This window comes from Lethenteron reissneri, chromosome 19 (assembly GCF_015708825.2).
Source record: "Lethenteron reissneri isolate LAM-NWPU_2019-01 chromosome 19, ASM1570882v1, whole genome shotgun sequence".
Classification (NCBI taxonomy): domain Eukaryota; kingdom Metazoa; phylum Chordata; class Hyperoartia; order Petromyzontiformes; family Petromyzontidae; genus Lethenteron; species Lethenteron reissneri.
In genome coordinates this window covers 11,200-83,050 of record NC_083797.1, presented here as the reverse complement: position 1 = coordinate 83,050, position 71,851 = coordinate 11,200, and the positions used below count along the sequence as shown (strand labels likewise).

Below are 71,851 nucleotides of genomic sequence, written 5' to 3'. Positions count from 1 at the left end.
CTGTTGACACGATGCGACTCCCAGAAGGTCGGCTGATGGGATGTGTAAATTAAAAAAAATCAATATTCTTACTTTGTATGTGGAGGGACAGCTGTGGGAAGGGGGAGATCTGCTTATCAGCGTTTGAATGATCTGTCCCCAACCGTTGCAGGACATTGCTGTTGGTGATTGTAATAATTCAGCAGTTGGGGGGCTAAGCAGGTGGGGGGCTCGCCCCCCCCCCCCTTCAGTCCCGGCTGACCTTCGGGAGGTCTGCACCGTGCGGGGTTAACGAGGTCACCGCCCACCCTGCCAGCGCTCACCCACGCGTCTCGCCCACTCACCCCTCTCACGCTCCTAAGATGAGGGGTTGTACCCCCCCACACCCGCGAGTGTTGTTAGTGGAGCTCCTCTTAAGGTCAGAAGGGTTCAAGAGGGGGTGCGTGGTGGGGTCAAACCACGCACGGCCGCTTTTGTCTTCCCAGTGCTCGTGTTTTTTTTACACCGCACCAGGTGCTATTTTTAAGGCTGAGTCAACCTAGGGGGTAGGTACAATTAAGACCGGTTCGTTCAGATATTTGTTCATGATTTTGGCCGTGAGTCGGGAATTGAACTCGGCTCACCGGGGTTCGAAGCGCTAACCACTGCGCCACCACTCCTAACACACGCACCCTCGGTACTGCCTCCCTCCCCCCGCCGCCTCCTTCCCCCATCCTTCTCGTGACGTCACCACCCACAGCTGGTGGCGGGGGGAGGGGGGTCCCTGGCCCCCCACGGTCAGCCCCCTCCCCCTCATTGTAAAAGCTCCATCCCTCACAGAGGCGGTCAGTCTCCTGGAGACACAGACAGAGGAGACACAGAGACACAGACAGAGGAGGCACCGAGAGAGGAGACACCGAGAGAGGAGACACCGAGAGACACAGAGACACCGAGAGAGGGGACATAGAGACGAAACACAGAGACACAGACAGAGGAGACACCGAGAGAGGGGACACAGAGAGACACAGAGACACCGAGAGAGGAGACACCGAGAGAGGAGACACAGAGAGACACAGAGACACCGAGAGAGGGGACACAGAGACGAGACGCAGAGACACAGACAGAGGAGACACCGAGAGAGGGGACACAGAGACGAGACGCAGAGACACAGACAGAGGAGACACCGAGAGAGGGGACACAGAGACGAGACGCAGAGACACATACAGAGGAGACACCGAGAGAGGGGACACAGAGACGAGACGCAGAGACACCGAGAGAGGAGACACCGAGAGAGGAGACACCGAGAGAGGGGACACAGAGGAGATACAGAGACACAGACAGAGGAGACACCGAGAGAGGAGACACAGAGACACCGACAGAGGAGACACCGAGAGAGGAGACACCAAGAGAAGAGACATAGAGACGAGACAGAGAGAGACACACGCGCTCCACACTCTCCCCCGTCTCTCCTCTCTTCATCGCTCCAGCCAGGGGTTGGTGGAACACGACGGGACGGGCGCTGTGGGGGAAGCAACGATGCGAGCGGCTGGGGAGGCGCTGGGTCCGGCGGGGAACCCTTTGACCCCCGAGGAGTCCCCCGAGACCCCGAGCGAGGAGGAGAGCCCCGTGCTGCCGCTGCACCAGCTGGGCAGCGTGGGCTGCTGCTACAGCCGCTTGCGGCAGCTGCTGCCCGGCATCTCGCGGGAGCAGCTGCTGGGCGAGGCGGAGCTCCTGCGCCGCGTGATCGACCACATCGCGGCGCTGCAGCTGGCGCTGCACGGCGAGCCAGAGCAGCAGCAGCACCAGCAGCAGCACCAGCATCAGAACCAGCAGCACCAGCAGCATCAGCACCAGCAGCACCAGCAGCAGCATCAACAGCAGCAGCAACAGCAGCAACATCATCAGCAGTAGCAGGATCAGTAGCACCAGCAGCACCAGCATCAGCACCAGCATCAGCACCAGCAGCAGCATCAACAGCAGCATCAACAGCAGCATCAGCACCAGCATCGGCAGCAGCTTCAGCACCAGCATCAGCACCAGCATCAGCACCAGCAGCATCAACAGCAGCAGCAACAGCAGCATCAACAGCAGCTTCAGCAACGTCAGCAGAACCATCAGCAGCAGCAACAACAATAACAGCAGCAGCAGGACCAGTATCTACAGCAACAAAAGCAGCAGCAGCAGCTGATGCAACTCCAGCAGCAGAAGCAGCTGCGGTTACAGAACCACCGCACAGACAGGTGTGTGTGTGCGTTCGTGTGTGTGCGTGTGTGTGCGTGCGTGCGTGTGTGTGCGTGTGTGCGTGTGTGTGTGCGCGTGTGTGTGCGTGTGTTTGTGTGCGTGCGTGTGTGTGCGTGTGTGTGTGTGAAGGTGTGTGCGTGGAGGTGTGTGTGTGAAAGTGTGTGTGCGTGTAAAGGTGTGTGTGTGTGTGAAGGTGTGTGTGTCTAGGTGTGTGTCTAGGTGTGCATGTGGAGAACGGTAATGCTGCAGTTAGCACGCTGAGCTGCGAACCCGGCGACCCGAGTTTGATACCCGCTCGCCGCCATCACCAGTGACGATTATTTTAACCGGTCCTGGGCCTCCCCTAGGTCGACTCAGCCTCAAATGAGTACCTGCTGCGGTGTGTAAAACATCGCCACTGGGGAGACAAAGGTGGCCGGGCGTGGTGCTGACCACCCACCCCCTCGTGTGCCGGGCCGGCTATCATAGGTGCTACCACTCGCTAACAGCACTTGCCCCAACAGCCTGTTAAGACTATTCGGAGGATATTTGTCTTTGTGTTCACGCGCGCACCTGTGTTGTGCAAACGGCAGGTGAGCGTGGACCAAGCATGACACCGGGCTTCTGATGATGGTGTGGCACCAGATGACATCGGACACACACACACACACCGCATCACGTGGTGTGGCACGAGATTACATCGGACACACACACACACCGCATCACGTGGTGTGGAACCAGATGACATCGGACACACACACACACCGCATCACGTGGTGTGGCACGAGATGACATCGGACACACACACACACCGCATCACGTGGTGTGGCACGAGTTGACATCGGACACACACACACCGCATCACGTGGTGTGGCACGAGTTGACATCGGACACACACACACCGCATCACGTGGTGTGGCACGAGATGACATCGGACACACACACCGCATCACGTGGTGTGGCACGAGTTGACATCGGACACACACACACCGCATCACGTGGTGTGGCACGAGTTGACATCGGACACACACACACCGTATCACGTGGTGTGGCACGAGATAACATCGGAGACACACACACCGCATCACGTGGTGTGGCACCAGATGACATCGGACACACACACACCGCATCACGTGGGATGGCACGAGATGACATCGGACACACACACACCGCATCACGTGGTGTGGCAGGAGTTGACATCGGACACACACACACCGCATCACGTGGGGTGGCACGAGATGGCATCGGAGACGCACGCAGCACGTGCAGGGATTGAATGGACCTCAGCTAAATAAAGTTTTGTGTTTTACAGACCGTGTCTCATTGTCGCTTTCATTTATGACACAGCACTCCCCCGGCTCCACCTTCATCTTAAAACCCTAGTAGGAGATGGGCGAAGATGTAATGGGGTGAAAGGAGCGAGAAGGAGAGGAGGAGGTGATGATGATGATGAGGTTAGAATGAGGGGAAATGTTGGGATGACGGTGACAGATATCTGTGAATAAGAGCTGCATATCTCATCGGATTCCAGCCTAAATAAAAATTCAGATTCTGATGGAATGCCGGTAAAAAGAGGAGTGAGGAGGCTTGGTGATGATAGAATATGCGACGATGGTGGTGGTGATGATGATGGTGGTGGTGATGATGCTCGTCAGAGCGAGAGAAGAGGAGATAGTAAAATGAGAATTGTTGAAACTATGACGATCATGGGATGTGGGGAGGCTCGGTGATGAGGATGTCAGAATGATAATTTCGACTAAGACTGGAGGAGGAATCCGATGAGCTATGAAGCGCTTTGTCACAGGTGTCCACTAGGGGCACGGGGTCAGCAACAACTGGGGATGATGGCGATGCTGGGGGGCTGGGGAAGGCGCGAGAGAAGCTGATGATGATGCTGGGAGAGGCAGGGGGAGGGGTTGGAGGGAGGGGGTGTTGGGGGGGTGTTGGGGGGGATGAAGGGAGGTGGTGGAGGGGGGGTGCCCTTGGTTTGGTCACAGACCCCAAGGTCACACAGGGTCTCGATATCCGCGCGTCCGTGACTATTTTAAGTGTCGATCAAATCAAGGTTTCTGCTTAAATACATCCCGTACTCTATACATAGACGAAAATACAAAGATGCCCCGTATAGCCTTCCACAGCCTCTCGGGACAAGTGCCGTGAGCGAGAACCTCACGTTCAAGGCCGACTGGGCACACGAAGAGCGGGTGACCAGCACCAGTGCCGATGTTTAGCACACACCGCGCCAGGCACTCATTTGAGGCCGAGTCGATCTACGGGGAGGCCCACGGCCGGTTCAAATACTCGCCACTGTTATTGGTGGTGAGCGGGAATCGTCGCCGAATTCGTAGCGCAGTGCGCTCACCATTGCGCCACCGCTCCCCACAGAAATATAAACAAGGCTGACGCCGCAGCTGTGCTGGCTTCACGCCACGAGCGGGGAGCTTTGTCTCACCTGACAATACAATTTGGACCTTCAAATAAACACTCTCTCGCTCTCCGGCTCTCGAACACAGCCCGCGGGATCATTCAACATGAACGCAAACTCACCACAAGCAGGTTGCTTGCCTGTACACATCGGGCAGTTGACAAGCATTTATTCAAGCGAGATGGATACTGTCGATGAGTTCACTGTGTGTCAAAACCAGTCCTTGCAGATGTTTACAGAAACCCTAACACTGCTGATGAGTCACTGCGTGTCATAACCGGTCCAGAGTGTTGCTTGTATTGAGTCAATGATGCTGCACCCACGCACGCCCAAGTGGTGCGGTTGATGGGACGCGTAAAAAGACACCTTTTGTTTGTTAACGGAGAGGAAGGGTGTGTTGGGGGAGTCGTGACTGATGAGATAGTTTGAGAAATAACGAGCGGCTCACCTCGTCACCTGCCTTCGCTCTCCTCTCTCCCTGAGGTCCGCGACCTCAGTCACGGCTCCACTCAGGCTCGGCTCTGGCTCAAGCTGTGCGTGGCTCAAAGCCACGCACAGCTTGAGTCGGCTCTGAGCCAGTGCCGGATGATCCTAGTAGCACATGTGTAGTAGCTACATGTGTAGTAGCTACTACACATGTAGCTACTACACATGTGCTACTAGGATCATGTGTAGTAGCTACTACACATGTAGTAGCTACTGCACATGTAGTAGCTACTACACGTGTAGCTACACATGTAGTAGCTACTACACATGTGTAGTAGCTACAACATGTGTAGTAGCTACTACACATGTAGTAGCTACTACAGCTACTACATATGTAGTAGCTACTACATGTGTAGTAGCTACGGGCCCCGCACTTTCAAGGGCCCCGCGCTAAATGCTTTCAAGCTGTCAATTCCGGTTCAGTGATTCTACACTTGCTCTATTACTATAGTACTATACCAACTTCAACTTTTATGAACGACCGGGTGTTTAAGGTTAGCGATTTGTCGTATTATCTGGCTGTATAGCAAATGAAAAAATACAATTACTTTACTATGCATGTTAAGAATTTGTGTTTTAATATTTATGTGTTTTTTATTTATTTAAGGCCCCTTTATATCATATGTTACAGGCCCCGCGCTAGCTTAATCCGGCACTGCTCTGAGCCATGGTCCCAGCCCGGAGGCTCAAGACCCTGAGTCTCTGTGAGTCTCCGTGAGTCTCTGTGAGTCGCCATGTCTCCCTGCACAGCCTCTGTACTTCTACCTCTCCGCTTTCACCAACATCTCACCTCTCCCTCCACTCCCCTCCTCCTCCTCCTGCCTCCAATCCGCCCCCCTCTTCAATCCCTCCCAGTGGTCTCCCTCCCCTCCTCCCCCCTTCCTCCTCCTTCCCCCTCCTCCCCCCTCCCCCCTCCTCCTCCCTCCTTCCCCCTCCTCCTCCTCCCCCCTCCTCCTCCCTCCTCCTCCTCCCCCCTCCTCCCCCTTCCCCCCTCCTCCTCCTCCCTCCTCCCCTCTCCTCCTCCCTCCTCCTCCCTCCTCCTCCTCCTCCCTCCTCCCCCTCCTTCCTCCTCCCCCCTCCCCACTGTATTCATCGGGGGTCGATGCGGTTTAATTGTTTAATAGCAGCGATGAGCAATGCCATGATGGGTGGTGGGGGAGGGGGGAGAGGGGCACGGGGGGGGGGGAGAGTTTGAGTCTCGGCTGCGACTCTCCCACCCCCTGCTGGACGGGTTTATATTGAACAACGAAAACTCGACACTTGATGTACACGTGAACACAGTTACACGTGAACACAGTTACACGTGAACACAGTTACACGTGAACACCCCTACACGTGAACACAGTTACACGTGAACACACCTACACGTGAACAGTTACACGTGAACACAGTTACACGTGAACACACCTACACGTGAACACATCTCAACGGGAACACAGTTGCACGTGAACACACCACCTGCTGGATGGGCTCACACACGGCAGCATCGACGTCGTCACCCCCCCCGCACCCTCCACCAACTTCTGCTAAATCTTGGCGGGACCCTCCTGGGAAGGAAAAACAACACAACAAGAGTCTTGAGACTCGGTGGGGTGAACAAAGCGGGACAACGATCACCACGGTTCTAGACTTGAAGCTTTCGTGACTGCAAGGAATCATATTCTTAGGTTTTTCGGTAAAGTCACGTGACTTTACCGAAAACACCTAAGAATATGATCACCACGGTGGCAGAGAAGTGGGAACAGCCCCTCGGTCTCGATGCCGCGCGAGACGAGACGGTGCTTGCCACGCGGTGGCGCTCGCGACGCGTGGCCGGCAAAAACCCCCGGGACGAACGCGCGAAAAACCGGTAACCGATTGAAACTAAAAACCGAAGACGGCGATGCGTGGCTCACGTCACCTCTCACCGCCGACGGGAGAGGCGGGGGGAGGGGGTCGAGGTGAGTTATCCCCCGCACCCCCCAACCCCCTCCCCCCGCCCCCCCAACCCCCCCCCCCGTCCCCCCCAACCCCCCCCCCCCGCCCGTGATCCAATTACTTCGCTTCCTGCCGGAATCGCGCCCAGCTGAGTGGAACACCAACTCGTGTTGACATTGCCCTGCCGTCCCTAGCAACCCGCCTCGCCCCTAGCAACCCACCTCGTCCCTAGCAACCCGCCTCGTCTCTAGCAACCCATCTCGCCCCTTAGCAACTCATCTCGCCCCCTAGCAACCCGCCTCACCCCTAGCAACCCATCTCACCCCCTAGCAACCCATCTCGCCCCTTAGCAACCCATCTCGCCCCTAGCAACCCACATCGTCTCTAGCAACCCGCCTCGCCCCTAGCAACCCATCTCGCCCCTAGCAACCCATCTCGCCCCTTAGCAAACCACCTCGCCCCTTAGCAACCCACCTCGCCCCTAGCAACCCATCTCGCCCCCTAGCAAACCACCTCGCCCCTTAGCAACCCACCTCGCCCCTAGCAACCCACCTCGCCCCTTAGCAACCCACCTCGCCCCTTAGCAACCCACCTCGCCCCTAGCAACCCACCTCGCCCCTTAGCAACCCACCTCGCCCCTAGCAACCCATCTCGCCCCCTAGCAACCCGCCTCGCCCCTTAGCAACCCACCTCGCCCCTAGCAACCCATCTCGCCCCCTAGCAACCCACCTCGCCCCTTAGCAACCCAACTCGCCCCTAGCAACCCAACTCGCCCCTTAGCAACCCATCTCGCCCCTAGCAACCCACCTCGCCCCTAGCAGTGGCAGCAGTAGTAGCAGCAGTAGTAGCAGTGGCAGCAGTAGTAGCAGTGGCAGCAGTAGTAGCAGCAGTAGTAGTAGCAGCAGCAGTAGCAGCAGCAGTAGTAGCAGCAGTAGTAGTAGCAGCAGCGGTAGCGGCAGTAGTAGTAGTAGCAGCAGCAGTAGCAGCAGAAGCAGCAGAAGCAGCAGCAGTAGTAGCAGCAGTAATGGCAGCAACAGCAGCAGCAGTAGTAGCAGTAGTAGCAGCAGCAGTAGCAGCAGCGGTAGCCGCATCACCGGATACTCTGTACCCAAGTGACGAGTGGACATCACCTCGACCGGTAAGGGAAGTGGCGATGTGGATGGAGTTGATATCCAAAAATGTTACGGAACCCCGCCCGAGGTGAGGATATATATATGTTTGTGGCGTATCTCCCATTGGTAGGGTTGGCTGCGTACGGTGCGAAAGAAGTTCAACACACAGTAGTGTCATCCATACAAAATGAAATCATCTCGTGCGCAGAAGCGAGCTTGGCTGATGATGGATCCTCGCTCCGCGAGACCGCGAGTGACTGCTGAAGGATTGCGGATACATTCATCCAGCAGTGGATAGACGGACAGACAGTTCATGACTGACGATGATGAATGATACCTGGATGTGCGCACGTGCGAGAATCTCCAGCCCCATCTCTCCTCTAGCCCCTTGCCTGGCCCGTTTAGCCCCCCCCTCCCGTCTATCCGGCAAAACACAAAAAAATCTGCTTTGGCACCGGGTTGTTGTCTGGCGGCATGCGGGCTGCATGACCCAAGCCAAGCGCAGCCTCCTCGCCTGCCGGAGGAGCTCACTTACGACGGAGCCCCGTCCAGAACTTTCAAGGGCACGCGCGCTCCTCCGGCTGTGTCAGTGCAGTCTGGTGGTAAAAAAATAAAACATGCAGGATGGAGATCGTTGACGGGCGCAGACGGTTATGTAAATGGCATCACGTTTCGCAAGCGTAGGGAGGAGATGGAGGGCAACGTGAGTTGGAGAAAACCCGCAGCCTTCGTGTGCACGGAGGGAGGGAGTGAAAGGCGGATTCCACGCAGCCTTACGCAGCCGATGAAAAGATTCGGAGTGAGACCTCCGCTGCCAAATCGGAGTAGGTTATGGGTACACTGCTCAAGCAAGACACGGGAATAATCACATACCGATCCACACACACACACATATCTACACACATACCCACATAAACAGCCACACAATCGCATACCCACATACGCGTATCTACCCAAACAATCACCTACACACAATCACACACGCCCACGTGTACATCTGCACACGACCAAACAACCTGCCGACGTTCTGTGTAAACTTCACATGATCAGGATCTGTGAGCGGAATTAATTCTCCCCGTGCCTTTCCCCCTGTCTCCCCGTGTCTCATCCAGCCTCCGCGCGCGTCTCTCCATGTCTCTGTATCTCTCCTCTGAAGCGCTCTCTCGTCACCGTGGCGTGCACGATGACACCATAACCACGTGACTTTTCTCTTGTATTGTGCGTGGTGCTTTCAGCGCCACAGCGCGTCGATTTGTAGCGTTTATTTTCTTTTGTTTGCTGGTGACTTTGTGTATTTCATATTGAAATCGCCTCCAGTGCTTTTGCTGCTGGCGGCAATAAAAGTTGTTAAAAAGTAAAAAAAAATCTCTCCTCTGTCTCTCTGTCTCAGTTTGGAGCAGAGTCGTGAGTGGAGCGGTGGGAAGGTGAATGTAAATGCACACTCACTCTTACGCAACAAAGATAAATAATCCCCCGTATAGCCTTGACGTACTTTTGGGGAAAGTGCTGTTGGCGAGTAGCACCTATGAAGAATGACATGGCACACGAGGGAGTGGGTGGCCAGCACCACACCACGGCCGCATTTGTCTCCACCAGTGGTGATCTTTACACACCGCACCAGGCACTCATTTTAGGCCGAGTCGGCCTAGAGGAGGCCCAGGACGGGTTCAGATAATCATCACTGTCGTAAGGAGGAATCAAACTCGAGTCGCCGGGTTCGTAGCACGGCGCGCTAACCACTGCGCCACCACTCCCAACTGTTATGCATGCAGATCACACCCACGCTTACACAGGCACGCGTGCACACTCACGCTTACACAGGCACGCGTGCACACTCACGCTTACACACAAACTTTAACGCACTCGCCCTTACACCAGGCGCGTGCGTGCACACTCACGCAGTGACGCAGCAGCTGTTGCTGCAGCTGCTGCGACCACTCTCCCATCGCGCGCGGCCTCCCCCGCGACTCCCACCCTCCCCCTGCTCCACCCCCCCATGAACGTCTCTGTGTGTGAGCCTATGGAGCTCGATGTGAGTCTACGTGTCTCTGTGTGCATGTGTCTCTATGTGAGTCTACGTGTCTCTGTGTGCATGTGTCTCTATGTGAGTCTACGTGTCTCTGTGTGCATGTGTCTCTATGTGAATGTATTTTTCTCTTTGTGAGTCTGTGCGTCTCTGTGTGAGCCTATGGAGTTATATGTGAGTCTACGTGTCTCTATGTGAGTCTACGTGTCTCTGTGTGTATGTGTCTCTCTGTGAGTCTATTTACCGCTATGTGAGTCTATGTGTCTCTGTGTGAGTCTATGGGTCTCTATGTGAATGCATTCATCTCTATGTGAGTCTATGTGTCTATGTGTGAGTCTGTGTGTCTCTATGTGAATGTATTTATCTCTATGTGAGTCTATGTGTCTTTCTGTGTATGTGTCTCTATGTGAATCTATCTTTATGTGAGTATGAGTGTCTCTGTGTGAATCTATGGGTCTCTATGTGAGCCACTTGTGACCTGTCTATTTTTTATTTTAAAACAACTGTTGAACACAGGCCTCAAGGCCCCAAAACGTCAAACGGCCAGCAGCAAACAGCACCAACTCGCCACACCCGGTTAAGAAAACCGGTTTTCATTCGGCTCGACTGCTGGAACCCGGATTCGAACCGAGCTGTACCGGGTTAGGGTCTTCCACAACATGGCCATTATGAACTCCCCACCCACCCACACACTCCCACACACACACACACCCCCCCACACACACACACACACCCACTCCAACCCGCCAGCACCACCCTCCCATCTCTAGAATCTTCAGTCCCCCTCGTGCGGATGGGAAACGCAGACGGACGAGTGAGCCACAGGTCCCAAACAAATAGCAAAATAAGAATGCGGAAATCATGAGAATAATGAGACGAGTTATAATGACGATGATGGTGACGACTCGTAACGCTGCGCCGCCACCGCAGCACGGTATCCGATGCTCTCGGAGAGAGAGAGGACGACTCGGAGACAGGACGACTGTGAAAGAGGACGACTCGGAGAGAGACAGGACGACTCAGAGAGAGAGGGAGAGGACGACTCGGAAAGAGGACGGCTCAGAGAGAGACAGGACGACTCAGAGAGAGACAGGACGACTCGGAGAGAGGGAGAGGACGACTCGGAGAGAGAGGACGACTCAGACAGAGAGAGGGGGACGACCACAGACGAGGAGCGGTAACGCAGCAGCAGCAGCCACGCGGTCACGAGGAGCCGGCGACACCAACAATTGCGCCCCAAGCTCTGCGATCCTCTGTATATGAAGGCGTTAAGGGGCAATGAATGCGTCGTCATACACAGTGGGGAAGGAAGCGGGACCACACGGAGAGGACCCACACACGCGCGTGCGATAGGGACACCAACTCTATTCCGTACAGATGGAACAGATGGGCATGATGAGTCCACTTTCTCTTGTTGTTTCCGCTGTACTGTGGCCGGCGTCTGCTGGTGGCGCGCCGGGAGTGCGGCTCCTCCTCGACGCACAGCCACGCACGGGACGCGAGATGGAACAGATGGAGATTAGTCCGCACTCTGCTGTACCACCTTCTCCTGGTTTGCGAGCCAAGCCCGGGCACCTTCTTGACAGCCAACCCATGCAACATGTATGTATATATATATATATACATATACATACATATGTACATATACATATACATGCATAGCTCCAGTGGCTCTCTAATATCGGAAGGGAAGAGCGTTCCAGACGGCCGCATAAGCGCATCCGAAAGCGCAGCGCGATGCGGTGACCGCCGTCTTTGTCCGACGGTTGAACCAAAAAGCCGCCGCCACTAATGCTGCGAGTTGGCGTGGTGGTTGTTGTGGTGGTGGTTGTGGTGGTTGTTGTGGTGGTGGTTGTGGTGGTTGTTGTGGTGGTGGTTGTGGTGGTGGTGGTGGTTGTGGTGGTTGTTGTTGTAGTGGTTGTGGTGGTTGTTGTGGTGGTGGTTATTGTGGTGGTTGTTGTTGTGGTGGTGGTTGTGGTGGTTGTTGTTGTTGTGGTGGTGGTTGTTGTGGTGGTGGTTGTGGTGGTTGTTGTTGTTGTGGTGGTTGTTGTGGTGGTGGTTGTTGTGGTGGTGGTGGTTGTGGTGGTGGTTGTGGTGGTTGATGTTTTGTCATCTCACTATCAGAGCTCAACTCCACTCCCGCCCGAGCCGGTGAGTGCTGTACTCGTACTCGAGCGTCCGCTGAGTCCTGGACTGAGATGTGAAGCCCAGCGGGGTGGGAGCAGGGGGAGTGGGGGATGGGGTGGGTACTGGAGGTGGGGGCAGGGCGGGAGGGATCACAACGTAGCGGCGTACGGGCCTCGTGGTGGTGGTGAGTGCGTGTGGTGGCGTCGACTCAACCTCAAATGAGTACCTGGTGAGGTGTGTACACATCAATACCTGGAGTCACTCACCTGGAGACACTCACTTGGAGAAATCTGGAGACTCACCCGAAGACATGTGATGGGTGATGCGTAATTGGTGATGCGTGATGAGTGATGATTAAAGGGAGCTGTGCGACTGGGGGTTGGGTGACGGATGCCTCTGCGGAGCGGGTAGCTCGTCTCTCTTATCTCCCCGCCCGTCGACAGATAACATCTCCCCGTCGCGTGCCAGAGCCTCCCAATCCTGTTGCCAAAACACGAGCGACAGACAGAGAGAGTGTGGGCCCGGGGGGGCGGGGCCAGGTGAGGGAGGGGGGTGAGGAGGGTGGGGGGGTTGGCTTGGCCCAGGTGGAGCCGGACTTTTGTTGATGTTGGGAGAGGTGGAGCAGGTGGCACGGACCCGGACCGAACCAGACTCAGCGCCGTCCCGGTCCAACCCGGACTCTGCGGCTCTCGGGGCAAGGGAGGCCACGGTGGGCCCCCCCCCACCCCGCCCACCACCTGTGTGACCTCATGAATCAATGTGACTTGGGCTACCCTGACCATCTCACAGACAAGACAAAGATCCCCCGGATAGCCCTCACAGACTTTTGCGGCAAGTGCTGTTAGCGAGTAGCGCCTATGGAGGCCGGCACGGCACACGAGGGGGTGGGTGGCCAGCACCACGCCCGGCCGCCTTTGTCTCCCCAGTGGCGATGTTCACACACCGCACCAGCTACTCATTTGAGGTTGAGTCGACCTAGGGGAGGCCGAGGACCGGTTCACACACTCTCACACACTCACTCTCACACACTCTCACACACACGCGCTCTCACACACTCTCACACACACTCTCTTAAACACACTCTCACACACACGCGCTCTCACACACTCTCACACACACTCTCTTAAACACACTCTCACACACACGCGCTCTCACACACTCTCACACACACTCTCTTAAACACACTCTCACACACACACGCTCTCACACACAGTCTCAGACACACACAGTCTCACACACACAGTCTCATACACACTCTCACACACACACAGTCTCATACACACTCTCACACACACACAGTCTCACACACTCTCTCACACATTCTCGCACACACAGTCTCACAAACACACAGTCTCACACACTCTCACACACACACAGTCTCACACACGCTCTCACACATTCTCGCACACACAGTCTCACACATACAGTCTCACACACACTCTCACACACACACAGTCTCACACACTCTCTCACACATTCTCGCACACACAGTCTCACAAACACACAGTCTCACACACTCTCTCACACACAGTCTCTCACACACTCTCTCACACATTTTCGCACACACAGTCTCACACACACAGTCTCACACACACTCTCACACACACACAGTCTCACACACTCTCTCACACATTCTCGCACACACAGTCTCACAAACACACAGTCTCACACACTCTCACACACACACAGTCTCACACACGCTCTCACACATTCTCGCACACACAGTCTCACAAACACACAGTCTCACACACTCTCTCACACACAGTCTCTCACACACTCTCTCACACACACACAGTCTCACACACACACACTCTCACACTCGCTCCTCCACGTTTCGCGTCTCGTCCGAAGCTGGCCTCAACCCGCGCTGAAACCGCACCGAGGCCGCTCGATCCACGCGCTCTCCGCATCTCACAACCCTCGCCCCGAATTCCAGCCCCCGAGAGAGAGAGAGAGAGGTCACGAACCCCCCGACTCTCCAAACCCCACACGGAACACACCTGCACACGCCTACGTCAGCAGACACCGCGCCTCCATCCCATCATCGCTTCCTACACGTAACACGAATGTGAAACTATGTTTTTGACGTATCCCATCAGCCATGCGGCTCTCTCTGGGAGTGCTGTAATTTCAGCAGCATTGGTTCAACACGTGCACCACTCCGGAATGGTTTCGACGTTCAGACAGCAGAGTCGGGCGCCCTTGCTTGAATCAACGCTTCTGCAACGGGGAATTTTCCAGATTGACAAGGACGTGATCTGGTAGGGGCAGTAGCGGAGAGGGTGAGAGGGGCAAGGGGAGAGAGGGGGGGGGGGGGGCCTTCCTTAATCCAGCAGTGGAAAAACAATTGCTGATGACTGCTCCAAGGAACAGTTGACCTTTCTCGAACGATCATAAATTCCACGTTGATTTTTCTTTCACCAGTTGGTGGCGAGGACTCAAGACACCGCGCACGAGGTGAGTCACACCCGCGGCGTCAGTCTGCCGCCAGCAGCAGGGAGTGGGTGAGGTTCGCTGCTGCTGCTGCTGTGCGCGCGTGATCCCAACTCGAGTCTATCAGCAAAGTCGTCGGCGACCTGCGGAGTCCGTGTCCAGGGCAGCGCTCGGCGAGTCAGTCGCTGGGATCCCTGCCACGAAGTCCACGCGGCCTCGTCTCGCCACACACCTCCTGCTCCCCCCGCCTCATCATCAATCACGGTCGATAGAGTGCGGCACGCGACTCGAGTCGCCCCATCAATGCCCGGAATTCGGTCACTCTAAAAGAAGGGGGGAGGGGGTATTCCCGTGACCGAGGGGACCGATTTACCCCCTGCTCCCTCTACCCCCGACCCCCATCTCCCCTATAAATCCACTCCCTTCTCTACCCCCGATATGCCTCCTCCATCGGTAACGTCCCTCTAGACCAGGGGTCGGCACCCTGCGGCTATTTAAGGACTGCGGCTTCGTGACGATATTCACGTTGCACTGCGGACCTTGCCAATGTTGACTTTATTACCGAGTTCGAAACAAACAAAAAGGGGGCGACTCTTCTTGTCATGTTGCTTGCCGACCTCTGCTCGAGACCGACTCGCCTCTACACCCTCTCCACGACCCCCCCTCCACTCCGCACTCCCACTGGCATTTGGGGTCAGAGGTTGCGTGTTGTCCACGTGTGCAGCTGTCAAGGGACGCTTCGCTCGTCGCGCCGAGAGTCCTGGCGGCGTGGGATTTGTCCGGTAGAATCAAGACCGCCTCGTTCCTCAGTTCACCGTCTGGGCCTCTCAACGTGCACTTCCTCGAGCTCGGCTCAAACAGAAACACAAAGATGTTTACTTGAACCCCGGTGTTGGTTGGCTGTGAATTCGGGCCGATACTTGTACTCACCTCGCTCAAATCTCACTGCAGTAGCAAATCTGGCAGTCACATTTCCATCTATGTATGTGCTGCATGTTGAACTTATTTCGCACCGTACGTAGCCAAACCGTGCTAATCGGAGGTGCGGGGGGGGGGGGTGCAGCAAACTAAACACTCGGATCAGCTCTAAAGAAATTAGGTTTCAATCGAGATCTCGATGGGACATTCTTTTAGGCCAGTATCATGTTTTGCCATAAGTGGTTAATGCAGACGTAATTCCTTCGAACATCTTAACAACTATGTTTTATTGCCATAAAGGGTAAAACCTCTATTCTTATTTTTCATGATCTAGATCTCTGCACCTCTGAGCTCATTGTGCATTGGAATCGCCCCATCGCGACGGGGCTCTGCCTCTCCATACGCGTGGCTCTGCCTCTCCATACGCGTGGTTCTCGTTGGAGAATGGTTCGAGACGAGCCGTTGACGTTGCAGTGTTTTGGGGTCGTGGTGAGCGCTGCACTGCGCCACCCGAGTTCGATTCCCGCTCACGACAAATAAACAGCGGCAAATATTTGAACAGGTCCTGGGCCTCCCCTAGGTCAACTCAGCCTCAAATGAGTACCTGGTGGGAGTGTAAGCATCGCCACTGGGGAGACAAAGGCGGCCGGGCGTGGTGTTGGACACCCACCCCCTCGTGTACCGTTCCGGCCTTCATTGCTGCTTGCTAGCAGCACTTGCCCCAACAGTCTGCTAAGGCTACACGGGGGATCTTTGTCTTTGATGGGGCTTGAGTCGCGTGCGCGCCGCGCGCCTCGTTTACTTTGAAATTTCTCGCGCAGTTCGAGATCCGATCTGAGAGAGCAATTAGTGACGTCACAGGAATGCGAGGGGAGGGGGTCCAACTCGCCCCCATCCACCCCTCAGCCATCCACTCACCCCTCCCCCACCACCCACACCTCACCCATCCATCCACACCTCACCCATCCACTCACCCCTCCCCCACCACTCACACCTCACCCATCCATCCACACCTCACCCATCCACTCACCCCTCCCCTACCACCCACACCTCACCCATCCCACCCACACCGCACACGCAACACTGCACACACAAAGATAAAGATCCCCCATATAGACACGTAGAAAGTAGGGCAAGTGCTGTTAGCGAGCACCTATTAAAGCCAACACGTCACACGAGTGGGCGGTATGGCCACGCACACTGCCGGTACTTGCCACACCGCACGATGTACTCATTTAAGGCCGAGTAGACTTGGCGGATGCCCAGGACCGGATCAGATATTGCTTGGTACTGATGCTATCGGCTTCTCAAATATAAACGTACAGCACACACACCCACCCACCCCCTATACACACCTACACACATTCTTGGACAAAGACAAAGGTCCCCCTTATAGCCTTCGGGGCAAGTACTGTTAGCGAGTGCCTATTAAGGCTCGCATTGTTCACAAAGGAGTGGGTGGTCAGAACCACGCCCGCCTGCTTTTGTCTCCTCAAAGCTGGTGATTACCCACCGCGCCAGGCACTCGTTTTAAGGCTGAGTCGGCCGAGGGGAGGCACGGGACCGGTCCAGATAATAATCATCCTTGGTGTTGGCGTGATCTGGAATCAAAATCGGAGCGCGCTGATCGCTCCACCACCGCTCCCCACACACGACAAAAACAGCCGCCATTCTCCACGAAGTAGCGGTGATGTCTCTACAGTGGTTGTGCCCGGCTAGGTGCACTTTGAGGCCACGTGACGTGTCGAAGACTCTCCGGCAGGAGGCCACGGGACAGACCCAGCAGGTGCCATGAGGTGACTGACTAAGACGACTGGCAGATGCACCAACTGTACCCCCAAATGTGCCAACTCGCTGCGTTTTAACCGCCCCGCGCTCCGCTCGTTGTTGTGAGCGTCGCTCCTCTGCCCTCCGCTGTTGTTGTTGGAGGGCGACTGCCTCCAACTGCCCAGCAGCAGCGTCCTTCACGAACCTCCGTACACACACACACACATTCATCAACACACACACACACACGCACCCAATTATCGACACACATTCTTCCAGACGGACACATAGGCAAGCGCCACCTCCACAGCTTTAACAGACTGTTGGGGTGAATGCTGTTTGCGAGCGCCTATTAAGGGCGGTAGGGCGCAGTACTAGGGAGTGGTGTGGGTTAGCACCACACCCGGACGCCTTTGTTTCTCCCCCGTCGTGATGCTTCGCGTTTCTGGTTTAATCAGAGAACCGCTGGCGAATAAAAACTCCCAACATTTGCGTCGCTGACAAAAATCAGACTTTTTGTTGGTTTATTCTCAAAAGTTTTTTTTATTAAATGTATAATGTGCACATTACATTGGCGGCGCCTGCAACATTAAAAAAACGTGACAACGATTTTCCACTGCGGAGCAAAATCCAACTCGGGTTGGGTATAAAACACACCACACACACGACACACACACACGACACAACACACACGACGCAACACAATCGTCAACAACAACAACGCGTCTGTGTGTTATGGCATTAAGAGAAGACAAATCAATCATCAGCAACGATTCGGCAACGGCACTTAATTTATATGCCGTGGTTAGGCATCTCAATCCCTGCCTAAATTAAAACTAAAACCATAAACGATGTTTGTTTTACCGGGTAAGGCCCACTGAACTACGTAGCTAATTTTTATTCAGAAGCGACCTGGCCACAAGTGAAGTGGCTTATCGTCACGTTGACATTTATAGCAGGCGAGTACTCGAAAGGCGTGCTTCTAAATGTGGAGAGAATAAAATCCACGCGACCACGGGAGAGGGAGAGAAATGCAAACTCCAAATAACAGCAGCAGCAGGCGTCAGTGTCGGAATAGAACCCACGACCTCCTGCATACCAGGCGAGGTAGTTAACATCTCCTAGCCACCAGGACGTCTGCCCTTTGGATCCCAGGTCCCCCTTGCAGTGAGCGTGGATCTCAAAAGGAGATCTCACCTGGCTGAATAAGGGACGTTGAATTGAATCGGAACAACCGGCATAAAACGATACAGACCTGAAATAGTTTACTGAGAAAGTTGATAGGAAATTACAAAGACTCCACATGTAGCCTCAACAGACTTTTGGGGCAAGTGCTGTTAGCGAGCACCTATGAAGGCTGGCACGGCACACGAGGGAGTGGGTGGCCAACACCACGCCCGGTCGCCTTTGTCTCTGCAGTGGCGATGCTCACACACCGCACCAGCTACTCATTCGAGGCTGAGTCAACCTAGGGGAGGTCCAGGACCGGTTGAAATGATCGTCACCGATGTTGGCCGTGAGCGGGAAATGATCTCGGGGTGCTAACCACTGCACCACCGCTCCCCACGAGGATCCACACGAGCATTCATACCGTATAAACATCCACATACATTTATACACACAGCAAAACATGTAAGACAAAGATCCCCCGTGTAGCCGACACAGCCTGTTGAGGCAAGTGCTGTTCGCGAGCACCTTCTCGATGGCAGTGGTGTGGCCAACACCAATCCCAGGCCGCCTTTGTCTCCCCTATTTCTGACGTTTAAACACGACTCCCGGGTACCCATGTAAGGCTGAGTCGACCTAGGGGAGGCCCAAGGACCGGTTCAGTTATAACTCACTAACTGATATAATATGAATCGAACAGACGTCAGATCGCCAGATACTGGACACATCTCCCTCTGTGTGCCCTTCGGGCCTTAATAGGTGCTCGCAGACTGCCCTTGCGCCGACAGCGCGTGTGGGCTACACGGGGGACATCTGTGTAGCGGAGTGACAGTGAAGAATGTGTCCATGGGGAGGGGCAGTGGAATTCACAGTGACCTCAGTCCCTCTACAGTGAACATGAAGGCCGTGTCAAGGTGGTGAGGTGGAGGGGGGGCAGGAGGCTGATTGTCCACGAGTCCTCCATGTCACATTCCCCGTGCTGTCCTCGGCTCTGCAAGCTACACCCTCCTCCCCCCTCTCTCTTTTTGGGGTCCCATCACCACCAACATCATCATCATCGTCGTCGTCTTCGTTGTTGTCTTCGTCGTCGTCATCATCGTCGTCACCAGCTGCATCTTCACGGTAGGATTGAGGAGCAGGCGTGAGCATCTTCCTCGCAGGCATCTTCATCATCTCGTTCACCACCATTGTCACCATCATCATCATCACCACCGTCTCCATAACCACAGGCACCACCACCATCATCATCATCACAACCACCATCATTGTCACCGCCGTCATCTTCACGAGGGGATGAGAATCAGGGCTGACCGTCTTGATCACGAACATCATCACCAACATCACCATCATCATCATCCCTGAGAGAGTCAGAGCAGCAGCAGTCAAGCAGCTCATGACCCCTGCGGGAGGGGGGGCAGTGTGGGGTTGGGGGTCAGTGTGGGGTGGGGGTCCGTGGGGGGTGGGGGTCAGTGTGGGGTGGGGGTCAGTGGGGGATGGGGGTCAGTGTGGGATGGGGGTCAGTGTGGAGTGGGGGGCAGTGTGGAATGGGGGTCAGTGGGGGGTGGGGGGCAGTGTGGAATGGGGGTCAGTGGGGGGTGGGGGTCAGTGGGGGGTGGGGGTCAGTGTGGGGTGGGGGTCAGTGGGGGGTGGGGGTCAGTGTGGGGTCGCCCGCTCAGCTCCCGCACGCGGCCTCGCAGCGCGTGGAGCCGCGCGCGGAGTCGCCCTCGCTCGGCTCGCAGGCGGCGCTCGCGGGCGCCCAACTCGCGCGCCGTCTCGGCCGCCCGCTCCAGGATGTGCACCTTGGCGGCGCGGGACGCGAGCTCGGGCAGCTGCGCCCGCAGCGCCGCGAAGCTCTGCCGCAGGTCGTCGCGGCGCCTCCGCTCCAGGATGTTGTGCGCGCGCCGTCGCTCGCACGGCTCGTCCGAGTCGGAGGCGGCGCCCGGAGACCCGCCCGAGGCGGCGCGGGCCCCGGGCTCCGTGTCCCCGTGCGGGGCCGCAGGCCTGCGGGGCCGCGGGGCGCCCCTCGGGCCTTCGCGCGGGGAGGCCGCCGCGTAGTTGTGCTGCTGGCGGTGCAGGGATGACGAGGTGGACGAGGTGGACGAGGTGGGGAGAGCGGGGCGGTGCCGAGCTCCGGTCGGTCGAGGCGCACGCACCGTGACTACGTCGATCTCCTCCTCCTCCTCTCCCTCCTCCTCGTTGTCCTCGTTGTCCTCGTCAGCATCGTCGTCGTCATCGCCGTCGTTGCCCTCGCGTCCCCCTCCCTCGCTGTCTGTGGAGCGGGGAGAGCAGCAGGGGATGAGCACCACCAGCCCCCCTCCCATTCACCCGGCTCTGCCGCACCCAGTCCTCACAGCCCCCCACTCACTCACCCCCACGGAAATCCAGACCCCCACTTACCCACCTCCCCCTAAACACAGCCACCTCACTCGCCAAGCTTCCCACTCATCCAACCCCCCCCCCTCCCCAACTAACTCAGCCCCCCTACTCACTCAATATCCCCGCTCACCAGGGCCCCCCCCCCCCGCCACCACTCACCCAGCCCTCCTCCCCCACTCACCCCACTCCCCCCAACTCACCAGATTCGCTACTCAAGTCGCTCTCGCCCTCCGACGCCGTCTTCCTCCTCCCGCGCCTCTCGCGGTGGGGAGACGCGGGGCCCCGGCTCCACTGCTGCTGCGGCGGCACCCCGCCGAGGAGGAGCTCTGCTCCGGGGGCCCCTCCCCCCTGCAGCTGCTCACCCCCCGCATCGCCCCCCCCGGACGCCGCCCTGAGCACGCAGCTGTCCCACAGCGCGGCGAGGCGCTCCGAAACGAACGCTTCCAGCCGCCACTTGGCAGCCCCGCCGCTCCACATGCAGTCTCGCAAAACCACGGGGGGGCGGCCCCCCGCTTTCTCCCCCAGCTCCTCGGCCTGCTCCTCGCACCCCCACGTTGTATCCACGAGCCCCCCCCACGCCTCCTCCACCTCATGCTCATCCAGCTGCTGCTGCTGCTGATGGCGGTGCTGCTGCTGGTGCTGGTGATGCGAGGAGTCGGCGTCCCGGCTGGGGGAGCGCGGAGGAGTTGGCAGCAGCTGGAACTTGTCCCAAATGTCCTCGCTCAGCGCCGTGCTCTGATGCTGCTGGAGGGGGCCCCCCGCGAGGGAGCCCCCCATCTCGGGGTCCCAGCAGAAGAAGGAGGAGCAGGCGGAGAGGTCGTGGGTGGACATGGCGGGCCGCTCCTACCTCCCTCCACGCGCGTCCTGCGGGGTGATGGACGGTGGCGATGGGGGGGGGATGGAAGGGGTGATGGTGGGTGGTGGTGATGGAGGTGGTCGTAGTGGGTGGTGATGGTGGTAGTGGTGATGGAGGTGGTCGTAGTGGGTGGTTGTGGTGGGTGGTGGTGGTGGTGGGTGGTGGTCGTAGTGGGTGGTGATGGTGGGTGGTGATGGAGGTGGTCGTAGTGGGTGGTGGTGGTGGTGATGGATTACATGAGCACATGGCCACACGTCACATCTCGGATTAGCACGGTTGGCTACGTACGGTACGAAAAAAGTTCAACAACCACGCATGCGTCACGTTATGGAGTGGCGGGACGAGCCCACGCCATCCACACGCTACTGCGTGTTGACATTCCCACACACTCTCTATACATCGCACCAGCCACCCGGTACTGATTTGAGGCTGAGTCGACCTAGGCGAGGCCCAGAACCGGTTCAGAAAATCGCCACCGGTGTTGGTGGCCGTGAGCAGGAATCGAACTCGGGTCACCGGGTTCGTAGCAAAGCGAGAGAACCGCGGCACAACAATACAAATATCCCCCGTGTAGCCTTTACAGACTGTAGGGGCAAGTGCTGTTAGCGAGCACCTATGAAGGCCAGAACGGCACACAAGAGGGTGGGTGGCCAGCACCACGCCTAGCCCCTCTGTCTCCCTACTGGTGCTGCTTACGCACACTACAACAATCGACATTCGCCACTAAGTGGCGGTGATGTCACCACGGTGCTTGTGCCAGGCTATGTGCACTTTAAGGCCACGTGAAGTGTCGAACGCCCGCTGGTAAGAGGTCACGGAACGGTACAGACCCAGCAGGTGCCATGGGTTGACCGAGATGACTGGCTGATGCACCACCTGTGCCCCCCGACTGTGCCAACTTGCTGTGCTTTAGCCGCCCGGCGCTCTGCTCGTTGTTGTGAGCGCACACGACACGCACAAAGACTCACGGCGTTCTCTTCGCGGTGCCTCGTAGCCGGCTCCGATCCTTCAGCTCCGAGCTCCTCCTGCGGGCAGCAGTGGCGGCATCCCCCGCGTCCCGTGCGCCACCTGCAGTTTGTGTCTCGTAGACTTTGTGTGTTTAGACTTTGTGTGTGTGTAGACTTTGTGTGTCTAGTAGACTGTGTGTATGTCGTGGACTTTGTGTGTGTGTGTAGACTTTGTGTGTGTGTAGACTTTGTGTGTGTGTAGACTTTGTGTGTCTCGTAGACTGTGTGTGTGTCGTGGACTTTGTGTGTGTGTAGACTTTGTGTGTGTGTAGACTTTGTGTGTGTGTAGACTTTGTGTGTGTGTAGACTGTGTGTGTGTAGACGTAATCTGTCTTGTGTTTCTCCGTCTACCTCTGTGGGTCTCTCTCTGCGCGTTTCTATACGCGTCTATGTATCTCTGTATACGTTTCTGTGTGTCTCTATGTGGCTATGTATATCCCTGAATCTGTGTGTATTTTTGCATCTCACTGCGTGTATCTTCGTATACGTCCCTGTCCGTATGTCTGTCTCGGTGTGTGTATCTCTATCTGTGTGTGTATCTCTATCTGTGTGTATGTGTCTACGTCTCTCTGCGTGTCTCTATTGAATGAGCGCGCGGGACTTGACGCGACACGGAGCCACGCGCGACCCCGACTGAGCGATCCGACCGGGTGCACGTGGAGGTGATGGTGGGGGTAAGGGTGGGGGCGGGGGCGAGGGTGGGTGGGGGGGCCCCACCCCCGCCCTCCCCCCCGGATCCCGCACCTCAACCCCACTATCTCCCCCCCCCCCTCCATACCATACTGGCGGTTCCGTCTCATTTCACGCAGTGTTCACTCACTAATGCTGCTGGTCACAACTCACTCATCTATTCGCTCTCAACCACCCACTCACTCATGTATTCGCTCACTCACTCAACCACCCACCCCACTCACTCATCTATTCGCTCGCTCACTCACTCAACCACCCACTCACTCAACCACCCACTCACTCATCTATTCGCTCACTCACTCACTCAAGCACCCACTCACTCATGTATTCGCTCACTCACCCACTCAACCACCCACCCACTCACTCGTCTATTCGCTCACTCACTCACTCAACCAACCACCCACTCTCTCATCTATTCGCTCAACCACCCACTCTCATCTATTCGCTCACTCACTCACTCAACCACCCACCCACTCATCTATTCGTTCACTCACTCAACCACCCACTCACTCATCTATTCACTCACTCACTCAACCACCCACTCACTCATCTATTCGCTCTCAACCACCCACCTATTCGCTCACTCAACCACCCACACTCCCTTACTCACATACGGTACTCACCCACCCACTCAATCACACACAGACTCACCCATTCACACGCTTATCAAATCCAGCATCCACTCTCTCACACACTCGCCCACTCAACCATCTACTCGCCCGCCCACCACACGCCAGGTCACAACACGTCTTGCTGCTTCTTCCCTAGCACTGCTCTACTTTGGATTTCCCTCTCAATGCCTCTTTAACAACGCTGATAGTGCTGCTTGTTGCTGGCCCCTTGTCAGCGCCGATGTTTAAGTGTAAACACCGCGCAAGGTCCTCGCTTTGAGGCCGAGTCGTGATATCACTCCCCCCCCACTCACTCTACTGATGGTCCACGTGGTTGGGAATCAAACTCAGGTGGCCGGGTTCGTATCCGACCGCGCTGACCACTGCCCCCACCATCCACAACTCCCGTGCAGCCTGCACGCGCTGTCAGGGTCAAGTGCTGTTAGCGAGCACCTAAGGGCAATACGAAACACTAGCGCCTTTGTCTCCCCAGCGGTGATTGTTGCACTGACTAGGTGCTCATTTAAGGCCGAGTCTACCTCGGGGAGGGACACACAGAGACCGCGTGGACGCTGCACGCTGTACGAGCTGTGCAACCGAATCCACACGTTGGTCACCCCAGTAAACACGGCACACTGGTCCAACGTTGGTCCAACTATTCCAACCACGTGCAAGCGTTTGGCCCAAAGTCGGCACATTGTTGGCTCAGTCGACCTCGGGGCACACACGGAGACAGAGAGACACACAGACACAGAGAAATACACCGAGGCAGAGAGACACACAGACACAGAGAAAGACAGAGACACACAGACAAAAAGATACAGAGGCAGCCACAGAGACACAAGACGAGGCACTCCCGTATAGCATTTACAGACTTTTGGGGGCAAGTGCTTTTAGTTGAGTACGTAGCGCCTATGAAGACCAGAAAAGCACACGTAGCGGTGGGATGGCCAGCACCACGCCCGGCCGCCTTTGTCTCCCGAGTGGCGATGTTCACACATCACACCAGACAGAGATCGCCCGTATAGCATTTAGAGACTTTTGGGGGCAAGTGCTTTTAGTTGAGTACGTAGCACCTATGAGGACAGGAACGGCACACGTGGGGGGGGGGGGGTGACCAGAGAGAGAGAGTGACACAGACGCTGCGGCCAGGCCACGTGGTTCGCACACCGCTCGGACACGTCCCAGGTGGACACGGAGGACACGGATCGTGACGTTCACGCGCTTTATACACTAACGACGCACGCGCAGGCAGGACCCCAACATTACCGCCATCGCCATCATCGCCATCATCATCAGTAGTCTTGACATTTTCATCGCGCACCGCAATTAAATCCCACCCCCCCCCCCTGGTAGTTAACCTGACACATTTGTGTGGGGGGGGGGGGGTCCTAGTTATCTAACAATTGAGCCCCCCACCCCCCCCCCCTCTTACAGCACCAGTGATCCCAGTTCGATAAAAAAAAATTTGAAACGTAAAAAAAAAAAATTTGCATCGTATTTACCGACTCCTTTGTATCGTTTTCCCGTTTGAACTGGCCTCGTCTGTATTGCTTCTTCAAAGTTGTTGGTGTTGTTGTTATTAATCAGCTTGCACCATCTGTATCGTTTGTTGCGTCTCGTTTGTTCTGTTTGGTCAGTCACGTCTCGTCGGTTCGGACCGCTCAGCCTAAAAAGGGACCATTTGCAAAAATCGAAAACGAAAAAGATTTTGGTTCATACACACAAACACGTGCGCGCGAGATTGGACGGGTGCATCACGAGGATTAATCATCATCACCATCATCGATTAATCGTTTCTGCCGACCCGGTGGGAACCCAAAGAAAAAAATCCGCGGAAGTTCTCGCGTCGCCTATCAACGTTAACCAATTTTTTTTTGTGGGAAGAGTTCAAATGCCGGTCATCCTTGAAACTAACCCATCTTCAAACGCGCTGCCGCTACGGTGATTAAGCTGCTCCTCGCTCGTGGGAGAGTTGGTGGCATGAGTGGCCACGGCAAACGCAATCATGAACGGAAGTAATCAGGCGGCGTTCTGCCACAACGAACACGCACAACACACGCGTGCACACCGACGGCGAACGTGTTCAGTTTAACGCGTGTGAGGCTTTCGCGACCAATATTATTCATAATCAACGTTTTTGGGTTAGATCGCGTTATTTATGTGTCGTAACCCTCCACCACCCGACACGGCCAATCAGCAAAAAAAGTGTCACGTTGACAAAAGACAAATAGTTCACTGCTTTAGCCCACCGGTGTGTTGAAGCGTGAAACCACAACATTTACAATTTTTGAGTACGACGTTTCGCTGGTAATTGCATCCAGCATCATCGGGCAATTCGCCATTCAAATGTTGTGCTTTCACGCTTCAACACACCGGTGGGCTAAAGCAGAGAACTATTTGTCTTTTGTCAACGTGACACTTTTTTTGCTGATTGGCCGTGTCGGGTGGTGGAGGCCGTGTTCACCCCGACTCTGTGGAGGAAAACGACATTCGAATCCAAGCGCGCGTTCTTCATCGCACCCCGCTACCCTGGCTAATGGGAATATTGGCCACAAATTAAATTGTTACACGCTGCACGCGCCAGATGATTGATAAAAGCGTCGTCCGCGTGGCGTGCAGAGACCCAGCTGTAGATGGTGCGTACTCTGCAGAAGGGCCATTGCCCAAAACGTCGGTTCTATTTTTCCCTTTTAAGGTGACATCGGGCAACGAATTTATTTGTTGTTTGACTCTTGTGGGCTGGCGTGGGACGTGTTTACCAAGCATCGGGCTCGTGCAGCGCGTATCCAATCATCTTGGACGGAGGTTTGGGATGCGTTGGGCAGGGCGGGTGGTCATTCAGAGGGCTACGCGATTCGACTTTGTCAATCACAGCGCAGACCCAACTATTATGTATCATTATTCACCTCGTTTAACCAGCACAGGCTCACTGGGTCATCCCATGACTCTTTGTTAGCAGGATCCTGCCACGTTATCGCAGACGGGGGGTGTGATTGACTCTTTACTTGCTGTGTCCTTAACACATAATTGAGTCGTTCGATGGGTAATTTGCTTTTGTTAGGTTAATTTTGGCACAGTATGGATGATCACGATGTCGGCAACGCGATTTGCCCGACTCGCACGAACAGCTTTGTGCAGGCGATGGTGAGGATGTTGATCCCGATGATGACGGTGATCACGATGATGATGGTGATCACGATGACAGTGATCATGATGATGTTGATTACGAGGACCGCGATCACAATGACGTTGATAATCATCACTGATCACAATCACTGATGACGATGATGTTGGGAATGTGTTTGATCGCGTTCGTGGTGACGCCAGGAGCTGCACAACCGCGCCATCAGCCGCTCGCTGTGCGGACACCGTGCACTGTACACAGCACGCACTGTACACACTGTACACATCATGCACTGTACACACCGTGCACTGTACACCGCCGCATAACGCACTGTACAGTGCGTGCACCGCACTGTACAGTGCGTGCACCGCACCGACTGTACACCGCGTACACTGTACACCGCATGCACTGCACATGCTGCTGCGTGTACAGCTGCACGGTGTACAGCTGCACATCGTGGGTGCTGTGTGTACAGCTGCACAATGTGGATGCTGTGTGTACAGCTGCCCATTGTGGGTGCTGTGTGTACAGCTGCACATCGTGGGTGCTGTGTGTACAGCTGCACATCGTGGATGCTGTGTGTACAGCTGCCCATTGTGGGTGCTGTGTGTACAGCTGCACATCGTGGGTGCTGTGTGTACAGCTGCACATTGTGGATGCTGTGTGTACAGCTGCACATTGTGGATGCTGTGTGTACAGCTGCACATCGTGGATGCTGTGTGTACAGCTGCACATCGTGGGTGCTGTGTGTACAGCTGCACATTGTGGGTGCTGTGTGTACAGCTGCACATTGTGGATGCTGTGTGTACAGCTGCACAATGTGGGTGCTGTGTGTACAGCTGCACATTGTGGATGCTGTGTGTACAGCTGCACATCGTGGGTGCTGTGTGTACAGCTGCACATTGTGGGTGCTGTGTGTACAGCTGCACATCGTGGGTGCTGTGTGTACAGCTGCACATTGTGGATGCTGTGTGTACAGCTGCACATCGTGGATGCTGTGTGTACAGCTGCATAATGTGGGTGCTGTGTGTACAGCTGCACATTGTGGATGCTGTGTGTACACTGCACAATGTGGATGCTGTGTGTACAGCTGCATAATGTGGGTGCTGTGTGTACAGCTGCACATTGTGGATGCTGTGTGTACAGCTGCACATTGTGGGTGCTGTGTGTACAGCTGCACATCGTGGGTGCTGTGTGTACAGCTGCACATTGTGGATGCTGTGTGTACAGCTGCACATTGTGGGTGCTGTGTGTACAGCTGCACATTGTGGATGCTGTGTGTACAGCTGCACATTGTGGATGCTGTGCGTACAGCTGCACATCGTGGGTGCTGTGTGTACAGCTGCACATTGTGGGTGCTGTGTGTACAGCTGCACATTGTGGATGCTGTGTGTACAGCTGCACATGGCGCACCGAGAACGCGCGACTCCGATTCGGGAGCGTTGTTGTCATGCGCGGGCACTGTGGAGATTTAGGCGCAATCCCACGAAAATCCATTCTGGACCCCGCATCAGCTTCGCGTGTACGAGGCTCGGTGCGTTGTTTAGTGAGCTGGTTGTAAATTTCGTCTATCTGGCGACACCTAGCGACCGCTTTGAGGATATTTGGGCGACTTTTCGCCTTTGAGGAGTTTGCAACACCGACTTTTGTTTTCCTCTCGCCACCGCACGGGTCTAAATGTGTCCACAGGACGCGGGGTCAGGGTCAGAGCAAGGGTCAGAGTCAGTGTCACAGCCAGGGTCAGGGCCAGTGTTAGAGCAAAGGTTAAGGTCACAGCCAAGGTCACGTCCAGGACCAGCGATAGAGCAATGAATAAGGTCACCGCCAAGGTCGCTGCCAGGGTCAGGGCTAGTGTTAGAGCCAAGGTTAAGGTCACAGCCAAGGTCACGGCCAGGGTCAGTGTCACAGCCAGGGTCAGGGTCAGAGCCAATGTCAGTGTTACAGCCAAGGTCAGAGCCAGGGTCATGGCCAGTTTTAGAACCAGGCTTTGTGTTGGAGGCAGGGTCAGGGTTAACCCGATGTCAAAGGATGCTTTGTTGTATTCTTTAAATGTTGCACAAAATGTCGCATGTTAATCGTTGCAGTTGCATGTTACCGAGGCAATGAGCTCAATGGTGGCCCAGTGATTCTTAATAAATTATAAAGTTCAGGCCACGAGGCCCAACCCTCGCCCTCCTCTCTTGCCTGAGCGACCCAGCTAAGGCAACCCGGCAGAGGATCTAGGCAAGCAAAGGCGTCTTCTCGGCCTATGACTAAAAACAAAACAATCCGGTATTTTACATAAGCCATTAAAGGTGCAAATAAAGGCAGTAACATTTATATATAAAACATAATACTTAAAGTCCTGTATTACTATAAAACTGTCACGCATAAAAAAATGTTGCCACTTGGGGAAATGACCGTCACCTGAAGCGCGGTGCGAGGTTGTGCAACGGCAACATTCGAAAAGAGCAACACAGAAATCGTGGTTGCTCGCAACGTGTCTGCAGGGAAAGTCGCACCAACAGCTACGTGGGGGGGTCCTGTACGGAGATCAAACGTCCCGCTTTGGCCAGAAAAGTCCTGGTGGTGCCAGAAAGTCCTGGTGGTGCCAAAAAGTATGTCCCAACACCCAACCCCCCTAAGCTATTCTGGCTGCCAGTTGAAATATTCTGGTCTCGTGCTCGAGAGCAAACGCCGAGTAGTGAGTGAGTGGACGTGATGGGAGTCGATATACCGCCAAGTTGGTAACTTTGCAACGTGAGGGTAATGCTGTGGGTGGAGCAGGTGGAGCTGCCTTGGAAACAGGCTCCCAGCGGTCTGGCTGCCTCTTTGGTTGGGTGGGGATGGCACCACGGAGAGGAAACTTGACCGTAAACTCCAGCACCCAAAAAATTAGATTGCCATACCTTGCCAGCGGTTTATGAGCCGACTGGCCAACCAAATGCTAACCATTAACCGTAACCAGCTAGTATGTCAAATTAGTACGAGCAATAACCCCTTACCAGCCACTACCGCTAGTCCTCCCACAGACTCCAACTCTTAACAGACCACCAGCTCCTCGTACAAACACGGTCACTGTCCATAACTAGCTAACTAGCCACTCCGGCAGATCAAAAACATCCCAAGGGGGGATGGCAGTTTAAAAATGTCAAGCTGTTTAAACAGGGCCCGACATTAATAACCACCCCTCCCCCAAAATAATACATATTTGGGGTCTCAAAGGAGGGGGGGGGGGGAGATTAACCCCCATTGCCCCCCACTAACCACTAGCCCTCTCACTAACCTAACCTCACCATAAATATACCAACCCTGCCAAATCACTCTAATTCTATGTAACTAGCCAACCAGCTAGCCACGAGTATTACCCCTCACACCAACCTTAACCCTAAACCGCAAATTTTCCTTTCCACCGTTTGTTCCTTCGTCACTATCGGCGATGACTGCGTCTCCCTGCGGTGGCGATGGCCATGGGGCTGGCCTCTGTGTGCGAACAGTCACCGTCTCTACGCGCCGGAGGCATGCAACACAGACGATACAAAAACTCGCGTTTGGTCCATGGGTCACAGCCACACTCACACAGACACGGGCACGCACACGGACGGACACAGGGATGGACACGGGAGCCGCGCTTGCCGCGCACACCACACGGTTGCGATTAGTCACAGGCAGGGCCGTCCATGGGGAGGGGGGGCGGGTTTAACCATACCGTGTGGGCCCCCGACGCCTTCAAACTAAACCGGAATTATTACATCTGACACTGTGACATCGAAGCGCGGAGCCCCCCCTCCCAACCCCCAAAGCGCGGGACCTGGGGCGGTCGCCCCGATTCGCCGTACCCTAGGGACGGCTCTGGTCGCCGGACACAGGAGGTCGTGTGTGTGTTGACCCCTGACCCCTCATGTTATTGCTACACCTGTGGGGGGGGACACATGGGGCAGAGTGAAGTGGGGGGGGAGGGGGGTCATTGGTGGTTCTTGTACGCCCCGAATCCCAGCCGCCCCTCTTCTCACGGCGTCATAGGCTCACTTACCAACGGGCCCTGTTCACGGATCCACATACGTCACTGAAAACACAGCAAGGTGGGGCAGCGCTCGTATAAACTACAATATCATGCAGCTCCATCCACGTGGGACAGCCGCGCCTGCCTGTAGCGTCAAGGGCACAGGATTAAAGGCGCAGGCCCTGCAATTGTTTGCTCACGCCACTGCTCGCAGAAGGATCTCCACTACAGAGAGCTCTCGAAGAGTGATATTTGGCCTACTCTTCCAGCCTGGCCAGACTTCTTGGAAGAGGTGTGTACCCATCACCACGTGCGACCTGTGGCGCAGAATGTCCCGTGGATGTTCAATGATCGCCCCCTGTGTGTCGATCGCAGGACACAGGGGCGGCTGTCCCACAGGATATGGATGTGTTTCGCTCCCCGTTGGCTCAAATTCCGTACCATAAGTCGTACCGAGGGCATCGCGTCCGCTCACGAACGTCGCTACGTTCCGCTAGCCGCGGCTTAAAATTAAAATAATTCCGTCACGAATTTCAACGTTCGGCCTCGACTGCAGTGACCAGCGATCTCTCTCGCACGCGTGCGCAGAGACACACGCGCACGCACGCGCGCACACACACACACAAACGGTCAGCCCACCAATAAAATAACATCACAACTCGTCAAACACCCATCCACCCGCCCGCCAGCTCTCCCATCCTCCCACCAAACCACCACCCCCCTTGTCCCCGAGTCCCTGAGACCCCGGGTGGGGGGCCAAGGGAGTGACTCTCTTCTCCCGTCCAAACCCCGTTGGGTTGGGGCGAGGGCCCGGCCTGGTTGCAGTGTGGCCCCAGGATAGGCCCAGGGTGGCTCGACGTGGCTTGGCGTCGTCACTGCAGCATGTTCTTTATCTGTTTGCACGACGTCTCGTCGTTGATATGTCGTGTCGTGTACCTTGGGAGAAACGACAAAAGAGATGCTCAGCTGTTGGCACCACTGGATGTGAATACAGGATTCAGACACCTCTGGTTATTGTATTTACCGTATGGAGCCAACCGTGCTAAATCGGGGGTGTGGGGGGAAGGACAACAAACTAAATCGGAATAAAAAATGTATTCTCAATCGTAATGAGTTAATGTTCTCAGCCCAATCACCAACGACTCACAAAGTGACCTGTAGAGACTCACACAGACTGGGCTGTCATGAAACCGGATTCGCAAGTGTTAGTTGCTCGTCCCAGCCCAGGCACCAGTGACTGCACAACAACATCTCATTATGTTCAATTAAGACTTTTTATTTAATAATAACGATCGCACTGCACATCCTTTGGAATTGACGGTCCCTCTAGCCAGCCAGCAAAACTAAAAAAAAAATCTACATCCTTTTAAAATCCACTGCTGGATGAAGGCCTTTCCAGGATGGATGCGCCTCGCTCCCTGTGTCGGTCAAGGGGGTTGTTTCACGATACCTCAACACGGTGGTCCGTGCGGATTGGGACCAATTCAGATGTCCTTCACCACAGACGTCCATGGTCAGGAATCAAACCAAGGTTGTTGGATTCATAAGCACAGCGCGCTAACCACTGAGCCACCACTCCACCGTTGTTACCCAAGTTGTTACCTGAGTGCGTTCAGAAGCCCCTCCACACTCGCCTGGGGCTGCTCCTTCAGCACCTTAATGCAGCCCTTCATCTGTGGACAGCACGCACAGCACACACAGTACAGGCATTACATGGAGCACACACAATGCACACAGCACACACCTTACACAGAGCACATACATTACATACGCCACACAGTACACACAGCACAGCATGTAAAGCACACGTTACATTTAGTATACAAATGTAGAGCACAGACAGCACGCACGGTAAACAGTGGCATACAGCACAGGCCACATGTAGAGCACATGCACCTCGCCCTCGAGGAACACTGGAGCCTCGTTAAAGATCCGACGGCCGATCAGCAGCCTCCTCCTGTCCGGGTGGCCGTGGGTGATTCTAAACCTGCGCCAGGGATTCCCACGGCCCACCTGGACTCTATCCGATGACGCACGAGTGGCGACGCGTGTATATTGTTGTACGTATGTTGAACTTCTTTCGCACCGCGCGTACGCAGCCAGCCGTGCTAATCGGAGGCGCGACGATTGCAAGACGACGATGACCACTCACTCCAGCTGCGCAGGCGAAACACCGCGGCGCGAAGAGTCGCCATTCAGATTTCACTTCGTCTTCCCGGCGGGATGACACAAACGTTCGATCCGCTTCCGATGATGTCATGTTCTTTGACTGGCTCGTTAAACGCGATCTCACCACCCATCATCTTCTGTCGCTATTTCCACACGACAGGAGACGACCATCCCCCCCCACCCCGTCTCCACTCACGTCCAGCTTGGAGGTCTTGGCGAAGGCCCCGACTGGGTGGACGTGGTCGTAGAGGATGATGAGGCCCACCATGACACGCAGGCAGAAGAGCATCGAATCCTCGCTGCCAAACCGACACCGGTACTCCCTGTGGAAGATCCACCACCACAACCACACAAAACAACCTACTTGCTGCACTGCCCAGCTTACTACACGAGCCTCTGGCCGTGCGTTGTATTGTGGCTGGGCGTGGTTGTGGTGGTGTTGTGCTGTTTAAGTTGTGTTGTGCTGGTCTGATGGTGTTGTGGTGATGTTGTTATGGTGGTTAAGTTGTGTTGTGGTTGTAGTGGTTGTGTGGTTGTTGTTGCAATAGCAAGTGGAAGTTCACGGCGTATCCAGCATGGCGCCTAGCTCAGGATCGCCATGGTGGTGTAGTGTTTCCGTGTTGTTGTTTACTAGTATTGTTGTGGTGTGGTGTTGTTGTTTACTAGTATTGTTGTGGTGGTGGTGGGCCCGCTCACAGCGTGTCCAGCATAGCCTTGCACAGGCCTGCCATGGTGGTGTAGTGTTGTTGTTGTGAACTAGAATTGTTGTGGTGTAGTTGTGTAGTCGTATTGTTGTGGTGTGGTGTTGTTGTGTACTAGTATTGTTGTGGTCTTGTTGTGTACTAGTATTGTTGTGGTATAGTGTTGTTGTGTACTAATATTGTTCTTGTCTCGGTGTTGTTGTTGTGGTGGTGGTTGTGAGCTCACGGCGTGTCCAGCATGGCCTTGCACAGGCTCGCCATGGTGCTCAGGCAGTCCGTCGTGTTCTCCAGAGGCACCACCGACTCGTGCTGCACCAACAACCCCCACCCCCAATCCGTGCATTACAAACAAGACCAAGGCTCAACACTGCAATTCATTATCTCGTCGCATAGAAATGTATACACTCTGTAGAGCAGCGTTCTTCATTGCAAGGCCCGTGGGCCACTGGCGACCCCTGATGGCCTTTGATGCGGCCCCCGACAATACAGAACGAGTGAATAACCCCCCCACTATCATCATCGTCGTCGACGTGCTGCTGTCAACCCCCAATGGTTTCAACTGTGTGGCGACCCTCACACTGGCGATGTCTTATCGGCGAAAGTGCCCCCCGCCCCCCTCTGAAAATTAGTGAAGAACACTGCCGTAGTAGTGCCTTATTGCAAGGCGCGTAACAACAATTAGAAAATTGCACGTAAGATGATAGTGGTTGAGATATTTAAGAGTAGTGGGGTTGTTGTTGGTGGTGTAGTTTTGGTGACAGAAACAGGCGGGAGTGGTTGAGGAGGGGTTGAGGTAGGCCTGGTCGTGGCTGGGGGAGAATGTTGGCCTACTCTTCCACGCAGGGCCCGACGCCCTAAACAAAAATGGCTTGCTTGCGGTTCTCAAGGGCTCTGTTTTCTAGCAGTGCCACCGTAATTCTGGACTGTAGCGCCGTTTCCACTTCCCGTTTTTGTGCAAGTACGACTGAAAAAAATACCAAGCGAACGTGGAACCTTGGGGCCCAATGTTGGCCCAACGTTGGTTCTGACCACGTGCCAACCTTGGCTCAACGTTGGCTCAACGTTGGCACGTTTACTGGAGTGCAGTTAAAATGAAGTTCAGTGCAGTTGCATAGGTTCAGCTCCTGCAGCTGAGTTGTCTCCCTCGTGTTCTTGTACATATAATAGTAAAATCATAAACTGCATTTGCATCACCATTTCTAAGGTTAATAAATAGCTCAGTGGCATTGAATTATCCAGTTTCGTTGTGATCTCTATTTTTGAATCAAAGCACACACAATAAATTGTCAACGTACCTTGAACCGTACGTAGCTGACTGTACCAATCGGTGGTGCTAATATGTTGTACACGTCTAAGCGTGTAAAACATTATTTTGTATGATGAACAAGTGTTGCAACGTTTGCAAGTGAAATCACTAATTAAATTGTTCATTTAAACCACAGGGTGGCGCCACCATCACCACCACCAACATCAACATCATGACCATGACAACCAGCATCATCAACATCGTCATCTTCAACATCAACACCACCACTACCACCATAACTATCACCGCCACCACAATCATCAACATCATCATCACCATCATCACTACCATCATCACCACTACCACAACCATCATAAACATCAACAAGCATAATCACCAGCATAACCACCATCATCAACAAAAACCAACATAACCACCAACAATCACCACTGTCATTAACACCATCACTATCATCATAACCACCACCACCCAAATAATGAACATCAACACAACCAAAATCACCACCACCACCACCACTACGAGCTCTACCACGTGGTCCCGTGCCGTACCTCTGAGACGAATCTGGTGGTGGCGTTGCTCAGCGTCTTGAGCATGGGCGTTGACTCGGCGTAGAAGAGCGACATTCTGTTCGCCATCTCATTGCTCACCTCCGCCTCCGTGCCAGCCTAGCGCAGGGCATGCGTGGGTAGGGTGCGCAGGGTGGTACAGCGTGGGTATTGTGGGATAAGGATGGTACGCGTGGATGGGGTGGATGGGGTGGGTGGGGTGGGTAGGGTGGTATGCATGGATGGTGTTGGAAGGGGTTATTAGGGTGGTACGCGTGGATGGGGTGGTACGTTTGAGCAAAGTGGTACACGTGGGTATGGTAGGGCAATGGTGGTATACGTGGATATCGTGTGTAGGGTGGTACGCGTGGATAGGGTGGTACGCGTGGATAGGGTGGTACGCGTGGATAGGGTGGTACGCGTGGATGGGGTGGGTAGGCTGGTACAGGTGAGCAGAGTGGTACGCATGGGTATGGTGTGGCGAGGGTGTACACGTGGGCGAGGGTGGCATGTGCCATACTCACGTTGCTGTTGGTCATGCGCATGCGACTCAGGGTTCGGCGGTAGAAGCTGAAGTCGTTCTGAACGGATGGGTTTGTCATCTGCAGAGCACACCCCACGGTACACACACCATGGTACACACCATGCACCGTGATACGCACCCTACACACAACACTGTAGATACCCTGCACACGTGAGACACTACGGTACACACCACGGTACACTCTGAACAATGGTAAACGGTGAACTATGTTAAACGGCGATGCATGGTAAACTGCAACCCCGTGGTAAACTGCGACCCGTGGTAAACGCGGTTACCTTGAGTTCATCGAACTGCAGGGTGAAGTGCAGGATCTGAGCGAACTGCTTGGCGAGCGCCTGCTCCCGCTCCAGGTGCTGCACGGGGGTGCAGGGGGGAGCCGTGAGCACTTCCAGCAGCCGCACCATGGCTCGCTCTGGGGGGCAGACGGGGGGGGGGGGGAGAGACGGGAGAGGGGGGGGGAACTCACGTTAGGGCGGAGAGGGGGGCACGGGACCTCCCCCCCAACCACGCCACCCCACACGTCGCCTAGAAAAATCACTCTAAATTCCACTCCCCGCGTCTGTCCACGTCTCTCCCAGTCTTCTTGCGCCTCCTCTCTGTCTTCCCGTGTCCCTGTGTCTCACTCTCCCCTCATGTCTCCCCGTGTCTCACTCTCCCCCCTTGTCTCCCTGTGTCTCACTCTCCCCCCATGTCTCCCTGTGTCTCACTCTCCCCCTGTGTCTCCCCGTGTCTCACCGTCTCTTCCTGTATGTCCCCGTGTCTCCCCGTGTCTCCCCGTGTCTCCCCGTGTCTCACTCTCTCCCCATGTCTCCCCGTGTCTCCCCGTGTCTCACTCTCCCCCCATGTCTCCCCGTGTCTCACTCTCTCCCCGTGTTTCTCTATTAATCCCCGTTTCATCACGTGTCTCATTGTGTTTTCCCATGTCTCTCTGTGCATCACTCTCCCCCCATGTCTCTCCGTGTCTCACTCTCTCCCCGTGTCCCACTATCTCCCCGTGTCTTTCCGTCTCTTCCTGTATGTCCCCGTGTCTCCCCGTGTCTCCCCGTGTCTCACTCTCTCCCGGCATCTTCTCGTGTCTCCCCGTTTCCCTGTCTCTCTCCGTGCCTCACTCTTCCACCCGGCGTCTCTCCGTGTCCCACTCTCTCCGCGTGTCTCCCCGTGTGTCTCCGCGTGTCTCCCCCGTTGTCGTCTCCCCGTGGCGTCGTCTCACCGAGCTGCACGGAGAACTCGTAGAAGCCCTTGAGTTTGGAGACGAGGGGACACACGGCCGCCCAGACGCGGCCCTGAGCTGCCTCGTCCTCCGGGTGGGAGATCGCCTGGGGGAGGGAGACGCAGGAGACGCAGGAGGGGCGTGGGGGGGACATGGGGGGGGGGGGCACGTGAGGATATGGCGAGACACGAGGAGACACAAATACATGGGGATACACTGGCACCCATAGTGAGAGGGACAATGAGACGCGGGGATACATGGGGTTGGAACTGTGGGGTCCATGGGTGTGCGCGTAGGGTCTCTGTAGGGGTGTGTAGGGGTCTATCTGGGTGTCTATTGGGGTGTAGGGTTCTGTATAGAGGTCTGGGTAGGGGTGTGTGTGGGGGTCTCTGCAGGTGTGTGTAGAGTTCTGTATATGGGTCTGTGTAGTGGTGTGTGTGTGTGCGCGGTTCTGTGTAGGGGTCCATAATAAGGGTGTTTGGGTTAAATCCCGTAAGTATAAATGTGTCATAACCCTCCACCACCCGACACAGCCAATAAGGTTTGTCACGTAAACAACGCGCCAATTAGTTTACTACTTCAGCCCACCGGTGTGTTGGAGAGTAAATCCACAACATTTACAATGTGGGTACCGTGACGTTTCGCTGGTAAGCAGCATCGGGTGATTTACGTCACAAACTTTACTGGCTGTGTCGGGTGGTGGAGGGTTACGACACACTTATACTTACGGCGATCTAACCCAAAAAACCTTTATTATGAATAATTTTGGTGGCGAAAGCCTCCTGCGTGTTACACCGTGCAGGGGTCTCTGTCGGGGTCTGCGGGGGGTGGCATACCTCCCGTATCTCGCTCCCCGCGCCCGGGTAGTCCCTGAGCTCGGACAGCAGCGTCTCGGCCACCGAGAGAACGGCGTTCACCTCCTCCCAAACGTCGCGCTCCGCCTCGCTCGGCTCCGCGTCTACACAGCACACCACCGCACACCACCGCTCACCACCGCTCACCACCGCTCACCACCGCATTCCTCACTGCAGTGTCCATAGGGAACCACGCACGCCACGCACCACCACCCACGTTGCACACCGCATGCTGAACCCCGCACTCCACGCACCATGCACCACAAGCACCACACGCAAAACACCTCGCACGGCTGTACACGACTACACACCGCACCATGCACCACACACACCGCACACCACACCACCCACACTGCACATTGCCCCACAACCACTCATCAGATATAACATACCACACCAACACAGGCACAGCAACAACCGCACACCACACCGCCCCACCCCAAGCAGTAACGCGCACACCCACCAGACGACATCACAACACACTGAACCACACAAGACACCTTATGTCCCCCCGTGTGTCCCCCCCCTCCCCCTCCATATCCCCAAGTGTCCCCATGTTCCCGTGTGTCTCTGTGTTACCATGTGCCCACGTGTCCCCGTGTATGTCTGTGTATCCATGTGCCTGTTTGCCCCGGTGTCTGTACCCATGTCCCCGTGTGTCCCCGTGTGTCTCTGTGTTACCATGTACCCACGTGTCCCTTGGTGTCCCTGTATAAGCATTTGTCCCTGGTCTCCACGTGTTCCCCATGCATTCGCTCCTGTATATCCACGTGTCTCTGTGTGTTCCTGTGCGTCCCTGTGTCTTCGTGTGTCCGTGTGTCTCTGTGTGTCCATGTCTGTCCTCACTTGACCCAGTGCCCCTCTATCCCCGTGCCCCCGTGTGTCCCCTCTCACTCTCAAAGTCCAGGAAGAAGTTGGGCCCTTCGTGCTCCAAGTCGGGGCTGTTGAGAACCTTGAGTAGATTCCCCATGATGGAACCTGGAGACATCATCGCCATGAGTATCACCATTCCCACCAACACATCACCATCGCCACACACTCGCCATCGCCACCGCCACACCATCATTATCACCACACCGTTACCACCACAAACATCATCACCATCAAAACAATCACTGCACCATCAGCAGTTGCGGATCCGGTGGGGGGGGAGGCGATGGGTAAGATGCCCCCCCCCCCCTTGAGACCCCCGAGATATTGATATTTTATTGATATTTGCCCGAGACATCACATCTCGCTCCACCATCACAATACCCACCATCAGAACACGACACCATTAAAACACCATCATATTATCTTCACTATACCACCACAATCACCATCATCTCACTACACCGTCACTAATACATTACCTACATCAAGCGCTGTTTGCGAGAACCTATGAAGGCTGCACGATGTAAGAGGTGGGGTAGGGCGGTGATGTGTAGTATAACCAGTACCACGTCCGGCCGCCTTCGTCTCCCCAGTAGTGATTGATGCTTACACACCACACTGGGGGTACACATTTCGGGCTGAGTCAACCTAGGAGAGAGGCCCAGGACCATGTTCCGATAAAAATTTCCATTGTAAAGCGTGAACCGGAGTTGAACCCGGTTGGCCACGTTTGTAGTGCGGTGGGAAAACCCCACTGCACACGAAGACAAAGATCCCCCGTATAGCCTCAACAGACTGTTGGGGCAGGTGCTGTTAGCGAACACCTATGAAGGCGGCACAGCACACGAGGGGGTGGGTGACCAGCACCACGGCCGACCGCCTTTATCTCCCCAGGTACAATGAGACACGCACATTCGTACGCTCACGCTGACATAGAGTCGACCCTAGGTGAGGCCCAGGGGCCAGTTCAGATCATCGTCACTGATGTTGATGGTGCAACGTGAGCGGGAATTGAACTTGGGTCGCCAGGTCCACAGCGCAGCGCGTCAACCACTGCGCCACCGCTCTCCACACATACACAAAGACACACCCTTACAGACGTATGCATTCACGTATACATAAATGTACAGAGTACACACAAAGACACGCACACAAACACACTCAGCTGTCAATCATCCCGGAACTGTGCCCACGCGCTCCAGGTGTTTCCTCGCGAGTCACGTGATCACCCGCACCCCTGCCCCTCTCTCCCCCTCCCTTCCTCCTCTCCACTCCACATTAATAGACCAAGACCGCGTCCTCATCGCACGACTGTGCGCGGGTGTGAGTGTGGGAAGCGGTCGTGCAGCGGTTAGCGCGCTGCGCTACGAACCCGCGACCCAAATTCGATTCCAGCTCACGGCCACCAACACAGCCTCAAATGAGTACCTGGTGCGGTGTCTAATAATCACCAATGGGGAGACAGGCGTGGTTGCTGGCCACCCACCCCTTTGTGTGTCATGCCGCACCTTCATAGGTGACACTCGCTAATGACACTTTTTTTACGTGCGACCTTTGTCTTTGTGTGTGTGCGTGTAATTAGTTTACATGTAGTGTGTGGCACAATGTACCCTTTGGTGTCGGGGTTGGCAACCTGAGGTTCCAGAACCGCATGCGGCTCTTTAAAGACTGCTCCTTCGTGACGTCGCTTAAGAAGCCATCACCTCGAAATCACCCCACATTGCATTGTGTCTCTTGAAATATTGAGGTGTTTGTTTTTTAGCGAATACGAAAAAAAATGGCTCATTGTTATTCTGGTTGCCGACCCCTGCTTTAGTGTGTAGCATTTATGGTGTGCACTAGCGTGTGATGTAAAGTAGTGTGCAGTGTAATGCGTGTGGAAAACAGTGTAATGTTTCGTTTTATAAAGCGTCGTTCATGGAAATTGCATCTCACACGACCCAAAAACCACGAAAAGAACACCCAAAAAGGCTCGTGCTGGAGGCCCCAGCTGGGCAGGCATTATGACGTCTTCCGACCAACCACAAAATCCTACTGCGATTGGCCACGTGGAATGTTCAAACACATTGTGGAGGAGAGGCTGCCTTTCCTGTTGTCGGGAGCTGGGCCGGTACCGTCTGAACCTCTGTGGAATAAAGTAAATCCGAGGGAATGGTTCTGGCTTCGGTCAACATGAGGGGTGGACAGTCCTTCACTCGGGGTTGGAAACTGCCAAACAAATAAGGAGTGGCTCTTCTTTTCGACAAAATAATGGAGGTGGTGTTGTAACGTGGCGGCGAGGTGTGCGAAGCTGCTAAATTCTGGCTCTTGTGGCCTCGCCTCCCCATAAATGAGGCAATGAAGATTCGTGTTGGTGTTTTACGCTTCCACTGAAGATGAACATCAGTGGAGGGATGCAATCAAGAGCTGATGAGTCAGATGCCTTCTATCACGTCCTGACCCAGGTGCCAGGTAAAGCCCGAGTGCGTCTTGGTGGACGCACCTGGGTTGGATTGCTTGTAAGGCATGGGCCATATCAGTTCAATGACAATGGTAGGAGGCTGCTAAACATCTGTACAGCCCATGGACTTGTAATCACAAACAGAAGTTCAACCAATATCATGGATACATGCCATGTCCCAGCAAGAATATCTGTTGGACTATACATTAGTGATGGAACAGATCAGCTCTATGACAATGGTAGGTGGTTGCTAAACATCTGTACAGCCCATGGGCTTGTAATCACAAACATAAGTTCAACCAATATCATGGATACATGCCAGGTCCCAGCAAGAATATCTGTTGGACTATACATTACAGTGATGGAACAGTGAACCTCGCATGAAGGTGATCTGCCCATTTTTGGCACAGTAGTTGGCACAGTAGAGGGCACAGGTGGTGAATCTGCCAGCTGTCTCAGTCAACCCAAAACCCCTGGGTCTGCTCCGTGACCTGCCAGCAAGCCTTCTACACTTTACGTGGCCTCAAGGTGCACCTGGCCGAGCATAAGCCGCTGTGGTGACGTCACCACCACTGTTGTGAATTCTATATATATAAAATCGCAAATCTGTCTGTCTATCTGTCTGTGTGTGTGTCTGTGTATCGGACCATACGCAGTTTCATTGGACGAAATGTCAGGGATTTGCGAGACACGATTGTTCCGGCGGTTGCCCCTGGCAACGGGTAGCGACGCATTCGCCGCGGGGTGGACGCCATTTCTAATTCCCGTTAAAAATAGGCGCACGCATTAACACGCGACTCTGAGGTAAATTCATCAAAGTTTCACGTCCTCTTCACTCCCCCCCCCACCACAATGTGTGCAATTACTATTATAGGGTCGGTAGATTATAAAATTATAGCGATTAGACAGTATTATTGTAGTGCGGGGGGGGGGGGGGGGGAACGGCACCCGTACCCAGCCTCAGCCGGGTGGGCAATTTAGGCGAGGCCGGAGGCTCTGCATGGTACTAGGCCTCGACACCCACCACGCGACTCTGAGGTAAATTCATCAAACTTTCACGTCCTCTTCACTCCCCCGCCACCCCAATGTGTGCAATTACTATTAAAGGGTCGGTAGATAATAAAATTATAGCGATTACACAGTATTATTGTAGCGCGGGCGGGGGGGGGGGGTAACGGCCCCGGTACCCAGCCTCAGCCGGGTGGGCAATTTAGGCGAGGCCGGAGGCTCTGCACGGTACTAGGCCTCGACACCCCACCACACTATAGGCCGTACATACTACTGCACAGCGGCCGAGGAGATCGTGGCTGGGGGGGGCAGGGGTAGCAGCCCATCTGTGTATATATATAAGGTTATTAAGAAATATATTTTTCACCCGGGCAACGCCGGGTACTTCTGCTAGTTCTGGTGTATGTGTGGGGAGCGATAGTGCAGTGGTCAGTGCACTGCACTGTGAAACTAGCAACCCGAGTTCCATTCCCACTCACGACCAATAACAGTGGCGAATTTCTGAACCGGTCCTGTACCTCATCTAGGTTTACTCAGCCTTAAAGAAAATGAGTACCTGGTGCGGTGTGTAAACATATGCGGTGGGGAAACAAAGGTTGCCGGACGTGGTGTTGACCACCCACCCCCTCGTGTGCCACAGCGCCAGCCTTCATAGGTGCTGCTCGCTAACAGCACTTGCTCCCAACCGTCTGTTAAGGCTACACGGGAAGCTTTGTCTTTTGTGTGCGTGGGTGTGCGGGCAGCTTGTGGATGCGCGGGCTTCCCCGTGCACATGGCGAGAGCTCTCCTGCCGGCTTCCAATTTTATACCGCAGCAGCCCCACGGGGACGTGACGACGAGACGGCGTGATGGTGGCGGTAGGGATGGGGTGGTGACGGTGAAGATAATGATAATGGTGGCGATGGTGGTGATATTGGTAGTGATGATGATGATGATGTTGGTGGTGATGGTGAAAATGATAATGGTGGTGATGGTGATGATATTGGCAGTGATGGGGTAGTGATGGTGATGTTGGTGGTGATGGTGAAAATGATAATGGTCGTGATGGTGATGAAATTGGCAGTGATGGGGTAGTGATGGTGATGATGTTGGTGGTGATAGTGAAAATGGTGAAAATGATTAAATTGATGGTGATGATGATATTGGCAGTGATGGGGTAGTGATGGCGATGATGTTGGTGGTGATGGGATAGTGATGGTGAAGATGGTGATGAGGTAGTTGATGGTGGTGGCAGGGTAGTGATGGTGAAAATGATAATGGTGATGATGATGATATTGGCAGTGATGGGGTAGTGATGGTGATGATGTTGGTGGTGATGGGGTGATGGTGAAGATGATGATAATGATGGTGATGATGGTGGTGGTGGTGGTGGTGATGATATTGGTGGTGATGGGGTAGTGATGGTGAAGATAATTATGATGGTGGTGATTGTGGTGATGATGATGTGTATGGTGATTGTGGTGATGGTGGCTGTGATGGTGGCTGTGATGGTGATGATGATGATAATGGTGGCTGTGATGGTGTAGTGGTTGATCGGAAGGATGATGATGATAGCGACTGGTGGGGTAGTTAATAGGGTTTATTTTTGCGCAGGTAAAACCCATTGGGTTAAAGAAGCCTGTTTCCAACAGCAAACAAAAAACGGTGAGGGGGGCGCGTGAGCGTCCCGTGAGTGACAGGCACCTCTCTCTCTCTGTGTTACACAACCGCGTGTACGTGCCCAATTATCACTTAATTAGCATATAATTAGCATATCATTATGCACGAGCGTTGCGGGGAGGGTGATGTCGGGAGGAATGGCGAGCTAGAGAAGATGATGGTAGTGGTGGTGATGATGGTAGTGGTGGTGGTGATGATGATGGTAGTGGTGGTGGTGGTGATGGTAATGGTGATGATGATGGTAGTGGTGGTGATGATGGTAGTGGTGGTGGTGATGATGATGGTAGTGGTGGTGGTGGTGATGGTAATGGTGATGATGATGGTAGTGGTGGTGATGATGGTAGTGGTGGTGGTGATGATGGTAGTGGTGGTGGTGATGATGATGGTAGTGGTGGTGGTGATGGTAATGGTGGTGATGATGGTAGTGGTGGTGATGATGATGGCAGTGGTGGTGATGATGATGGTAGTGGTGGTGATGATAATGGTAGTGGTGGTGATGATAATGGTAATGAGATTGGTGATGGTAATGGCGGTGGTGATGATGATGATGGTAGTGGTGGTGATGAAGATGGTAGTGGTGAAGGTAGTGGTGGTAATGATGATAGTAATAGTGACGATGATGGTGATGATGGTGCTGGTGATGATGGTGGTGATGAAGATGATGGTGGTGCTGATGATGGTGGTGGTGGTGAAGATAATATTGGTGATAGTGCTGGTGATGATGATGGTGGTGAAGATAATGGTGGTGGTGGTGAAGATAATGGTGGTGATGGTGCTGGTGATGATGGTGTTGGTGATGATGATGGTGGTGGTGGTGGTGGTGAAGATAATGGTGGTGATGGTGCTGGTGATGATGATGGTGGTGATGAAGATGATGGTGGTGATGGTGGTGGTGAAGATAATGGTGGTGCTGGTGATGATGATGGTGGTGATGAAGATGATGGTGGTGATGATGATCGGGTGATTTAAGGGTTGCCCCCTCCCCGCCCCTACACCCTGGAGAGTCTAGTCCGTCACTGGGGGTGCTCTCCGCGGCCTCTCTGCGGGGGGCCCAAGCGTGCCACCTGAGCCCCCGCCCCCCACGGTGATTGTGGCAGACACGACAGCGTGCACTGTACAAGCACAGACACAGATCCCCTGTATAGCTTCTAACACGCAGGCTTTCGCGACCAATATCCATGATAATAGAGGTGAGGTTTTATTTAGTAAGGTTCGTCACGTGTACAGGACGTGCCAATTCGTCACTAGGACAGCACACACACGGTCTCTCTGTGTGTGTGTGTTGGAGAGAAAATGTTGTGGATTTACTCTCCAACACGGGCGGACGAGGAGGGCTGCCTCCACTTTACATTCAGGAGCCGACTGGAGATCTTCTTACACGCAGCAGCCCCCCGTCAAGGACCCCAACACCTAGCGGTGATGCCCCCCCCCCCTTCCACCCCGGCTATAGAACTTCCCACTGATGCCCCCCCCCCCCCAGTTGTAGAACTCCCCACTGATGCCCCCCCCCCCCAGTTGTAGAACTCCCTACTGGTGCCCCCCCCCCCCAGTTGTAGAACTCCCCACTGATCCCCCCCCCCCCCAGTTGTAGAACTCCCCACTGATGCCCCCCCCAGTTGTAGAACTCCCTACTGATGCCCCCCCAGTTGTAGAACTCCCCACTGATGCCCCCCCCCCCAGTTGTAGAACTCCCTACTGATGCCCCCCCCCAGTTGTAGAACTCCCCACTGATGCCCCCCCCCAGTTGTAGAACTCCCAACTGATGCCCCCCCCCAGTTGTAGAACTCCCCACTGATGCCCCCCCCCAGTTGTAGAACTCCCCACTGATGCCCCCCCCCAGTTGTAGAACTCCCCACTGATGCCCCCCCCAGTTGTAGAACTCCCTACTGGTGCCCCCCCCCCCCAGTTGTAGAACTCCCCACTGATGCCCCCCCCAGTTGTAGAACTCCCTACTGGTGCCCCCCCCCAGTTGTAGAACTCCCCACTGATGCCCCCCCCAGTTGTAGAACTCCCTACTGGTGCCCCCCCCCCCAGTTGTAGAACTCCCCACTGATGCCCCCCCAGTTGTAGAACTCCCTACTGGTGCCCCCCCCAGTTGTGGAACTCCCTACTGGTGCCCCCCCCCCCAGTTGTAGAACTCCCTACTGGTGCCCCCCCCCCAGTTGTAGAACTCCCTACTGATGCCCCCCCCCCCAGTTGTGGAACTCCCTACTGGTGCCCCCCCCCCCCCAGTTGTGGACCTCCCTACTGGTGCCCCCCCCCAGTTGTAGAACTCCCCACTGATGCCCCCCCCCAGTTGTAGAACTCCCTACTGGTGCCCCCCCCAGTTGTAGAACTCCCCACTGATGCCCCCCCCCAGTTGTAGAACTCCCTACTGGTTCCCCCCCCCCCCCAGTTGTGGAACTCCCCACTGATGCCCCCCCCCCCTATTTGTAGAATTCCCTACTGGTGCCCCTTGAAACACTTTTCGTTTATTCAATGAAACATTGTTTTAAGGCTTCACCCTTTCTGGCATAAACGCAGAGATCTGTCAAGAAGTTGTTCTCAAACGCCCCGTAGACACCAATTTGCGAGGCATAATCGAGTCTGCATTCACCGCACAGACTTGGGGGTCAATGGAGGTCGCCAAAAGGCGACCAGCACCAGGACAATGCACACACCCAGAGCATTGACACCTCGGACACATAAATCAAAGGGGTCGTCCCATAGATGATTTTCTTCAGAATCGCTTCGTGCCTCCCTGGCGCTTATTCTGCCCCCCCCCCAGGTTTATTCTTTAGTTTCATTGTCGGGCGCCTTGAGACGTGATTGCGAAAGGCACCAAATAAGGGCAAATTCATATTATTATTTAGAGAGTTTCCCCCAAAGGAGTGGAGTGACGTCACGACCACAAGCGCGAAGTTCCGAAAATAGTTTAGAGTTTGTTCCAGGAGGCCGAACACCACGAAGACCGCTTTACCTCGCGATCAACGCTTTACCTCGCGATCAACGCTTTACCTCGCGATCAACGCTTTACCTCGCAATCAACGCTTTACCTCGTGAACAAAGTCAAAGACACAGGCGCGTGTACTTGCACCAAGTATTTAACGGACTGCTGGAAAGTAAACGTGACGACGTTGAGCCAACAAGTTGGCACGTGTAGTTGGAACCGTTGGCCCAACGTTGGCTCAACGTCGGCACGGCGCACTATCGATTAACTCAACGTGTTCATCAATAACACCGTGACCTTAAAATGGACAACAGGCGACGTCTTGGGCAATGGCCCTTCTTCAGAGCGCATTTAGAGAAGGGTCACCGCCAAAATCGTCGTCCAGTATATGTATATTTTTAAGGGCACGCAGTGTTATTAACTAATGTGTTGTTGTTGTTTGTGCACCACTGCCAACGCAGCAGCATCACCAAATACTCAAAATCACATTTGGTATTTACTAAGCGCATCATCATCGTCATGATGATCATGACAATGACGATGATGATCATCATCATCATCATCCATGATCAATCCACTGCTGGGTGAGGGCCTGCCCAAACCGTCGTGGTTCAACCCACCGAGTGGCCACGCGGGGGCCTATTCCATGGCACGGAGCGAGCACTTTGGGAGGTTTGTCTTTGAGACAGGAACCAGAGCGACCTTAGGGGGAAATAAGTATAACCCGTAAAAACAAAGTTTTTCACTATAAATCCTTTATATGCGTGGCGGCTAGAGTCCTCTCGTCCTCTGGCTTGAGATGGCTGCCACCTATGGGTCAGATGATTGTCTGCCAGTATTAAGCAATTGGTAATTAAATATTTAATTTGTTTTCCCTAAACAGTGTAAAATTTTGGAATTTTTTTTCACGAACATTAATTGTCTCGCACAACGAGTCTGTGTGCAAAATGTCAGCTCGATTGGATCACGGGAAGTGGGTTAAAAAACGACCGAAAGATTTGCACGGTCGTAAGCAAGCAAGCAAGCACGCAAGCACGCAAGCAAGCAAGCAAGCGAACTTAATATAAAGGATTTAAAAAGCAAGGGAACGTTGGACTAACGTTGGACCAACGTTGGCCTAACACTGGATCAACGGCTCCAACTACATGTCAACGTTGATCCAACGTTGGTCCAAACACATGCCAACGTTGAGCAAACATTTGCATGGTGACTGGGGGAAATACTTGTTTCGTAAAAAATGGGATAGGTGACTGAGATCCTGACCACAAGGGGTTCATCGCCAGGTGTTGGTCACGGAACCGGACAGGAGGCTCCGTGGTGGGGCGAGCGGCTCGCAATCTGAAGGTCGTGAGGTCAACTCCTGCTTGGCTTGGGGGGGGGATGGAGAGGTGGTTGGCTCAGCCCATGAACACTCCAGTGTCCATAAAATGAGCGCCACGCTTTGGGGAAGTCCACAGTCGGTTTTGTCTGATGGACACATTCTGCATCGCGCCATAGAAACGTGGATGGTCCACCATTGACTCGACAGATAAGCACCGCCTCAATGGACATTTGAGCAGAAGAAGCATGTCTTGGGACCACCTCGTTCACCCTCGTTTCGTCAGGCCCGTAACAAAGACAAAGATCCTCCTATAGCCTTAACAGACTTGGGGCAAGTGATGTTAGGGAGCAATACCAATTATATTATGAAGGCTGGCACGACACACGAGGGGGTGGGTGGTCAGTACCACACACACAAACAATCTCATACACTTAGACACACACACTCATACACAAAGACACACTCATACACACACACACTCATACACTAACACACACACACTCATACACTAATACACACACACACTCATACACTAACACACACACACACTCATACACTAACACACACACACACACTCATACACTAATACACACACACACTCATACACTAAGACACACACACACTCATACACTAATACATACACACACTCATACACTAATACACACATTCACACACTCATACACTAAGACACACACACACACTAAGACACACACACACACTCATACACTAAGACACACACACACTCATACACTAACACACACACACACACTAATACACACACACACTCATACACTAACACACACACACACTCATACACTAACACACACACACTCATACACTAACACACACACATACACTAATACACACATTCACACACTCATACACTAATACACACATACACACACTCATACACTAATACACACACACACTCATACACTAACACACACACACACACTCATACACTAACACACACACACTCATACACTAACACACACACACTAAGACACACACTCACATTCATACACTAATACACACATACACTAAGACACACACACACACACTCATACACTAAGACACACACACACTAAGACATACACACCCTCATACACTAAGACACACACACACTCACACACTAAAACACTAAAACACACACACACACTCACATACTAAAACACACACACACTCATATACTACACACACACACACACGTATACACTAAGACACACACACACATGTACTAAGACACACACACACACACTCACACACTAAGACACACACTTACAGAAAGCGGAAGTATTTAAATACGGAAACATAAACCCGGCTCCATCAGCGGAAAATGCACCGAGGGGTCAGAGGGAAACAGAGAGAAGTGGGGGGGACCCTGCGGTCCCCTCTCTTCCTGCCCCCATCTCTCCCTGATCCCCCGTCTCCCTGATCCACTCGTCTCCCTGCTCCCCCGTCTCCCTGATCCCCTGTCTCCCTGAACCCCATCTCTCCCTGATCCCCTCGTCTCCCTGATCCCCTGATCCCCATCTCTCCCTGATCCCCCGTCTCCCTGATCCCCCGTCTCCCTGATCCCCCGTCTCCCTGAACCCTCGCCCCCAGGTCTCCCTGTCTCCCTGATCCCCCGTCTCCCTGATCCCCTCGTCTCCCTGATCCCTCGTCCCCTCGTCTCCCTGATCCCTCGTCCCCAGGTCTCCCTGTCTCCCTGATCCCCCGTCTCCCTGATCCCTCGTCCCCAGGTCTCCCTGTCTCCCTGATCCCCCGTCTCCCTGATCCCTCGTCCCCAGGTCTCCCTGTCTCCCTGATCCCCCGTCTCCCTGATCCCCTCGTCTCCCTGATCCCTCGTCCCCAGGTCTCCCTGTCTCCCTGGTCCCCTCGTCCTCCGATCGCGCTATCTCCCCAGTCGCCTGTCTCCTGGTCCACTGTCTTCGTCCTCTCTCTCTCTCTCTGCTCCCTTCTCTGGTCTCAGTTCACCCCCTGGCGAGCCTCTCGTCCCCGTCCTTGGTACGGGGAGTGGACAAAAAGGTTAACAACAATTATCGAGGCATGTGGTGATCAACTCCGCCCCCCCCCCCAATGTCACTCCATCATCATCACCATCAGTACCATAATAACACCACCACCTCTACACAAAGACAAACAAAGATCCCCCGTATAGCCTGAACCTACTGTTGGGGCAAGTGCTGTTAGCGAGTAGCACCTATGAAGGCCGGCACGACACACGAGGGGTGGGTGGCCAGCACCACGCCCGACCGCCTTCGTCTCCCTAGTGGCGATGTTTTAACAAACCGCACCAGGCATCCATTTATTTAGGCCGAGTAGGCCTAGGGGAGGCTCAGGACCGGTTCTGATAATCGTCACTGGTGTTGGCCGTGAGCGGGAATCGAACTCTGGTCGCCAGGTGCGTAGCGCAGCGCGTTAACCACTACACCACCGCTCCCCTCTACACACCATCATCATCATCACGCCATTCCTCCTCACTCCTTACATCACCTAAAGCCTCTCCCTCCATCATCCATGCCTCTCTTTCCTATTCTCCATTCCCCTCTCATCTTCACTCCCTCTCTCTCTCACCTCCTCCACTTCTCTCTCACCTCCTCCTCTCTCTCCCTCCTCCTCTCTCTCCCTCCTCCTATCTCTCCATTCTCAATCTCTCCCTTCCCAATCCCTCCCTTACCGATGCTGCGCGCACCTTTGAGCGTAGGGGAGAAGCGGGGAGGGGGAGAGGGCAGCTATTTAATCAGAGAAGCGTGCCCCCTATGACCCCCATAGGGAGATGCGCGTGTTTGTACACACACACACAGTGTACACACACGTGTACACACACACACGTGTGTGCACTCATACATGACACCAAAAGACAAAGGTTGTTGGGGCAAGCGCTGTTAGCGAGCACCTATGCAGGTCGGAATGGCACACGCGAAGTGGGTGGCTAGCACCATGCCCGGCCGCCTTTGTCTCCCCAGTGGCGATGTTTACACGCCACACCAGGACTCATTTGAGGCTGAGTCGACCTAGGGGAGGCCCAAGACCGGTTCAGATAATCGTCACTGGTGTTGGCCGTGTGCGGGAATCGAACTCGGCCCGCCGGGTTCGTAGCGCAGCGCGCTAACCACTACACTACCGCTCCCCACACTCACACTGTCACACTCACAAAGATCCCCCGTGTAGCCTTCACAGACTGCAGGGGCAAGTGCCGTTAGCGAGTAGCACCTATGAAGGCCGGCACGGCACACGAGGGGGTGGGTGCCCAGCACCACGCCCGGCCGCCTTTGTCTCCCCAGTGGCGATGTTTACACACCGAACCAGGTACTTTTGAGGCCGAGTCGACCTAGGGGAGGCCCAAGAGCGGTTCAGATATTCAGACATTGTTATTGGTCATAGGCGAGATTGGAACCGGTTTGTATCACAGTGCGTTAACCACTGCGCCACCGCTCCCCACAGATACACATACAAGTGCACGCACACACGTGTGTATGCGCACACACAGATATACATACACACACGTACATACGAACACACGCACGCATACATACACACGAACACACGCAAAGCCACACACATACAGTGCAGGGAGCAGCTTCCTCCGACCGCAACATCCTCATAGTACACACACACGTGCACACACACGTACACACACACACGCGTACACACACACGTGTACACACACACACACGTACACACACGAGTACACACACACACGTGCACACACGTGCACACACGCACACACACACACGCGTACACACACGCGTACACGTGTACACACACGCGCACACACAACACACTTGCGTGCACACACACGCGCGTACACACACACACGTGTACACACATACACGTGTACACACATACACGTGTACACACACACACGTGTACACACATACACGTGTACACGCGCAAGCACACACACACGCGCGGATATACAAAGGCGAAGAAACTCGCACACGTGGAGTAGACACGCGCACAGATCACCCCCCCGCATCTTCTCCGGTGCAATTGCACCGCCTGCACACTCGACAGTCGTAGCCACGCGCACACACACGTCATGACACACACACACACGTAATGGCACACACGTAATTATACACGCAGACACACACGTAATGACACACACACGCAATGACACACGCACACACTCACGGAACCACACACGCACACACGTAATGACACACGCACGCTCGGGTACACATTGACACACGCGCGTGCATGAACAATCGTGTGCGCACGGAATTACCCACTACCCCCCTTCACCCCCCACACACAAAGACAAAGATCCCTCGTATAGCCTTGAAGAGACTTGGGGCAAGTGCTGTTAGCGAGCACCTATGAAGGCCGACACGGCACACGAGGGGGTGGGTGGCCAGCCAACACCACGCCCGGCCGCCTTTGTCTCCCTTGTAGCGATGATTTTACACATCGCCCCAGATTATTCATTTGAGGTTGAGTCGATCTAGCGGAGGGCCAGGACCCGGCTTTAGATCATCGTCACTCGGTGTTGATCGTGAGCGGGAATCGAACTCGGGACGGGGGTTTCGTAGTGCAGCGTAGCGCTAACCGCAGCGCCACCGCTCCCCACACGAATACATTCGCGTGCATTTACACACAACGCCTTGACACGCGCACACAACAACAACAGAGACAAAGATCCCCCATATAGACAGCCCGGGCTGTTTGTGCAAGTGCTGTTAGCGGCACACACACACACATTCATACAAAGACAAAGATGACCCCTGTAGCCTTCAGCAGACTGTTGGGGCAAGTGCTGTTAGCGAGCACCTATGAAGGCCAGCAGGAGACACGAGGGGGTGGGTGGACAACACCACGCCCGGCCGCCTTTGTCTCCCCAGTGCTGATGTTTACACCCGGCATCCTGTTACTCATTTAGGGTCGAGTCGACCTAGCTGAGACCCAGGACCGATTGAGATATATTCAGACGTTGTTAGCGTTGGTCGCGAGCGGAATTTCGAAGCTCGGATCTCCGGGTTCATTCAAGCGCCGGGCGCAAACCACTGCGCTACCGCTCCCCATACACGCACAGAACGCGCGCACACAAACAACAACAACACATTGGCACGCAAACAATAACAACACATTGGCACGCACACACAACAACACATTGGCGCGCACACACAACAACAACACATTGGCACGCACACACACAACAACAACACATTGGCACGCACACACAACAACAACAACACATTGGCACACACAACAACAACAACACATTGGCACACACAACAACACATTGGCACGCACACACAAACAACAACACATTGGCACGCACACACAAACAACAGCACATTGGCACACACACACAACAACAACAACACATTGGCACACACACAACAACAACACATTGGCACACACAACAACACATTGGCACGCACACACAAACAACAACACATTGGCACGCAAACACACAACAACAACACATTGGCACACACACACAACAACAACAACACATTGGCACACACAACAAACACATTGGCACACACACAACAACAACACATTGGCACACACACAACAACAACACATTGGCACACACAACAACAAACACATTGGCACACACACACACAACAACAACAACACATTGGCACACACACACAACAACAGCACATTGGCACGCACACACAGAACAACAACATATTGGCACACACACACACAACAACAACACATTGGCACACACACACACAACAACACATTGGCACACACAACAACACATTGGCACAAACAACAACACATTGGCACACACACACAACAACAACACATTGGCACACACAACAACACATTGGCACACACACACAACAACAACACATTGGCACACACACACAACAACAACACATTGGCACACACACACAACAACAAACACATTGGCACACACACAACAACAAACACATTGGCACACACACAACAACACATTGGCACACACACACACAACAACAAACTCATTGGCACGCACACACACAACAACACATTGGCACACACACACACAACAACAACACATTGGCACACACACACACACAACAACAACACATTGGCACACACACACAACAACAAACAGTGCCGCGCTACCGACGGGTACCGAGCAATGGACGCGGCGCTTCGAGCAGCGCAGAGCGCGCGCTGGGGGGCGGGGGCCCGAGACGGAGCGCGCGCTGGGGGGGGGGGGCCCGAGACGGAGCGCGCGCTGGGGGGGGGGGGGGGGGCCCGAGACGGAGCGCGCGCTGGAGGGGGGGGGGCCCGAGACGGAGCGCGCGCTGGGGGGGGGGGGGCCGAGACGGAGCGCGCGCTGGAGGGGGGGGGGGCCGAGACGGAGCGCGCGCTGGAGGGGGGGGGGCCGAGACGGAGCGCGCGCTGGGGGGGGGGGGCCGAGACGGAGCGCGCGCTGGAGGGGGGGGGGCCCGAGACGGAGCGCGCGCTGGGGGGGGGGGGGGCCGAGACGGAGCGCGCGCTGGAGGGGGGGGGGGCCGAGACGGAGCGCGCGCTGGAGGGGGGGGGGCCGAGACGGACCTCGCTCTGCCGGGCGGCGCGGGGCTCCTTCCTGCAGGGGCGCGCGGCGGTGCCTCGAGTCGCCCGGCTTGTTCCGAGCGAGCGAGCGTGGTCCCCCGCGTCCGTCTCCCCCCTCCCTTCTTCTCCCTCCTCCTCCTCCTTCTCCCTCCTCCTCCTCCCCGTTCTCTCCTCCGGCTGCTCCCCCACCTCGCTGATCCCCTCGATTCTCCGCTCTCTTTCCTCTTCGTCGGTCTCGTCCCTCGTCCCCTCTGCTCCCTCCTCTCCTCTGCTCCCTCGCCCTCCCTGCTCTCTCCTCCTCCTTGATCCCCTCGATTCTCCGCTCTCCCCCCCACCTCTATTGCTGTTCCTCTCCTCCCTCCCTCCTCTTCCTCCCTCCCCGTCGCTGCTCCCTGCCCGTTGATCCTTCGAGTCTCCGCTAGTCGCCGTCCCTGCTCCTCTCTCCACTCCTCGCCCCGGCTTCTTCCTCCTCCTCCTCCGCCCTCTGTCGCCGTTCCTCCGTCTCGGCACCCCCCACCCCCCCCCCATTGCTGACGCCGCCGTCGCCTCCGCTCATTGGCCACGCGAGATGAGAGCGCCGCGCGTGCGCGATGGCGATGGCGTGCGATGCATGGGGGGTGTGTGATGGTGTGTGATGCATGGGGGGTGTGTGATGGTGTGTGATGGTGTGTAATGCATGGGGGGGGGGGGTGATGGTGTATGATGCATGGGGGGTGATGGTGTGTGATGCATGGGGGGGGGGGGGGTGATGGTGTGTGATGGTGTGTGATGGTGTGTGATGCATGGGGGGGGGGGTGTGTGATGGTGTGTGATGGTGTGTGATGGTGTGTAATGCATGGGGGGGTGTGATGGTGTGTGATGGTGTGTAATGCATGGGGAGGGGGGTGATGGTGTGTGATGGTGTGTGATGGTGTGTGATGCATGGGGGGGTGTGTGATGGTGTGTGATGGTGTGTGATGGTGTGTGATGGTGTGTAATGCATGGGGGGGGGGGTGATGGTGTGTGATGCATGGGGGGGGTGTGTGATGGTGTGTGATGGTGTGTGATGCATGGGGGGTGATGGTGTGTGATGTATGGGGGGGGGGGGGGTGATGGTGTGTGATGGTGTGTGATGGTGTGTGATGGTGTGTGATGCATGGGGGGGGGGGTGTGTGATGGTGTGTGATGGTGTGTAATGCATGGGGGGGTGTGATGGTGTGTTATGGTGTGTAATGCATGGGGAGGGGGGTGATGGTGTGTGATGGTGTGTGATGGTGTGTGATGCATGGGGGGGTGTGTGATGGTGTGTGATGGTGTGTGATGGTGTGTGATGGTGTGTAATGCATGGGGGGGGGGGGTGATGGTGTGTGATGGTGTGTAATGCATGGGGTGTGTGATGGTGTGTAATGCATGGGGGGGGGGGGGTGATGGTGTGTAATGCATGGGGTGTGTGATGGTGTGGTGGTGTCCACTTAGAACCCGGCAACCCAAGTTCGATTCCCGTTTACGACCAACCCCAGTGACGATTATTTGAACCAGTCCTAGGCTTCTAGGTCGACTCGGCCTCAAATGAGTACCTGGTGCGATGTGTTTACATCGCCACTGGGGAGACAAAGGCGGCCGGGCGTTGCGCTGGCCCACTCGCCCCCTCCTGCGCCGTGCCGGTCTTCACAGGTGCTCGATAACAGCACTTGCCCCTACAGTCCGTTGAGGCTACACGGGGGATCTGTGTGTTAAGTGCGCATGGTGTCCGTATTGGGGTCAAGACGATATACGATCCACGATAATCGGTCCACGATATACGATAATCGATCCACGATAATCGGTCCACGATATACGATCCACGATAATCGCACATCATCTGCTTTACCAAAACGTCGTCCTACTGCCGTGACCATAATTGCACGTTGCATTTTTCGACAAAGATTTAACATTCTGAAATAAAACGTATGAAATGTCGATAATTATTAACTTTTACACGCAAAATCCGCGCTTAAAAATATAGCAATTTTAACCATTAACTGTCGGGCTTTGCAAAATATGTACTATTTAAAATGTCTTGCAAATTGACAGCACTATGGTCATATCCGTAATTAACTCATTACATTTTGCGTAAAGACGTTATAGATTGTAAAGTTGCAATGATTACGCGTGGAGGAATCATGGGAAGTTTCGATGGGAGAACGGGACGATGCCACTGGTGCGTGTACTGCCAGCTGAGTGATTATCAGGTGTAATTTTTCAGCGTTGGAATGTTTTGGTAGACCAATACCACGGCTACATTGTACGTAGGTTGTTGTTTTAGCTATGGAAAACTACGGGGAGACCCGGAGATAACACGCAGACCAGGGGAGAGAAGATACAGACTCCACACTCATATTGCAGACCAAGGGAGAGAGCATAGACTCCACACTCATACTACAGACCAGGAAGAGAACAGACTCCACAGACTCATACTGCAGACCAGGGAGAGACCTACAGACTCCACACACTCACACTGCAGAACAGGGGGAAAATGTACAAACTCCACGCAGAAAGGTGCCCGAGTCAGGAATTTAACCCAGGCCCTGCTTGCTGTGAGGCATGAGAACTACCACTCTGTCGCCACCACCGCCCTGCCGCACAAGAATTGCATAAACGCACAAAAACAAATCCTGAAATGCAAGGAGACAGTTATGGGAAACGGATATCAGAAGTCGTATCGTCACGTTTAATAACGTATCGTGGAACATGACATCACGACTCAGCACGTACGACGTTCCTCCTGTGCCCGACGCGTGCGGCAATGTGAGCAGTGTGCAGAAAACATCGCCACTGGGGAGACAAAGGCGGCAGGTCGAGGTGCTGGCCACCCAACCCCTCGTGCGCCGTGCCGATTTTCATAGGTGTGACGCGCTAACAGCACCAAGTCTGTTAAGGCTACACGGGGGATCTCTGTCTTAGCCCATCAGGTGACTCATCAGCAGAGCGAGCACCTCGCAATCCGAAGGTTGCGAGTTCAAATCCTGGATGGTGGGGGGTGAGTCAGATAAAATAAGTTCCAATATTTTGGGAAGTCAACAGTGGTTATCCTCTGGATATACTCGCCCCGCCATATGAACGTGGAATTTCCACAAGCTCAGTGGTATGAACAGAAGATGAGCACTAATGCCTGCATGTTCATTTGAGCAGCAGGAGATCACTCTGACTTTGTCCGCCATTTGAGAGTCCGAATCGGACCCTCAGAACGGAAGAGGACTCTTCAGGCCTGGACTAATTCAGACCAGGTCACTTGAATGGATCTCAGCTGTAGCTCGTTGATATCCACTTCCGCAGGTTACAGTCTCTTAGCACTGCTCTGCGGAGAGATCCGAGTGGATCCTTCATCTTAGCACGTGACGCCAGCAGAACAAACTGGCAGAACAGCCAAGATTTATTTGCAGAAAAAGACAAACATTTAAAAATTAGGGCCTAAGGAAACCAAGATCTTGAATGTAAAACCACAACATCCAGGGAAGGAGGGGAGGGTCCGGGGGGGGGTAAGGGGGGTCAGGGGGGGTAAGGGGGGTCAGGGGGGGTAAGGGGGGTCAGGGGGGGTAAGGGGGGTCAGGGGGGGTAAGGGGTTTAAGGGGGTTTATGACTCCCAACCCCAAGGATCGACAGTGTATCTTTTGACAAAACCCATTGTAATGGAATTGTGCGAGTGTCTTTCGTGGCGGCGTCTTCACGTCACCCCGTGCGTGTTTACCTGACCACACACCACACACACCACACACACTACACGCCACTGCAATGCAACACGGACTGCCTCGCAGCAGCGGCGTCACGACACAAACTTGACAACTTAATTTACCAACCAATGTTGAATGCCATCGTCTCGCACGCTCATTCTCTCCCACGTGATGCGCCAGGGACCCACGGCATCCATTCCTGACCGTCAAAAAACAAACTCCTGAGGGTCGGAAGGTGACGCTGTGAATTCCATGCCCGCGGCTGGGCACAGAGAAGACACGTGGGCGCCCTCCCTCTCCCCGCCAATGTGGAGGGAGGGGGGAGGCGGTGTCCTGCGCACAACAGCGCAGGTAGCTGTCCTGAGACCCCCCCCGCCCCCTCACTGCTCCCAGCAGAGTGCTGCATTGTGGCAGGAAGTGCCAGCGAGAGGAATGCACGCCAATGGACACTTGGGTGCCAGCCGTTCCCATATAAAAAACACCTTTCAGCAGTGACGACGATCGTCTCTCGGACTGTCCCCCTGTCCACGGCAGCCATAGGAGACTTTGTTGGTTGACCTGTCGCATTGCGTCGAGGGGTTTTCCTGCACCGACAAGCCGCGGGGGCCGCGCTGCAAACCGTCGGGCCCTCTGCGAGTTCTCTCACGGCCACCCCTCGCGACGGCGCACGCTCTCGCCCGGAGACGCTACGTCGCCCGACAATGCCCGGCGTGTTCTTCCCAGCCCAGACGCCGTGGCCCACGTCGCTCCCCCTCCCCGCCTAAGCCACAGTAGCGAGATGTTAACTACCTCGCCTGGTATGCAGGAGGCCGTGGGTCCGATCCCCACCATGACGCCTGATTATTTGGAGTTTGCGTGTCTCTCAACCAATGGCCGCGTGGATTCTTCTCCGGGTCCTCCGGTTTTCCCCTCCACATTTAGAATCAACATCACGCGCTTAGAGTATTTGGGTGCTCTAAATTTCCCCATATAAACCACTTCGATGAGCTACCATTTGTGATAGCCAGGACGCTTTTGAAAAAGAGCTAAATAGCTCAGTACACCCCTTACCTGGTCAAATCAAAAACAGTTCTATAGTTTAGTTTTTAAGCCGTACTGCCCTCCAACCTAAGTTTGTAGGAACCTTGTGCTGCCCCCCTACTTGGAGATGTTTCTCCAGCGGTCCTTGAGCTGCACGGTGGTGCGGCTCAGGGAGTAGTGCCGCTTGATCTTGCTCCAGTTTCCCACGCCGAACTTTGCGACGCCCTCTTTCAGACACTGTGTCTCCGTCTCTGTCCACATCTTCTACCCGAGACGCAGAGATGCGGAGACACACGCGGGGAGGCAGGGACGGGGCGAGATAGGAACATGGGGACAAGGAGGAGAGATGGGGACATGAGTGAGATGTAGACACTGGGGACAAGAGGACACCGGGAGGAGACAAGCACACAGGGACCGACGGCTAACATCAGTGGTGATAATTGAACCGTTTCCCCCAACACTATCCCACCCCATCCTCCCGCTTGACGGAGCTGCACTCACCAGCATGGTGAAGTAGGGTCAAACACCCCCCACGACCCGACACGGCCTGGGGAAGTATTTATCCAGCAGTGAAATATTACAAAGGGCTGTGAATTATGATGCCTACAACCTCTGTTTGTTTTCCACGCTCCGTGTTCCTCTTTATATCTCTCAACTGCATTGCCCAGCATGCACCTCATCATCTTCCTCTGCTACTGGGTAAACGTGGAGAAATAAATGAAAGGGAAAAAAATTAAACGTGAACTGCTACAATGAAGCCCCCAACACAATCGCTTGGATTGGGGGGGGGGGTGGATAGTCCATGTCCAACAATGATGATGACAATGACTTAAGATGATCACTACGACAGACATTATCAGGGTGGTGGTGACACCAACACGGATTAACCGCGAGGACGGCTCGGTGAACGCGGCAGTGAAACCGCACTCTCCGCGATCGTGACCCCCCCCCCCCTCCAACCACCGCCGCTGTCACACGTCCCTGACTCCGCCGCCCTTCGGAGTGACCCCGAGACCACAGCTCGTCGACGCTGAACGGGAGTGGGAGGCGCGCGGTGCGACAAAGGGTGGAGACTGCGCGTGTGTGCGGCCAAGGGCGAGCCGGGCCACGTCGCTGCTGTGGGGCCAAGTCTCTACAAGCGACCGCCACAGCGGCCAATGGGAATTCGTTCTCAACCCACGCGGTGGCGGTGGTGACGGCGGTGGTGGTGGTGACGGTGGTGGTGACGGTGGTGGTGGTGACGGTGGTGATGACGGTGGTGATGACGGCGGTGGTGACGGTGGTGATGACGGTGGTGGTGACGGCGGTGGTGGTGACGGTGGTGGTGGTGACGATGGATAAACAACCTTCACTCGGGGCCCGAGCCTCCCTCACCTTCTTCTTTGCCGACGAGCCGAATTTGGATTGTCTTCCTGCCACTGCACACGCGCACATGGGAGACGTTGGTTTCGGGCGGCAGCGGTAACGTTCGTGTCTCACAGCAAGAGAGGTCTGGGTTCGACTCCCGACTCGGGTGCCTTGCTGCTTGGAGTATGTACGTTTGCCTCCTGTTTTCCTCCCACACGCAAATAATGTAACTGGTATTGACCTGCACATTTCTCAATTTGTTTTACACACAGCAGCAGCAACATCGCCCCTGCTACTGCGAAGACTTGGCCGCACCCTCTTGAAAAGTCTTGAGGCGCGCGTACACGCATACACACGTACACACGCAAACAGGTTTGTGTGTACGTGTGTACGTGTGTGCACATGCACGCGTGTTGCTGGCACTCATCACGTCACGCACCAACTCCCTGCCCCACCGGTTGTGGCGATGTCGCACGCACGACACTCACCCTTGCTCGGCCCAAACAAGTCCTCCTCATCCGACCACTCGTCCTTTATCATCAAGGGGGGCAGCCTGCGGGGGGGGGGGGGGGAAGGCAAGGGTCAGAGAGGGCAACACAATCGACACGACTTTAGCGGTGGGGTCATAAACAGGTCGACTCCTCCACCCCTACAGTGACCCCCTTACCACTTATGTATGCACGTATGTGAAAGAAACTTCTTCGCACCGTATGTAGCCAACCGTGATTATCGGAAGTGCGGGGGAAGGACAACAAAAACTAAACACAAAAAGCAGTTTGCAAGAAATCCCTATAGTCCCACCCCCTGTCATGTTAGCTCCACCCCCCTTCCACATAGCCCCACCCCCCTCCCTGTCCTACAGCTCAGGTCTAAACCGAGCCAGGCGCGCCCCACTCACCCCCGTATCTCCGCGGAGCTGAAGCCGTCGCCGGGAAACCTGCCGGTCCGCTCAACGTGGTTGCGCGCCGCGTGCCCGTGACCTTTGTCCCATTTGTCGCAAGTCGCCTTCGCTGGCGAGATCGTGGCTGCCCTGGGTTTGCTGGGCCCCGCGACTTCGCCGTCCTCCACGAGCCGCGGGGTGGCGGCCGCCTCCTCCACCCGCCTCCTGGGGCTGTCGCTCCTCCTCTTCCTTCCGATGATCGCCAAAATCGGTGGAGTCGAGCCGGGATGCGCGACATCCCTGGCGGGGGCGGTGGGCGGTGTCTCCTCGTAAGTGGAGGGGATGAAGTCGGTGGTGCTCATCTTCACGCGTGCACAATGAAAAACAAACACCCCCACCGATATCGCCTGTAACAGACTGTTGCGGTAGGAGGTGTTAGTGAACACCTATTAAGGCCGGCACGGAACAGGAAAGCGGTTGGGTGACCAGCACCACGCCCTGCCGACAGTGCTGATGTTAACACGTCACACCAGGTACTCGGTCAAGGCTGAAGCCACCTAAGGGTGGCCCAAGACCGGTTCCGGTTCAAATAATCGTCACGGGAATCGAATTCGGGTCGTCGAGTTCCTCGCGCAGTGCGCTAACCACTGCACCGCCGCTCCCCACGCTCGCACGTGGTGGCTCTGACCTGGTGGGCATCGTCGCACGCCGCCTCAGCTGTGCTCGGGTCGCTCCGCTTGCTCTGGACGATCATCCGCATCGGCAGCAGCTCCTCCGAGTCGCTCAAAAGGAGAGGGGATAGCGGTGGTGGCGATGGTGGTGTCGCCGGCCGTGCTGCCACCACCTTCTCCTTCTCCTCCCGGCTGCCCTTAGGAACGCGTCGAGGAGTCTCCGGCCCCGCGAGTCCCTTAGCCGGGGACGACTGTTTCGGCAGCACAGAGATGACCCGTGCCGACGCCACCGAATTATTGGCCGTGGCGCCGTCGGGCTCGGAGGAGTCCTCCCGGCGCTTGGGCCCTGGCGAGCTTTTGGCAGCGCCCATGGCCGGCTGGGCGAGTTTGAGGCCCAGAGGCGGAACGTCGGTGAGCAGCAGGACCTCGAAGGTATTGAGCGCGGCCTCTCGGCAGTCGGAGATGGAGAGGAAGGCCTCCTTGATGTGGCCCCTGTGTAGGAATTCACCGCTGTGGGGACGAGGACACGGGTAGAGGTCGGTGTCATTCGGACCGGAGGAGGAACGCCAGCCGACGCCACCACAGCCGGTGCCGGACGACGAGCCGGCGGCCACTCAATCGACGCGTCCACTAAAACCTCGATTCTGATGCTCACAATTCAAGCATTGAATCGCTATTCGTTTAAACAAATTATATGCGGATTATATGCTGACGTCGAGTCTCGATGGTGTTTGGATGGGCAAGCATCAACGTTCTAACACGGGAGTCCTCTCAGGATGCTGTCCTCGGCTCCCTGTTGTTTGATGCCTGCACGTCTCCTACTGGTCGTCACGTCGACGGCTTAGGAGTCAATTACCATTCCTACACAGATGACAGCCCCTCCTCTTCACCTCTGTCGACCCCACCAACGCGCCTTTACATCCGAGAGGCTCTCGGAGTACACTGCCGCCTCGCAGCTGTGACTCTGGGCCTCGCGATCTCTCCTCGAACGCCTCCATTTCTCTAACCAGATCAAGGTTCTTAGGCGTCACTCGCAACTCCACCTTCTCCTTTCGACAGCCACACCAAGGACTCCCGTCACAAACACACGGACACCACCTACCCATTTGTTTTGTCAGCTGGAGGTGTCTCTTGAGCCAGGCTTTCTTTCAGGAGCTGTTTTCAAACACACAATCAACAGCATCAGTCGTGTTACATTCCTCCTCCTGACCACACCGCTCACCAACAGCAGTGCGAGGTGTTTGGTCTCAAAGATGCCTCGGCGGAAGAGCGAACGGCTCACAAACAGAAGGTTGCGAGTTCAAATCCTGGTCTGGGGTTTACCCAGCCAATCATCTCTCCCTCCAGGGTCGATAAAATCAGTACCACTTTGGGGAAGTCGACAAGGGCGGTTTTACAATGAACTGACCAACCTCAAATTTCCCTGCACATCCGATTAACACAGTTGGCTACGTACAGAACGAAAGAAATTCAACATACATATATACACTCTCCTTCGCGGTATACTGGCTGGCCGCACAACCCAAGAGGAGCTTAGCCGGGCCTGATGGAAACATCGCTTTGTTAACCAAGCTGAGCTGGCGGAGAGCTCGGGGGCTGGCACCTGAACATAGGAGGACGCCTGACTGCTCTGGGGGACGGAGTCGATGATTCGTAAGATATGCGGCTTCAAGTCGAGCGAGTACCAAGGGTCCACGAGGTCGGTCTGGAGCCGTTTGTTTCGCTGCACCTGCACGCGCGCCTCCGTCAGGAGCTGAGCAAGAAAGAAGACCAAGTCACCACACGCACACAAGCACAGCACACACGCGCGCTCAAGTCAAGCAAACTCCAAGATACCACGAAGCAGCATCCACTATCCAGCACCAACCCCCGAGGGTCCCTCTTGCCCCAAGCCCCCCAAACGAGCCCCCTTCCTAGGGTCCCTCCTGGCAAAGGCCCAAGTGAGCCCCCTTCTAATTCCTGAGTGTCGACAATCGCAGGCGCTCTGATGCACCCATGCGCCTGTGGCGAAACCATCACCCTTTCCTCCTCCACCCACGAGGTTCTCTAGTTCAGCGAACCAAGGGAGGGGCGAGGAGCTGAGTGCCCAAAGTGCCATAGCTGGTATTCTCATCATGCAGGTAGCTAAGCCTCATCTTAACGCCCTGCGGAGGCCTATCGTTAAGACACAAAGTCATCCGATAAGGCACCCAAAGATTCTACAGAGACCTGGTAACAAAGCTGTGCATCCAATGAGCATCCATGTGAACCGGCACGGGCCCAGGACCCAGGTTCCTGTTCCCATGCTCCACGAGCAATGAGGATACATGGCCTCAGGAAACCACTCTCCGATCTCCCATCCAAATTTTATTTGCAAAAGTTAAACTTTTATTTTTGTTCCACCATCGAATTAAATTTCACTCACTACCAGTGCCACAAACAAATCTCCGTCCGAAATTCTCACAGTGAGCAGCGAACCACCTTGTGGGACAACGGCCGCAGAGGATGACATCATCCCAGAACTCAACATCTGCGGTCATGTCTAGAGGCTCCCACCGTCAGTGGGGGGGGGGGGGGGGAGGTCGCACCTTAAGCCTGAGTATTCTCGTGACCTCCTGCGTGACCTCGGGCTCCAACTGACACTCCCTGCCCAGCATGTCCACCATCTCCACGGCCCCTTCCAGCAGCATCTGGTTGCCTTCGCGAACGGGGTCTGACGACGGAAAACATAGCAAGCGTCCGCTCAGCCGACCGTCCCCCACCCTCCATACAATGGTTGCCACAATATGGCAATGCTAGGATATACCCTACCGTATGACATAAGGTCCATGGTGTAGTGGTTAACACGCTGGACTTGCAATACAGACGTCATCAGTCCAATTTGATCACGCTTCAGTTCAAATGGACAAATTTCTCAAACGCCTCTGTCCACCCACAAGTATAAATTGGCACAAAGCAGTTAGTAGGTTAGGTGATTCCACCTGTTCCGTGGCGGCTGACGAATGTGAAACCGTAAGCCAAAATACTCTTTAGGGGGTGGGCTCTGTAGAGCCCCCGTCAGTGGAGGCCCTTCTGCCAGCAGTGGCATGAGCAAGACATTTCAGCACTGCACCATTACCTGTTTTTTTATCATAAAGTCGACTAGAGTGCTTTACCATGTGGACTACATGACACAGCAAATGCAACATCACTTGCCGGAGGATCTCACTTCTGTAAAAAAAGTCCATATCTTTCAATGCTTTGTGATCACCTCACACAATCTCATGTGAATAAACCCAGGCAGAATCAAAGGCAGGCCAGCCTGATTGTTTTCAAGCAGGCGCAGGTATTCTTGCACTACCACCACTAACATCAGTGCCCATCACGATCAACAACTGCCCCAATACTCTTAGGTTTTTTCGGTAAAGTCACGTAGGTAAAAATAAATAATAATAAATAATAAAATTTATAGAAATAAAATAATAAATCACGACGTTTCGGAGGCAACAAAAGTCTCCGTCATCAGGTGGGACCGTCACAGCTAAAATTTACTGTATCAAGTGAGGCATCTCTTGAGGAAGGCCAGCGTCTCGAGAAGCTGTGACTTCTTGTCTCGTTGTCTGTTAAAAACTCTAACAGATAGGTGGAATTCCTCCCCGTAGAGGGTATTAATACCACCATCCAATACCAGCCATCACCAACATCCATCAATACGATTACCATCCATCACCACCACCGGCACCATCACTCCGCCACCATAATCACAGCAACCAACACCACCTCCAGTGCTCGCGCGTCTCACCAAAGAATTGTCCGCGCATCACCATCTCCATGAGCTGGATCAACTTCCACTGCACCTGCCTTAGCTGCTCCTCCCGCAGGAACTGCAGGGCGCCTGCGTCACCCAGCACGGTACGCGCACACGTGGTGGAGCTGAAGCAGCAGGAGGACTCCGCAAAGACGACGACGACAAGATGCCCGCTTGGCTTAGAGCAGTGGCTCTCAACCTTTTTTGGATACGACTGTTACCCCCCCCCGCCCCGCCTTGTTGAAATCTGTTTTAACGGAGTAGGCCCTTTTGCCTGGCCCAACATGGTTCTGATAAATAAACGTATAAATAATTCACATCAATATTTTCACCAATTATCCATGTTGTGAGGTAACGAGATAACTGCAAAGGGATAACACTATTCAATGGCCGCTCTGCATGCTCACTGGTTACTCCTGAAAACCACATTGTTTACGATCCGTGAGTTTAGAAATGTATTTTATATCGTTCTAGTTTAAACACTGCATTTACATCGTAGTTATTTTATATTTGCAGATTCATACGTGATTAAACTATTCACAAATAACTCTCGTGCATGATATAATTCCACACACATACAAATCGCCTCACGTACCCCCCAGTGGTCCACATACCCCCGCTTGAGAACCACTGGACGGCCTCAGGCAGGGTGCCAGGGACTTACAGAGAGGCCCCACAGACGTACAAAAGAACCAGAGGCCTACACGGAGAGGTGCCCATGAATGTGAGGTCAAACGACTCGCACAGCGAGTTGATGGTCACAGCCTGGTCACAAATGATTGCACCGTGCTCATAATTTGGAATGAATTTCTGCTTTTCAGAATTCAAATATCGAGTTGACCGTCGTCAACCTGCCCTGCCACAGACGAACTAAAGTTCGAACTTTAGTTCGTCTGTGGCAGGGCAGGTTGCAAAGTGCTGCCTCATACTTTCTGCACCGGGACACTTGAAGAGATCTCGGAGGTAGCTCCGTGTGTGTGTGCGTGGGTATCGGCTCCCTCGCGCCGTTCTGCAACACGAGAAGAGGCGCGGGAACAGAGAGGTAATGGAGGTGAAGATGGGGGGTGGGGAGCCGGGAGAGTGGGCGCAGGAAATGAAAGGAGAGATGAGACGGAGCAGGCGGGTGGGAAGCGATGGGTAGAGGCCAGATGCGAGAGAGCTGAGAGCGACCAGACAGACGTGAGATACGAACGAGAGAGAGCCCCGAGGAGGGGGCGCATAGACGCATCACTCCGCGGGAACCGTGCACCTCGGGAGCGGCAGGCGAGTCAGGCAACGGGGGAGGGCTCGCCGAGGCCTACAACTGCCACTGACCGCTGGCCGCGCGGTAGACACCGGAGAGGCGCTCGTAGTCTCCGAGCTCGAAGTAGGCGACGGCGAGGCGGTAGAGGTGGTCGAAGAGGAGGCGGTCCCCTCGCTCCCGCAGCAGCGGCGCGTCCAGGTACTCGGAGATGAGGCCGTCACGGACCTCCGCCATGTCGGCATTCGTGTCACGTGACTCAGCCCCGCCGCATCACGTGGCCGCGCAGAAGCGGCGACCATTATTACTATGGCGACCATCGTCGTCACCATGCCAACCGCCGTTGCTGGGGCAACCACCATCACCACGGCAATCATCACCGTGGCAACCATCATCACCTAGGTAACCATCATCATCATGCCGACCGGAATTACCGCGGAAAACATCACCACTGTGGCAACCATCACCACCATAGCAACCGTCTTCACCAGAACCATCATCACACTACGTCAAGGACCATCATCACCTATATCCCTATGATAACCCCACCGTCAGTCTCATAATAACATAATCAGTCATCCTATTAATCCCAATGCTATCATCGCCATCACCACCATCATCATCATTACTATCCTCAGCTCTATCGCTCATCGCCAACACCATCATCCATATCTGTATCGCTCATACTCGCATCATCAATCATCACAGGTTTCCATCTCCAGCACTAGCGGCTCCATCACCTCCATTATCATGGACATTCAACTCATTAAACTGTTTGTATGTGCTCCTGGTTCCCGTGACAAAGTGGGGAGTGGTGGCGCAGTGGTTCATGCACTGAGCTACCAACCCGGCCAACACCAGTGACGATTATCTGAAACGTTCCTGGGCCTCCCCAAGGTTTGACCCAGCCTTAAATTCCTACTTGGTGCGGTGTGTAAACATCAGCAGTGGAGATACAAAGACGGCCAGGCATGGTGTTGGCTACCCAAACCCTCGTGTGCCGTGCTGGCCTTTATAGGTGCTCGCGGAATAGCACTTGACCCAACAGCCTGTGTAGACTATATGGGGATCTTTGTCTTTATCCTGTGACATGCTTGTCACAATGCGAGCTTGTGTTGCCAGACCGAGTGAGACTGACGTCGGAGGGAACGGTGGGACAGCGGTTAGCGCATCACATCAGCGGCGAGCGGAGTGTTGCGTTCGGGGTGTGTGACAAGCGTGCGTTATGACTCCGTGTACAGCATCACACACACAGTGATGTAATTTATTATTCTCTACAGGTCGCCCGTACAGGTGATATGATTTGTTTTGAAAGCTTTTCACATTTGCAATAGCCACTCACAAGACTCACACACACACCCCGACACCAACTCAACACCTTGACACAGCGTGCACAACACACACCACCTCTACACCACCAACACACACCACCTCTACACCACCACCACCTCTACACCACCAACACACACCACCTCTCCACCACCACCACCAACACACACCACCTCTACACCACCACCACCACCACCTCTACACCACCACCACCACCACCACACACCACCTCTACACCACCACCACACACCACCACCACCTCTACACCACCACTACCACACACCACCACCACCACCACACACCACCTCTACACCACCACACACCACCTCTACACCACCACCACACACCACCTCTACACCACCACCACCACACACACCACCTCTACACCACCACACACCACCACCACACACCACCTCTACACCACCACCACCACACACCACCTCTACACCGCACACCACCTCTACACCACCACCACCACACACCACCTTTACACCACCACCACACACCACCTCTACACCACCACAACCAACACACACCACCTCTACACCACCACCACACACCACCTCTACACCACCACCACCAACATACCACCACCTCTCCACCACCACCACACACCACCTCCACACCACCACCACCACCACACACCACCTCTACACCACCACCACACACCACCTCTCCACCACCACCTCTACACCACCAGCACCACACACCACCTCTACACCAACTCCAACACAAACACAACAGCTCCAACGCTGTGCACACACGAATTTCCGGTTCTTCTCAATTCCCATGCGTGTCAAGTTAGTCTTCAGTAAATTAAATAACATTTACCAACAAAAATCACCAATAAAAAATATACTGTACAGTGTATATATAAACTTAAAATGTAAACCAAATGGAAGTATTTTTTTGGAGAAAAAAAAGTCTCGACAGGTTCAGTGTCAAAAACAACACGCCGCGTGTGGCATTAGAAGAAGAATATATAACAAGCAACGTTTCAGCCAATGGGCCTCCTTCACAGCACACAAAATCAATGTGCCACCAAGTAGGGCCATTGCTGAAAATTCCCCCCATGATACATGCTTTTCCTTTTCAGGCCACACCCACACACGGGGTGTTGTTGTTGACACGCGTGTTGAGTGTCTTGCCGTGTTCCTGGACTCTGCTTGTGGCACCACTGTCAGCGAAGCAGCAGCATCGGCAAGTTTAAAAACATACTGAGTCAACTCTCGATTATCAGGATTCCCCCGCGCGCCGTGCGGCCAGTGCGGTTCCGGTTACCGGGGCTGCTCCTCGCTCGTCGAGGGCGGCCGAATGCGCTGCCCACGTGATCGAACTCCCGAGCAATCGTCACCGCCGGTGTGCCAAGCACCAATCTGGCCCAAGTTGGCCTCCTGCTGCTGCCACATCTGTGGTGGAGCACCCAGAGCTCCGGCCTCACCGCTGCTCGACTCGGTACCCGGCAGAACGTAGCAGTCGGGGTGACTGATGATCCAAGTGCTCACGGATTCACTCCGCTCACTCGCTCACTCATCAGCGGTGGTCTGTCGTCCCCTGATCACTCTTCTATTGCTGCGGCTACTACTACCAGGGTTCCTGTTCCCTGTGAGCTTCACTCCTTGTTGAGGATTCGGGCTACCAACTGTTTTGTCTCATCCAAACCACAGGTCAAAACAACACTCACTCGCTCATCCACCTACCCACACACTCACTCACCGCACTGCAGCTCACAATAACACACCCACTCACCCATCCACCTACAAGCCCACTCACTCATCCACCCACCCACACACTCGTCACACTGCAGGTCACAACAACACATCGACTCACTCACCCACACACCCACGTTTAAACGTGGGTGGAACGATACGGCTTATATAAGAATAGGTTTTACCCTTTCTGGCAATAAGACTGTTGTGAGTTTAACACGTAGTAGGCTTTTGCGTCCAATATCATCCATAAGAGGTTTTTTTTTGGGTTAGATCGTGTAATTATAAAAATGTGCCGTTAAAACCCACCACCACCCAACACAGCCAACTAGTAAGGGTTGTCACGTAAACAGAACATGCCAATTCGTCACTAGTACAGCACACCGGTGTGTTGGAGAGCCAAGCCACAACATTTACAATCTGAGTACGACGTTTCGCCAGTAATTACAACTAGCTTCCTCAGGTGATCTAACCCCAAAAAACCCCTATATTATGGAAGACAGTTGTGTTAAAATGTTAAAAACCCAAACAGAAACCTTCTGCAAGGAATCCTGTCTGCATTAACCACACGTACTTGTGGTGAGCATGCAAACAAAAAAACTTGCTCTGGTAGTGTATGATGATGCATTGTCTTTCAAACTGATTGGTCCACACTGTTTGCCTTTTGGCGTCCTCTGGTCTAACAGTGAGACGAGGCTCTAAAGAAAGCTGTCTCTGGTGTGGACCAATCAGTTTCAAAGACAATGCACCATCATAGACTACCAGAGCATGTTTTTTTTGTTTGCATGTTCACCACAAGTTACCTACTCACTAACCCACTCACTCACTCATAAAACCACTTATTCAGTCACTCGGCCAATCACTCGTCCACCTACTCATCCACTCACTGACTCGCCACACTTTCTGCTTCATCCCTCGCAAGCTCTTATCATAACAACCTTGCTCAGACCAGCGCCGTGGTTACA

At 54.6% G+C, this 71,851-nt stretch overlaps 3 protein-coding genes across 5 annotated transcripts; all 3 read right to left on the bottom strand.

Moving 5' to 3' along the window:
* Positions 1-20,127: 20,127 nt before the first annotated feature.
* On the bottom strand, positions 20,128-23,339 carry LOC133344073 (transcriptional regulator Myc-2-like). Its single transcript, XM_061554018.1, has 3 exons — positions 22,757-23,339; positions 21,133-21,796; positions 20,128-20,825 (listed from the first exon to the last, which is right to left on the bottom strand). Exons 2-3 carry the CDS (start codon positions 21,761-21,763, stop codon positions 20,176-20,178), a joined length of 1,281 nt encoding a protein of 426 aa, XP_061410002.1. The 5' UTR covers positions 21,764-21,796; positions 22,757-23,339; the 3' UTR covers positions 20,128-20,175.
* Positions 23,340-31,910: 8,571 nt separating this feature from the next.
* LOC133344072 (CYFIP-related Rac1 interactor B-like) lies at positions 31,911-55,538 on the bottom strand. Its single transcript, XM_061554017.1, has 11 exons — positions 55,239-55,538; positions 39,390-39,473; positions 38,478-38,599; positions 37,642-37,747; positions 36,707-36,843; positions 36,412-36,489; positions 35,891-36,007; positions 34,302-34,384; positions 33,571-33,697; positions 32,808-32,878; positions 31,911-32,141 (listed from the first exon to the last, which is right to left on the bottom strand). The coding sequence occupies exons 2-11, from the start codon at positions 39,463-39,465 to the stop codon at positions 32,078-32,080; spliced, it is 981 nt and encodes a 326-aa protein (XP_061410001.1). The 5' UTR covers positions 39,466-39,473; positions 55,239-55,538; the 3' UTR covers positions 31,911-32,077.
* A 2,223-nt stretch (positions 55,539-57,761) lies between these two features.
* LOC133344071 (uncharacterized) lies at positions 57,762-69,334 on the bottom strand. 3 transcript variants are annotated; one of them, XM_061554014.1, is made up of 10 exons: positions 67,923-69,334; positions 66,603-66,695; positions 65,410-65,534; positions 64,446-64,595; positions 63,945-63,997; positions 62,860-63,352; positions 62,190-62,533; positions 61,780-61,844; positions 61,319-61,362; positions 57,762-60,208 (listed from the first exon to the last, which is right to left on the bottom strand). In XM_061554014.1, exons 1-10 carry the CDS (start codon positions 68,083-68,085, stop codon positions 60,062-60,064), a joined length of 1,677 nt encoding a protein of 558 aa, XP_061409998.1. In that variant the 5' UTR covers positions 68,086-69,334; the 3' UTR covers positions 57,762-60,061. The 3 variants fall into 3 exon arrangements, with proteins under 3 accessions (XP_061409998.1, XP_061410000.1, XP_061409999.1); XM_061554015.1 differs by having other exon boundaries at positions 57,764-60,205; positions 67,923-69,333; XM_061554016.1 differs by lacking the exon at positions 66,603-66,695.
* Positions 69,335-71,851: the final 2,517 nt, after the last annotated feature.

What these genes read in the sequence shown, in the direction of transcription:
- LOC133344073 (XM_061554018.1), bottom strand. Translation starts at nt 21,763, where the DNA reads ATGTCCACCCACGACCTCTCCGCCTGCTCCTCCTTCTTCTGCTGGGAC. An exon ending in CGACTTGAGTAGCGAATCTG is followed by an intron (nt 20,826 to 21,132) that starts GTGAGTTGGGGG and finishes CCCGCTCCACAG; the next exon opens with ACAGCGAGGGAGGGGGACGC.
- LOC133344071 (XM_061554014.1), bottom strand. Translation starts at nt 68,085, where the DNA reads ATGGCGGAGGTCCGTGACGGCCTCATCTCCGAGTACCTGGACGCGCCG. An exon ending in TGTCTACCGCGCGGCCAGCG is followed by an intron (nt 66,696 to 67,922) that starts GTCAGTGGCAGT and finishes TGGGTGACGCAG; the next exon opens with GCGCCCTGCAGTTCCTGCGG. An exon ending in GATGCGCGGACAATTCTTTG is followed by an intron (nt 65,535 to 66,602) that starts GTGAGACGCGCG and finishes TTCCGTCGTCAG; the next exon opens with ACCCCGTTCGCGAAGGCAAC.
- LOC133344072 (XM_061554017.1), bottom strand. Translation starts at nt 39,465, where the DNA reads ATGGGGAATCTACTCAAGGTTCTCAACAGCCCCGACTTGGAGCACGAA. An exon ending in CTTCTTCCTGGACTTTGAGA is followed by an intron (nt 38,600 to 39,389) that starts GTGAGAGGGGAC and finishes TGTGCTGTGTAG; the next exon opens with ACGCGGAGCCGAGCGAGGCG. An exon ending in CGGGGAGCGAGATACGGGAG is followed by an intron (nt 37,748 to 38,477) that starts GTATGCCACCCC and finishes TCCCTCCCCCAG; the next exon opens with GCGATCTCCCACCCGGAGGA.